Source organism: Malaclemys terrapin, chromosome 1 (genome assembly GCF_027887155.1).
Source record: "Malaclemys terrapin pileata isolate rMalTer1 chromosome 1, rMalTer1.hap1, whole genome shotgun sequence".
NCBI lineage: Eukaryota > Metazoa > Chordata > Testudines > Emydidae > Malaclemys > Malaclemys terrapin.
Window position 1 is genome coordinate 349,534,536 of NC_071505.1, and position 71,727 is coordinate 349,606,262.

The 71,727-nt window shown below is 46.9% G+C and overlaps 2 protein-coding genes and 2 pseudogenes across 2 annotated transcripts; 1 reads left to right on the plus strand and 3 right to left on the minus strand.

Annotated features, from left to right (window-relative positions):
* Positions 1-11,116: 11,116 nt before the first annotated feature.
* LOC128844719 (olfactory receptor 51L1-like) lies at positions 11,117-12,029 on the minus strand (annotated as a pseudogene).
* Positions 12,030-32,199: 20,170 nt separating this feature from the next.
* LOC128832772 (olfactory receptor 51G2-like) lies at positions 32,200-33,134 on the plus strand (annotated as a pseudogene).
* A 9,573-nt stretch (positions 33,135-42,707) lies between these two features.
* LOC128844792 (olfactory receptor 51G2-like) lies at positions 42,708-43,673 on the minus strand. Its single transcript, XM_054042830.1, has one exon. It carries the CDS (start codon positions 43,671-43,673, stop codon positions 42,708-42,710), a length of 966 nt encoding a protein of 321 aa, XP_053898805.1.
* Positions 43,674-56,384: 12,711 nt separating this feature from the next.
* On the minus strand, positions 56,385-57,320 carry LOC128832779 (olfactory receptor 51G2-like). The gene has a single exon (XM_054020385.1). It carries the CDS (start codon positions 57,318-57,320, stop codon positions 56,385-56,387), a length of 936 nt encoding a protein of 311 aa, XP_053876360.1.
* Positions 57,321-71,727: the final 14,407 nt, after the last annotated feature.

Below are 71,727 nucleotides of genomic sequence, written 5' to 3' on the forward strand. Positions count from 1 at the left end.
AGGGGGTTAGTTAAACAGAAATTAAAAGGGACAGTGACTAAAATGAAATCCCTGCAAGCTCCAGGGCGCTTTTTAAAGACACCATAATAGAGGCCCAACTTCAGTGTATCCCCCAAATTAAGAAACACAGTAAAAGAACTAAAAAGAGCCACCGTGGCTAAACAACCATGTAAAAGAAGCAGGGAGAGATAAAAAGACTTCCTTTAAAAAGTGGAAGTCAAATCCTAGTGAGGTAAATAGAAAGGAGCATAAACACTGCCAAATTAAGTGTAAAAATGTAATAAGAAAAGCCAAAACGGAGTTTGAGGAACGGCTAACCAAAAACTCAAAGGGTAATAACAAAATGTTTTTTAAGTACATAAGAAGCAGGAAGCCAGCTAAACAACCACTGGGGTCCCTTGATGATCGAGATACAAAAGGAGCGCTTAAAGACGATAAAGTCATTGCAGAGAAACTAAATGGATTCTTTGCTTCAGTCTTCACGGCTGAGGATGTTAGGGAGATTCCCAAACCTGAGCCGGCTTTTGTAGGTGACCAATCTGAGGAACTGTCACAGATTGAAGTGTCACTAGAGGAGGTTTTGGAATTAATTGATAAACTTCACATTAATAAGTCACAAGGACCACATGGCATTCACCCAAGAGTTCTGAAAGAACTCAAATGTGAAATTGTGGAACTATTAACTAGGGTTTGTAACCTGTCCTTTAGATCGGCTTCTGTACCCAACGACTGGAAGATAGCTAATGTAACGCCAATATTAAAAAAGGGCTCTACAGGTGATCCCGGCAATTACAGACCAGTAAGTCTAACGTAGGTGTGACGAAATGGAGGATTTTCTTGTCTATTTTCTTGTTTTCGGTGGGGTTTCAATGGTTTGCATGCGGAGGGGGTGGGACTCAGTGTCCCTGGGTGTTACTGGTTTAACGAGGTGAGGGGAGAGGGAGTTTGTTGTTACAGAGGACCGGAGAGGCAATGTGGGACGCCAGCCAATGGCCTGGAGGATGGATACACCAGCGACCGGTGACCCGGAGACCCAGCTGAGGAATCGCAGCCGGTTCTGGCCAGTGGGAGGACAATGGCTGCAGAGTGAGGAGCCAGTGACCTAACCAGCCGGTTCCAGCCAGAGGACAGAAGCGAGGAGAGGAGGCCCCGGTTTATGACACTGTTTACCTGGAGAGAAGACAATGGACAGAGGCCGGGTTTGGGGCCAGGGATCTCAGATGCCCAGCTGGGAAGCAGGGGGGCTCTGGGCTGGAGAGGGGGAGCAGGCAAAGCCCACCTGGATGCAGAGAGACTGGGATGTGCTGGGCTGAGGGAGGCCAGGCCTGAGTCCCTGAGAGTTTCCTGTGCTGTGTTCAACTTTCAATAAATCCTCCTGTTTTATGCTAGCTGAGAGTCACTCCGGTCTAGAGAACAGGGTTGCATCAACCCCTTTGGGGGTGGAGGCCCCGGGGGTCCAGAGCGAGTGGACTCCCTGAGGGGGCCCACGGCAGAGACAGACGTGCTAAGGCTCAGAGAGGTGCGGCTCCAGGAGGCGGAGGGGCCTGACCCCGAGAGAGAGTGGACCCCCAAGAAGTGCTGTCGCACTGAAAGGGGCACCCCACACAGACCGCACGGGGCCAAGAGCGGGCACGATCTGTGAGTCTGTGACAGTAGGTACAGGGCAAATTAGTCAAAACAATAGTAAAGAATAAAATTGTCAGACACATAGAAGAACATAAATTGTTGGGCAAAAGTCAACATGGTTTCTGTATAGGGAAATCGTGTCTTACTAATTTATTCTTTGAAGAGGTCAACAAACATGTGGACAAGGGGGATCCAGTGGACATAGTGTACTTAGATTTCCAGAAAGCCTTTGACAAGGTCCCTCACCAAAGGTTCTTACGTAAATTAAGTTGTCATGGGATGAAAGGGAAGGTCCTTTCATGGATTGAGAACTGGTTAAAAGACAGGGAACAAAGGGTAGGAATTAATGGTAAATTCTCAGAATGGAGAGGGGTAACTAGTGGTGTTCTCCAAGGGTCAGTCCTAGGAACAATCCTATTCAACTTATTCATAAATGATCTGGAGAAAGGGGTAAAAAGTGAGGTGGCAAAGTTTGCAGATGATACTAAACTGCTCAAGATAGTTAAGACCAAAGCAGACTGTGAAGAACTTTAAAAATATCTCACAAAACTAAGTGATTGGGCAACAAAATGGCAAATGAAATTTAATGTGGATAAATGTAAAGTAATGCACACTGGAAAAAATAACCCCAACTATACATACAATATGATGGGGGCTAATTTAGCTACAACAAATCAGGAAAAAGATCTTGGAGTTATCGTGGATAGTTCTCTGAAGTTGTCCGTGCAGTGTACAGAGGCGGTCAAAAAAGCAAACAGGATGTTAGGAATCATTAAAAAGGGGATAGAGAATAAGACAGAGAATATATTATTGCCCTTATATAAATCAATGGTATGCCCACATCTGGAATGCTGCATGTAGATGTGGTCTCCTCATCTCAAAAAAGATATACTGGCACTAGAAAAGGTTCAGAGAAGGGCAACTAAAATGATTAGGGGTTTGGAAAGGGTCCCATATGAGGAGAGATTAAAGAGGCTATGACTTTCAGCTTGGAAAAGAGGAGACTAAGGGGGGATATGATAGAGGTATATAAAATTATGAGTGATGTGGAGAAAGTAGATAAGGAAAAGTTATTTATTTCTTCTCATAATACAAGAACTAGGTGTCACCAAATGAAATTAATAGGCAGAAAGTTTAAAACAAATAAAAGGAAGTTCTTCTTCACACAGCGCACAGTCAACTTGTGGAACTCCTTACCTGAGAAGGTTGTGAAGGCTAGGACTATAACAGAGTTTAAAAGAGAACTGGATAAATTCATGGAGGTTAAGTCCATTCATGGCTATTAGCCAGGACGGGTAAGGAATGGTGTCCCTAGACTCTGTTTGTCAGAGATCACTTGATCATTACCTGTCAGGTTCACTCCCTCTGGGGCACCTGGCATTGGCCACTGTCGGTAGACAGGATACTGGGCTGGATGGACCTTTGGTCTGACCGAGTACGGCTGTTCTTATGTTCTTATGGTCTAGGCATCAGGGTTTCTAACCTTTGAATCATTCTTGCAGCTTTTTTCTGACTTCTCTTTCATTGATAACATCCTTCTGGATGGCGTTCACCAGCATAAACGCGGCGAACAGCAGAGGCTAACAGCGGGAGTTTGCCTGGGAGCTGTCCGAGAGGAGGTACGCTAAGTGCTGCATTAGGGGGGCTGTGTTGCTGGGCCTTGAGTGGGCCTGACTGGTATATAAGGGCAGTCAGCAGCGAACCAGCTGAGCGGCGAACAGCAGAGGTTAACAGCGGGAGTTTGCCTGGGAGCTGTCCGAGAGGAGGTACGCTAAGTGCTGCATTAGGGGGGCTGTGTTGGTGAGTATCTGAGTGTCTGCTGCTGGGACAGTTGGTCAGTTTGACCGTGTGCTTGATTGCTTGCTTGTTTGTTTGAAAAGTGTGAATTGGGAGTGCTTTGTTCCAGCTGGGCCTTGAGTGGGCCTGACTGGTATATAAGGGCAGTCAGCAGCGAACCAGCTGAGCGGCGAACAGCAGAGGCTAACAGCGGGAGTTTGCCTGGGAGCTGTCCGAGAGGAGGTACGCTAAGTGCTGCATTAGGGGGGCTGTGTTGGTGAGTATCTGAGTGTCTGCTGCTGGGACAGTTGGTCAGTTTGACCGTGTGCTTGATTGCTTGCTTGTTTGTTTGAAAAGTGTGAATTGGGAGTGCTTTGTTCCAGCTGGGCCTTGAGTGGGCCTGACTGGTATATAAGGGCAGTCAGCAGCGAACCAGCTGAGCGGCGAACAGCAGAGGCTAACAGCGGGAGTTTGCCTGGGAGCTGTCCGAGAGGAGGTACGCTAAGTGCTGCATTAGGGGGGCTGTGTTGGTGAGTATCTGAGTGTCTGCTGCTGGGACAGTTGGTCAGTTTGACCGTGTGCTTGATTGCTTGCTTGTTTGTTTGAAAAGTGTGAATTGGGAGTGCTTTGTTCCAGCTGGGCCTTGAGTGGGCCTGACTGGTATATAAGGGCAGTCAGCAGCGAACCAGCTGAGCGGCGAACAGCAGAGGCTAACAGCGGGAGTTTGCCTGGGAGTTGTCCGAGAGGAGGTACGCTAAGTGCTGCATTAGGGGGGCTGTGTTGGTGAGTATCTGAGTGTCTGCTGCTGGGACAGTTGGTCAGTTTGACCGTGTGCTTGATTGCTTGCTTGTTTGTTTGAAAAGTGTGAATTGGGAGTGCTTTGTTCCAGCTGGGCCTTGAGTGGGCCTGACTGGTATATAAGGGCAGTCAGCAGCGAACCAGCTGAGCGGCGAACAGCAGAGGCTAACAGCGGGAGTTTGCCTGGGAGCTGTCCGAGAGGAGGTACGCTAAGTGCTGCATTAGGGGGGCTGTGTTGGTGAGTATCTGAGTGTCTGCTGCTGGGACAGTTGGTCAGTTTGACCGTGTGCTTGATTGCTTGCTTGTTTGTTTGAAAAGTGTGAATTGGGAGTGCTTTGTTCCAGCTGGGCCTTGAGTGGGCCTGACTGGTATATAAGGGCAGTCAGCAGCGAACCAGCTGAGCGGCGAACAGCAGAGGCTAACAGCGGGAGTTTGCCTGGGAGCTGTCCGAGAGGAGGTACGCTAAGTGCTGCATTAGGGGGGCTGTGTTGGTGAGTATCTGAGTGTCTGCTGCTGGGACAGTTGGTCAGTTTGACCGTGTGCTTGATTGCTTGCTTGTTTGTTTGAAAAGTGTGAATTGGGAGTGCTTTGTTCCAGCTGGGCCTTGAGTGGGCCTGACTGGTATATAAGGGCAGTCAGCAGCGAACCAGCTGAGCGGCGAACAGCAGAGGCTAACAGCGGGAGTTTGCCTGGGAGCTGTCCGAGAGGAGGTACGCTAAGTGCTGCATTAGGGGGGCTGTGTTGGTGAGTATCTGAGTGTCTGCTGCTGGGACAGTTGGTCAGTTTGACCGTGTGCTTGATTGCTTGCTTGTTTGTTTGAAAAGTGTGAATTGGGAGTGCTTTGTTCCAGCTGGGCCTTGAGTGGGCCTGACTGGTATATAAGGGCAGTCAGCAGCGAACCAGCTGAGCGGCGAACAGCAGAGGCTAACAGCGGGAGTTTGCCTGGGAGTTCGCCTAGGGAGAGCGCACTGAGGCTTTCATCTGCAGGTTTCTCCGAGTCGTTCCTGCAACAGTTGAGGAAGTTCTTAAGAGGACGGTGATATGGAAGGTGAGCGATCAGCTGTTGTAACCTGCACAGGTTGTGCCATGTTTGTCTTTCTTCCGCAGGACAGAAGCGACTTTGTCTGCACAAAGTGCAAGCTGGTCTCCATATTGGAGGAGAAGGTTCGAGGGCTGGAGAAACAAGTATCAACTCTGCGTTGCATAAGGGAAAATGAAGATTTCCTGGACAGACGTCAGGAGATGCTTCTACGGCCACAATGTTCTGAAGATTCAGAGCAGGCGCAGCAGGGACAGAAGGATTGTGAGGAGGTTTGGCAGCATGTGACCTCCAGAAGAAGAAAGAGGAGCGTCCATGCACCAGCAATGGAGATACAGGTGAGGAATCGTTTCCATGTTCTCTCTACAGGTGCTAATGCGGAGAGTGGACTAGATGGCCCATCTGAGGGAAGGGAGCAGAAGGAGACTCCACCGATTGGAAGGCAAAAGATGCACTGTCCTAGGGATGGGGGTTCCACGACCACCACTCCCAAGAGGAGGAGGAGGGTGGTGGTGGTCGGGGACTCCCTCCTCAGGGGGACTGAGTCATCTATCTGCCGCCCTGACCGGGAAAACCGAGAGGTCTGCTGCTTGCCAGGAGCTAGGATACACGATGTGACGGAGAGACTGCCGAGACTCATCAAGCCCTCGGATCGCTACCCCTTCCTGCTTCTCCACGTGGGCACCAATGATACTGCCAAGAATGACCTTGAGCGGATCACTGCAGACTACGTGGCTCTGGGAAGAAGGATAAAGGAGTTTGAGGCGCAAGTGGTGTTCTCGTCCATCCTCCCTGTGCAAGGAAAAGGCCGGGGTAGAGACCGTCGAATCGTGGAAGTCAACGAATGGCTACGCAGGTGGTGTCGGAGAGAAGGCTTTGGATTCTTCGACCATGGGATGGTGTTCCAAGAAGAAGGAGTGCTAGGCAGAGACGGGCTCCACCTAACGAAGAGAGGGAAGAGCATCTTCGCCAGCAGGCTGGCTAACCTAGTGAGGAGGGCTTTAAACTAGGTTCACCGGGGGAAGGAGACCAAAGCCCTGAGGTAAGTGGGGAAATGGGATCCTGGGAGGAAGCACAAGCAGGAGAGCGCAAGAGGGGAGGACTCCTGTCTCATGCTGAGAAAGAGGGACGATCGTTGAGTTATCTTAAGTGCCTATACACAAATGCAAGAAGCCTGGGAAACAAGCAGGGAGAACTGGAAGTCCTGGCACAGTCAGGGAACTATGATGTGATTGGAATAACAGAGACTTGGTGGGATAACTCACATGACTGGAGTACGGTCATGGATGGATATAAACTGTTCAGGAAGGACAGGCAGGGCAGAAAAGGTGGGGGAGTTGCGTTGTATGTAAGAAAGGAGTATGACTGCTCAGAGCTCCGGTATGATACTGCAGAAAAACCTGAGAGTCTCTGGATAAAGTTGAGAAGTGTGAGCAACAAGGGTGATGTCGTGGTTGGAGTCTGCTATAGACCACCAGACCAGGGGGATGAGGTGGACGAGGCTTTCTTCTGGCAACTAGCAGAAGTTGCTAGATCACAGGCCCTGGTTCTCATGGGAGACTTTAATCACCCTGATATCTGCTGGGAGAGCAATACAGCGGTGCACAGGCAATCCAGGAAATTTTTGGAAAGTGTAGGGGACAATTTCCTGGTGCAAGTGCTGGAGGAACCAACTAGGGGCAAAGCTTTTCTTGACCTGCTGCTCACAAACAGGGAAGAACTAGTAGGGGAAGCAAAAGTGGATGGGAACCTGGGAGGCAGTGACCATGAGATGGTCGAGTTCAGGATCCTGACACAAGGAAGAAAGGAGAGCAGCAGAATACGGACCCTGGACTTCAGAAAAGCAGACTTTGACTCCCTCAGGGAACAGATGGGCAGGATCCCCTGGGAGAATAACATGAAGGGCAAAGGGGTCCAGGAGAGCTGGCTGTATTTTAAAGAATCCTTATTGAGGTTGCAGGAACAAACCATCCCGATGTGTAGAAAGAATAGTAAATATGGCAGGCGACCAGCTTGGCTAAACAGTGAAATCCTTGCTGATCTTAAACGCAAAAAAGAGGCTTATAAGGAGTGGAAGATTGGACAAATGACCAGGGAGGAGTATAAAAATATTGCTCAGGCGTGCAGGAGTGAAATCAGGAAGGCCAAATCACACTTGGAGTTGCAGTTAGCAAGAGATGTTAAGAGTAACAAGAAGGGTTTCTTCAGGTATGTTAGCAACAAGAAGAAAATCAAGGAAAGTGTGGGCCCCTTACTGAATGAAGGAGGCAACCTAGTGACCGAGGATGTGGAAAAAGCTAATGTACTCAATGATTTTTTTGCCTCTGTCTTCACGCACAAGGTCAGCTCCCAGATTGCTGCACTGGGCAGTACAGCATGGGGAGAAGGTGACCAACCCTCTGTGGAGAAAGAAGTGGTTCGGGACTATTTAGAAAAACTGGACGTGCACAAGTCCATGGGGCCAGATGCGCTGCATCCGAGGGTGCTAAAGGAGTTGGCGGGTGAGATTGCAGAGCCATTAGCCATTATTTTTGAAAACTCATGGCGATCGGGGGAGGTCCCAGATGACTGGAAAAAGGCTAATGTAGTGCCCATCTTTAAAAAAGGGAAGAAGGAGGATCCGGGGAACTACAGGCCAGTCAGCCTCACCTCAGTCCCTGGAAAAATCATGGAGCAGGTCCTCAAGGAATCAATTATGAAACATTTAGAGGAGAGGAAAGTGATCAGGAACAGTCAGCATGGATTCACGAAGGGGAAGTCGTGCCTGACTAACCTAATTGCCTTCTATGATGAGATAACTGGCTCTGTGGATGAGGGGAAAGCAGTGGATGTGTTATTTCTTGACTTTAGCAAAGCTTTTGATACTGTCTCCCACAGTATTCTTGCCACCAAGTTAAAGAAGTATGGGCTGGATGAATGGACTGTAAGGTGGATAGAAAGCTGGCTAGATCGTCGGGCTCAACGGGTAGTGATCAATGGCTCCATGTCTAGTTGGCAGCCGGTTTCAAGTGGAGTGCCCCAAGGGTCGGTCCTGGGGCCGGTTTTGTTTAATATCTTTATTAATGATCTGGAGGATGGTGTGGACTGCACTCTCAGCAAGTTTGCAGATGACACTAAACTAGGAGGCGTGGTAGATACACTAGAGGGTAGGGATCGGATACAGAGGGACCTAGACAAATTAGAGGATTGGGCAGAAAAAAACCTGATGAGGTTCAACAAGGACAAGTGCAGAGTCCTGCACTTAGGACGGAAGAATCCCATGCACTGCTACAGACTAGGGACCGAATGGCTAGGTAGCAGTTCTGCTGAAAAGGACCTAGGGGTCACAGTGGACGAGAAGCTGGATATGAGTCAACAGTGTGCTCTTGTTGCCAAGAAGGCTAACGGCATTTTGGGCTGTATAAGTAGGGGCATTGCCAGCAGATCGAGGAACGTGATCGTTCCCCTTTATTCGACATTGGTGAGGCCTCATCTGGAATACTGTGTCCAGTTTTGGTCCCCACACTACAAGAAGGATGTGGAAAAATTGGAAAGAGTCCAGCGGAGGGCAACAAAAATGATTAGGGGTCTGGAGCACATGACTTATGAGGAGAGGCTGAGAGAACTGGGATTGTTTAGTCTCCAGAAGAGAAGAATGAGGGGGGATTTGATAGCAGCCTTCAACTACCTGAAGGGGGGTTCCAAAGAGGATGGAGCTCGGCTGTTCTCAGTGGTGGCAGATGACAGAACAAGGAGCAATGGTCTCAAGTTGCAGTGGGGGAGGTCCAGGTTGGATATCAGGAAAAACTATTTCACTAGGAGGGTGGTGAAACACTGGAATGCGTTACCTAGGGAGGTGGTGGAGTCTCCTTCCTTGGAGGTTTTTAAGGCCCGGCTTGACAAAGCCCTGGCTGGGATGATTTAGCTGGGAATTGGTCCTGCTTTGAGCAGGGGGTTGGACTAGATGACCTCTTGAGGTCCCTTCCAACTCTGATATTCTATGATTCTATGATTCTATAAGCCCTTGGAGAATGGCATTAAATTGGAGTAACACCACAGTGAATCAGGCAGGTGCGGTGAGGCTCCGGATGGGACTGGTCCCCAGACCAGGTGTCTGTCTGTCAACATCCCCTGGCCACTGTCGGAAGACATGATACTGGGCTAGATGGACCTTTGGTCTGACACAGTATGGCCGTTCTTATGTTCTTATGTGTCACCATCTTCCACCCTGGCACTGTTCAATTCAGAGACAGGGAGAGGAGAATGTTCAGAAGAAAATCTGATTAAGCAATTCTCTGCTCAGTATGACTAAGGAGACCTCCATTTACTGTACACATTCACACAGCATTGCTCATGCTTGCATTTCATCAGGAGATTCGCTATATTTAATGCAAAGCCTCAACTGCTTGAGTCACGTGATTATATGAGACTCTCAGCTTCCATGACAACAAGAAGTAAGTTTCTGGCATTCATGGTTATTCAGGAGAGAAAAAATGTGACCCAAATGCATCCTAAAGATTGAAAACCCAGAAGGTGAATAAACAGAATCCAAATTTATTAGTATTATTATTAAAAATCGTGGTTTTGGAACCAATCTCTCGATTTTTGGGGGTCCTGAATCAAGATTTTTGCACTTTGGAGGTTCATAATACTGAAATTAAAACTGTTCTGTTTGCAACACATTTGTGACCTCTTGATAACCCTCTTATTTTTCATGTAGAGTTTAAATAAATAAAAATAAACTGAGTTGTGGAGTTTTATTTTTGATAAATCTGGGAATTAAAGCAGCAGCCATTTCTGTATTATTATTAGAGCTGGTCCAAATTTTCAAAAGAAATATTTTTGCTGATTTTCTTTTTTCAAAACAAATACATTTGTACAACAAATTATTGATATTGTCAAAATTCTTCATTTCCCCCCCTAAAAATATGGTCGTATTTGATTTTATTTTCAAAAATTGTATCCAAAAATGTGTTGACATCTTTTCTTTCATGAACAATCATTTTGATTGTGTTTTTATAACAATCTTTTGGGAGAAAACACAAATGGACCTGTTGAAAAATGTTTGTTGGGGTGTGATTTTTTTTCAATCTCCCTCCCAAACAACACTTCCTTATTTACTTGCTCTATATAGCTCATGATTTTATAGACCTCAATCATATCTCCCCTGAGCCGTCTCTTTTCCAAGCTGAAAAGTCCCAGTCTTATTAATCTCTCTTCATATGGAAGCCATTCCATACCCCGAATCATTTTGGTTGCCCTTTTCTGAACCTTTCCAAGTCCAAGATATCTTTTTTGAGATGGGGCGATCACATCTGCACGCAGTATTCAAGGTGTGAGCGTACCATGGATTAATATAGAGGCAACATGATATTTTCTGGCCTATTATCTATCACTTTCTTAATGATGCCCAGCGCTCTGTTTGCTTTTTTGACTGCCGCTGCACATTGAGTGGATGTTTTCAGAGAACTATCCACAATGACTCCAGGATCTCTTTGCACTCTTTGATCACATGCACTGCAGTAGCCCCTCCCTTCCGGGGACAACGTTGTGGTGGACTCTGCTTCCCTGTAACCCTGTGTGTGCTGTGCTGTATAAAGATGGTCTGATGGTTAGGGGGCTAGGCTGGGAATTGAGGGATCTAGGTTCTGTCCCCAACTTGGAAGCTCATTTATGATACAAGCTTGGCAGCTGGGGTGGGGTAGGCTGGGGTGATATCTAAGAAAACCACATTTGGGCCTTAGGTTTATGCTCTGGAGTGGGGAAGGGAAGATGCCAGGAACCTAGCTGTGTCCTAACAAACTCCCCCCAGTAACAGCCAATCTGCTGGGACAGCCCTGCAGAATTCCCTGGATCTCTGTGGGGCACGAGGCAGCTGATCCAGGGAGCCACACCCCACTAGAAGGGGTTTGCTGATTGGACTCTTCTCCGATGAATAATTCCCAGAATCCTCCGACGGATCTGCTTGGTTTTCAAGCTGTCGATGATGGGGTTCAGGACGCGGTGGGGAAGAGGGGCACTAGCAGGTAGGCATCGGCCAGGAGCGTGTGCGTGAGGTGGGACAGGTGCCTCCCAAACCTGTGTAGGACGGACAACCCAATGAGTGGACTGTAGATGGTGCAGCAGGTGTGAGAGATGCAGGTGCTGAATGCCTTGACGTGCTCTTCCCAGGAGGCAGTGCTCAGGACGGCCTTCAGGATCATGACATATGATGGGTGGATAGACAAGGAATCCAATCCCTTGGTCAGTACCGTGGCAGTCAGACCGTACAAGTTGACCTGTTGACCTGTTTTGTCCCCATGGGCCAACGTCCGCACATCCGAGTGCGGGCAGAAGGGAAGGCTTTTAATGAGGAAGACAACTGGCAGCATCACACAGACTGCCCGCAATAGAATCGCCGCCCCTGCCTTTTGCTCCTGACATTTGTCAGGACGGAGGCATATCTCGGAGGGTTGCATATGGCCACAAAGCAGTCAAACGCCATGGCGACCCAGGTCCCCAGACTCTGCGGTGGAGAAGTCTGGATGAAGTACATCTGGGTAACGCAGGCATTGAAATGGATGGAGCTGGAATCCAATCAGAAGATGCTCAGCATGGTGGGCAAGGTGGAGACAGATAAGCCCAAGTCTGCCAATGCCAGCGTCAAAAGGAAATAGAACATTGGGATGAGGAGACTGTGGTCCAGCCATATGACAGAGATCATGATGTAGTTCACTGAGCACAGAGGGAAAGCCATCCAATAATAGACATGCTGCAGCCCTGGAATTCCTGTGAGGATTAAGGCCAAGTGGCTGAAGCCAGTCTGACTCATCGCTGATGTCTCATGCATTCAGTGTCCTCTGTAGGTCCAAACAACAACTGTAATAACAGCAGCATTATCCATTTGTAGGTCATCTACCAAAATACTACATTAAAAGAACATTATTAATGTTACAAAGTCAAGCACTTAAAAGTTAGGGCATGACAGAATTAAGACTGCCTGCCAGCCCTCTTTGTGTGTATCCCTCATGAGACAGTTTGTTATTACAGGCCACGTAGAATTTAGCCACAGGACCTCTGCCTCATTCAGTGCATAGCATGGACCGTGCTCGCTTCATGAGCAGCTATTCAAACTCTGATTGCTGTTCCTTGATCTGGGTGTGGCCTCTGGCTTTATTCAAACCCTGTACTGAAGACAGAGGAATTAATTTGTTTTCCAATTATTATGTCCATTGTAGAGATTGGGGAAATGAGGCACAGGGAGATCAAGGTAAAAAGTGTCCCCTACTTCAAGCATGGCCAAGCTGAGACGCCAGGACTGGAATCTTCAGAGTACTTAGCGTTAGGCAGCGCTTCGTATGTTCAAAACACAGTCCCCAGTGGCACCAATGAGTGTTCAGTGCCTCTGCACCCAGGATATGAGGATCACACAATTAGTGACACGTTTGGTTTAAGTGACTTGCCCAGTATCACATAGTCAGTCTGTGGCAGAGGCAGGGATCCGATCCAATTCTCCAGGGCAGCACTCAATAGTCTTAACCCTGAGACCATCCTCTCTCTTCCAGTGTACGTTGCTCTCACAAACTGTGCCTCAGCCTGATTGACGTTTACCCAGATCACCAAAAATAAACATAGATTCTCCCAGTTCTGCCCTCAGATGCGATTGTGAGACTCCCTTTGGGGATAGTGAAGTTGCCCCAGTCAAAGTCAAAGCAGAATTTGGTCAAACGGGAGTGGCACTAGGTAACTGGCAATGCTCAGATGCTGTGGGGATGGGTGCCAGACAGAAAGAAAGGAAGGAAGGAAAAAAGAAAACAAAAAAAGAATGGTCAGCAGACAAAATGCAGTTAAACCAGAGAGAACTTACTACTGCAGGATCAGAAATAATGTGATTATTTTTGTATCTGGATGGATTTTTTATTTGGAACAAAGTTATATAAAATGTTTTAGTAGCTCTGTCATCTCCCTTCAAAGCCCGCAAGCCCATTCCCCAAACCTACACTGATGGGAGGAAAAACGGAGTTGTGTTTCTAAATTGCCAATAAAAGATCAAAGGGAAGGAAAAAATTCGGAATCGCAGACATCAGCAAACACTGCGGCGTTGTCATGACAGTCTGAAATGTCAGCAATAAAAATGACAGCGGCAGAGTCAGTTTAACATGAGAAGAGCCTGCCATATTTGTATGCAGAGCAAGGAGTGGGGATCACTTTTTAGGTACATTTACAGGACATCAGATGCTAAATAGGGTTGATGTCCAGAGGAAAAATCCAAACCGACCTGGGAATGCTATAAATGTGGTTAATGCAGATAGGCTCCAAAGCATCTTCGTCAATCTCCCAGTGTCTGCTCAGTCGGTTCGGCCAGCTGGCAAAGTGGAACACTTCCCCACTCTTTCCAGGGCAGGAGAGCTCAGATTAACATGAGCTAGCACAAATTGTACTTCACTGGGGGTTTCCATACGTCCACAGAGCCACATTCTCAGCTCCCTTTGTTCAGTTTGTGAGTCAAGTGTGCTTTGCCTGGGTGGTTAGAAAGTCAAAACCGAGTAAGAACGTCAAGATGTGGCTGGAGCAGACAGTGGCAAATGCCTTTTGGCTATGAACTTTGAGGAGCCTCACTGCATGGCATGAAAGGTTATGAGGTGTAGGGAAGAGCTTGCTTTGTCCTCACCCACAACTATTTCACATTTGGGGACAATATATACCTTCAAGTCAGTGGCACTGCTATGGGTACCCGCATGGCCCCACAGTATGCCAACATTTTTATGGTTGACTTAGAACAATGCTTCCTTAGCTCTTGTCCCCTAACGCCCCTACTCTACTTGCGCTACATTGATGACATCTTCATCATCTGGACCCATGGAAAAGAAGCCCTTGAGGAATTCCACCATGATTTCAATAATTTCCATCCCACCATCAACCTCAGCCTAGATCAATCCACACAAGTGGTCCATTTCCTGGACACTACTGTGCTAATAAGCGATGGTCACATAAATACCACCCTATACCGGAAACCTACTGACCGCTACACTTACCTACATGCCTCCAGCTTCCATCACGATCCATTGTCTACAGCCAAGCTCTAAGATATAACCGCATTTGCTCCAATCCCTCAGATAGAGACAAGCACCTACAAGATCTCTATCAAGCATTCTTAAAAAACTACAATACCCACCTGCTGAAGTGAAAAAACAGATTGACAGAGCCAGACGAGTACCCAGAAGTCACCTCCTACAAGACAGGCTCAACAAAGAAAATAACAGAACACCACTAGCTGTCACCTTCAGCCCCGAACTAAAACCTCTCCAGTGCATCATCAGAGATCTACAACCTATCCTGAAAGATGATCCTTTACTCTCACAGATCTTAGGAGACAGATCTGTCCTCACTTACAGACAACTCCTCAACCTAAAGCAAATACTCACCAGCAACCACACATCACTGAACAAAAACACTGACCCAGGAACCTATCCTTGTAACAAAGCCCGATGCCAACTCTGTCCACATATCTATTCAAGTGACATCATCATAGGACCTAATCACATCAGCCATACCATCAGGGGCTCGTTCACCTGCACATCTACCAATGTGATATATGCCATCATGTGCCAGCAATGCCCCTCTGCCATGTACATTGGCCAAATCGGACAGTCTCTACGCAAAAGAATTAATGGACACAAATCTGACATCAGGAATCATAATACTCAAAAACTAGTGGGAGAACACTTTAACCTGTCTGGTCATTCAATGACAGACCTGCGGGTGGCTATCTTACAACAGAAAAACTTCAAAAACAGACTCCAACGAGAGACTGCTGAGCTGGAATTGATATGCAAACTAGATACAATCAACTCAGGATTGAATAAGGACTGGGAATGGCTGAGCCATTACAAACATTGAATCTATCTCCCCTCGTAAGTATTCTCACACTTCTTATCAAACTGTCTGTACTGGGCTAGCTTGATTATCACTTCAAAAGTTTTTTTCTCTTACTTAATTGGCCTCTCAGAGTTGGTAAGACAACTCCCACCTGTTCATGCTCTCTGTATGTGTGTATATATATCTCCTCAATATATGTTCCACTCTATATGCATCCGAAGAAGTGGGCTGTAGTCCACGAAAGCTTATGCTCTAATAAATTTGTTAGTCTCTAAGGTGCCACAAGTGCTCCTGTTCTTTTTGCGGATACAGACTAACACGGCTGCTACTCTGAAATAGTAACAGAGAGTCCTGTGGCACCTTTAAGACTAACAGATGTATTGGAGCATAAGCTTTCATGGCTGAATGCCCACTTGGTCGGATGGGCATTCACCCACGAAAGCTTATGCTCCAATACATCTGTTACTCTTAAAGGTGCCACAGGACTCTCTGTTGCTTTTTACAGATCCAGACTAACACGGCTACCCCTCTGATACTTGTTTCAATAGTATGTCTGTCCAAAGCTTGCAAATCGCTCAGTAACAAAGCAGAACAATTTAAAGCGCTGTCGCCACGATGGGATTAATCAAAGTGACAAACGCTGCCCAGAGCCCTTCTAGCACCATGAGCGACAATTCCCATGGGATCATTTGAACACAGGCTTCCCCGAACAAGCCAACATGGATTTTCAGTGACACTAAGAAAAAGCTCTGACTGCAATTGAAGTGACTGGAGTCAGAGAGAGGAGAACTTTGGTAACCGACAAGAGAGACTGTTCGTAACTTTCAAACAGGAGGAAACAGAACCATTGTGAAATCAGTATCATTAGTGATTGTGTATATGTGCCATACATATCATTGGATATAGGAACAATGAGCTTATTGATCAGACCCCGGGGAGCTTTTTCAGCCCAAACCTATATATATATATAGGAACAAAATGAATATTTGGTGAAATTGACTTTCTGTCTCAGCACTTTTCTGACAGGTCATCTCACTTCTGCAGCAGACACGTCTCACTTTGAACCAGTCCCTTTAATACATTACCCGTACAGTAGGACGTGGGACTTCCTATCTATTTCGTTGCACTGTACATGGCAAAGCCAGCACTTACCCCAAATCACAGCAGAGGAGACAAGCCAGATGCCTCATGAAAGAAGAGGCACAAAAGAAGACCCCAGACACAAGCAATCTGCCTGAATCTCATCCTGGCCAGAAGGAATGCACGGAGAGCCTTTATTATAGCACAGCCATATCAAACCCAATGGGTTCATTTCACCAGCAGGGGATCTCAGCTTGAGGTCACAGTTTCTCAGTGGAAACCTGTCCAAGGCTGGGAACACGAGGGCTGGGTAGTGGATTGCACCCTGGTGGGGAACAAATATTTGATAAGGGGCTCTTCACTCAAGCAGACAAAGGCATAACAAGATCCAATGGGTGGAAGGTGAAACTGGACAAATTTGGACTGGCAATAAGGTGTCCATTTTTCATAGTGAGGTAATTAACCCTGGGAACAATTTATCAAGTGGATTCACTGGCAATTTTAAAATCAAGGCTGGATTTTTTTCTAAGATATCTGCTCTAGTTCAAACTGGAATTAATTCAGGAAAGGTTTATGGATACAGGAGGTCAGACACCAAATGATCACAATGATACCTTCTGGCCTTAGAGTCTATGAATCTATGAATATCTCTCTATAGACTGGAGAGATGTAGATGGGTCCCAAATATGGTGATTCGGGGGCAATTCAGACTTGGGTCTCTTAGAAATGGGAAAAATGGGAAAAATTCTGGATTTGGTTCTGGAAAGAGGTAGCGTTAGAGGAGGAATCCAAGGCCGATTCAAAGGGGTGTCTCAGGATGGTGTCCCCACCAGGGCAGGAGCAGTCATCACACCCAATGCAAGAGGAAGATGCTTCGTTTGGGGGAAGGGGGAGCTGTATTGCATTGGGGATTCATGGATTAAAGATCCATCCTTAGGGAACACTGAACCACTGCTCTCTAACTCTTGATGTCTGAAGGCTCCTCACTGACATAGGAAGAAGTTTGATGCTGAAATCAATCTCAGTGGCTTCTGGAGAGCTTAAATTGTGATGTCCTGGTCAGCCATTGCCAAGGCAAGATATTGCACAGGCACTAGGGGGCTGTTTCCTGGTAGGGGACAGGGTCCCCCACGTCCAAGGTGTTGCCTGGGAGATAGTGCATTTCCTTTGCCTCCCCCTGGAAATTTAATCCTTTCTTCTAGGGAAGTCCTAGACTATTTTTTTGGTGGGATAAGGGACATTGCACCATCTGCAGGTGAAATTCTGTCCTTGGTCAAATGCATTTGCATTCGTAGTTTTTAAGGCCAGAGGGACCAGTGGACTAGCCTGACCTCCTGCATAATGTGACGAAGTGGAGTTTTCCCCTTTGTTATGTTGCATGTGAGTCTTACTTTCTTGTATGAATACTGCGTGTATCTCAGTTTCCCTGTGTACTGCACCAATGCCTAGGTGATGGGAATATGAGTGCCCCCACCGCACCCCTTCTCCCCATGTTAATGGGTAGATAGTAGACAGAGATATTTGGAGAAAGGTGACTGTGGGGAGACACAAACACTTTCTGCAGGCACACTGGGCTATTGCTAAGGGATCAGAAATCAGTAATTCTCATCAGTAACTATCATCATACTGTGCAGCACCTTTCATTGAAGGATCTTCAAAACACCTAGCAAAGGAAAGTGGCTATGAACATATACCCATTATACTGAGAGGTAAACTGAGGGAAAGGGAGATGTGACTTGGTGAAGGTCACACAGAGAATGACAGACAGAACCTAGGAGTCCTGACTTCTCTGCTGTAACCACGGTCTCTCCATTAGTAACAAGAAGGAAATGGACTCACGGTCTAGCAGGGATTGTTCATTAGGTGGGTGTGATGGACTTGCCCAGGATGCAACCTGGAACGGGGGTACCGCTGAGCCCTCTGGCATACCAACCTGGGCTCCCTCTCACACTGTGAGGCTGTGACAAGCAGCAATCCTCTCTGGGTTCTGCACTTCCACAGCCAGACACAGCCAGGGATGCACCCAGCTGCAGTTACATGAATGCTTTCACTAGGCACTCATGAGCCAACAATAGAGAGGCTCCAGCCAATTCCCCCCCACCCCAGCTCTCCAGCCTAGGACCCCAGAGCTGTACCATCTTACCCTGGTCAGAAGCCCGGCGAGGGTAAGTTTATTCACCCATCTGCCCCCACCCCCTCAGTGTGGAGAGGACAATGCACCAGCCCCTGGCCCTGAGCAGGTTTCCCTTTTGCATTTCAAACAGAACGAGGTTTCCAGTCCAATGCCTGGTGGACAAGTGTCCGCGTCACAAAACCAAGATGGATAGAACTAAGAGCTCTCTCCTCTGTGAGGTTGTGTCGTCAGGTCAGAGAGCAGGGTCGCACGTGAGAGCCACTGAGAACTCAAGCTGCTTGTCAGCCCGGAAACTTTCTCCACCACTGAATTCACTAAGACCTCTAGTCCTGTAATGATTTTTGTGTTGGTTGGTTGGTTTTTAATTTCTGGGGCTGGGCACAGCCCGAGCACGCAGTACTGCAGGCCAGACCCTCAGCTGACCCCGGCTTTGGTGCTGACGCGGTATCAAAACCTCTGCAGAATAGAAGAGAATTCATAGAGTTCAAGGTCAGAAAGGACCACTGTGATCATCTGCTCTGACCTCCGGCATGACACACGCCAGAGAACTTCCCCCATTCCATGCCCGCTGCGGGTCTTGTAGCCCTGGATCTCACACTGCAGTGCTCTTGCTAGCTAAGTCATTTCTCATGGGAAGACTAGGCAAGAAAGAATAGGACTATTGGTCTGGACACAGCAGTGTCAAATGCCTTATGTCTAATCTTGGCAAGATTAGATTATCAGTCAACGTTGATTTCACCACTCACACAAACCGACAAGAAATATTCCCATTGATGATTCTAGACATTTACAGCTAGGCAAAGTAAGACAAATGCTACTTGAGAACATATTAGAGTTTCAGTTAAGGATATTGACTTGGTATATTTTGACCTGTGATGGTGACAATTTGATGTTTAACAGCTATAAAGCTTTCACTTTTGGAACCTCAATGTCTGCCATTAAATAATTGTCTGATCCCCGCCATTGCCTGGCACCCTCCCCGCCCCCCCATAATTTCCTGCAAGTGTGAACATTTAAATAGATAAAAATGGGGAAAAAATGCTCTAAAATAAACATCAATATTATCCATCAAAATTATATTAAAAAAATCGAATTCTCTCCCGCTTTCTGGGAAAAAAATCAGTGTCTTTAGCTGAAAAGTATAAGCAGAAGCAGTTGTGTGGGTGTTTGAATGACTGCTGATCCAGCCGGAGAAGATCTGATGTAGGGTGGGATTTCTTGGACACACAGAGAAAATCCACATCGCCCTGGGGTGTGGAATATTTTCCCTGCTAACGTGTCACTTCCATCGCCTTTCCTTCCCGGCAGAGCTGGGGGAATGGTAGATAATCGTTAGCCAAATATGATATTGGAAAACAATAGTGGATAAGTTATTCAACGGCTACATTTGCAAATTATTCAGCGAGCTCGGTAAGCCGGGTGGATAATGGAGAGAAAAAATGATGGAGGTAATGATCTAAAAAGATCAGAAGACGTGCTGAAGGCATGAACTGAGGAGTGTCGTCTGGCCAGCGCGTCTGTGGGTTTGTCCGCATTAGAAATGGAGCTGTATTTAACAGCCATTGTCCAGGTAGCTGCTGGTCTGAACAGAGCCAGCCCCTGCATAGAGACAATCTCCCTCTGGAAGAGGCCAATCATGTTGTCCGCACAGGGAGTAGAATTTGGTTTACTTTGTAGTGTACTGGTTCTTAACAAGAACCCAAGGCCAGGTTTTTTTAAGGTATTTAGGTTCCTAACTCTGATTTCAATGGGAGTTAGGCACCTAAATATCTTTAAAAACCTGACCATGGTCTATATATAGCACTTGGCATCCACAGGTCTCAAAGTGCTTTACCAAGGGGGACCAGGGCCATCAGCCCCCTTTTAACAACAGAGAGACTAACAGGTAATCAAGAATAAGCCTCCTCCAGGGCCCTAAATCCCATTGGCACAGAACTTGGGCACCTAAATCAGCTAGGTGCGTTTGAAAATGTTACGCTGGGTGTTTAGGTGACTGGGCCAAGACAACACAGAAAGTCAGTAGCAGAGCCTAGACCCAGGTCGCTTGACGTCACATGTCTGCTGATGCACAGCTTGTGTAGCGTGTGTGTATGTGTCTGTGAGAGAGAGAGACAGGCAGACAGTGCATGCAGGTACCCCTTCATGGGCTACAAGTCTGCCTGACACAACCTGCCAGGCGTTGCCGTTGTCTTTGGCAGGACGCTGTACTCTGGTCAAAGCAGGCCATTTAAAACTCAGCACAGCATTTCTTGTCAGGTTTAGGTCACAACCGTCCACTTTTTCTGGGTACTAGACCTGCATGTGCGGGCATCATTAAACGGAGGCTATTTTTTAAGGTACATTCAGGCCCCCAGGGGGGTGCGGTGGGGGTAGAGCTTTGGGGAGAAGGGGCAGTGTGGGGTGGGGGGCTCGGGGAGAAGGGGCAGGATGGAGGCACAGCCTTGGGGAGAAGGGGTGAGGTGAGGACAGGGGCTCAGGGAGAAGGGGCGGCGTGGAGGCAGGGCCTTGGGGATAAGGGGTTATGTGGGGGCAGGGAATCGGGGAGATGGGGTGGTATGGGGGCAGGGTCTCAGGGAGAAGGGGTAGGGTGGGGGCAGGGCCTTGGGGAAAAGGGGCAGGACCTTGGGGAAAAGGGGCAGGATGGGGGCAAGGCCTTGGGGAGAAGGGGTGGGGTGGGGGCAGGGGTACAGGGAAAAGGGGCGGGGTGGGGGCAGGGACTTGGGGCTCAAGGTGGCCTGGGGACAGGGCCACGGGGAGAAGGGGTTATGTGGGGGCAGGGGCTTGGGGAGAAGTGTTGGGGTGGGGGCAGGGGATTGGGTAGAAGGGGCAGTGTGGGAGTAGGGGATTGGCGGAAAGGGGTAGGGTGGGGGCAGGGCCTCAGAGAGACGAGGTGGCGTGGGGGCAGGGCCTCAGGGAGAAGTGTGCCAGGCTCAGATAGAATGACATGGGCCTATATCTTCAAAGGGTGTTAAACAACTAACCCCCAGTGATAAGATTTAGACCCTGGTCCTTGTGCCAATGGGCTGGCAATGTACTTTCCAGCATGGCGCATGGCAGGGGGCAGGGCAAACAGTGGTGCGTAGGAGATGGATAAAGAAGGACCAAAGTTCCAGCCAGCTGGTTATTTATTGAGGTCCCCACTTCAGCAAAGTGCCTCGACTTCAGTGGAACTCGAAGAGCTTCAGTTTCTTAGCTGTAGTGAGCCCAGTGTGTGTGTGTGTGTGTGGTGGGGAGTTGGGGGGTTGGACTGGAAAAATGCACCAGCTTCCTTGGAATATCAAGGCAGGGCAGGGAAGATACAGCCACATGGGGATCCGTTCTCTAGTACTGTCCAATGAGAACTGGGGCTCCCATGGGCTCCACTTAAGGGGACCTAAGGAGAATGATTCATAGATTCATAGATTCATAGATTCTAGGACTGGAAGGGACCTCGAGAGGTCATCGAGTCCAGTCCCCTGCCCGCATGGCAGGACCAAATACTGCCTAGACCATCCCTAATAGACATTTATCTAACCTACTCTTAAATATCTCCAGAGACGGAGATTCCACAACCTCCCTAGGCAATTTGTTCCAGTGTTTAACCACCCTGACAGTTAGGAACTTTTTCCTAATGTCCAATCTAGACCTCCCTTGCTGCAGTTTAAACCCATTGATTCTGGTTCTATCCTTAGAGGCTAAGGTGAACAAGTTCTCTCCCTCCTCCTTATGACACCCTTTTATATACCTGAAAACTGCTATCATGTCCCCTCTCAGTCTTCTCTTTTCCAAACTAAACAAACCCAATTCTTTCAGCCTTCCTTCATAGGTCATGTTCTCAAGACCTTTAATCATTCTTGTTGCTCTTCTTTGGACCCTTTCCAGTTTCTCCACATCTTTTTTAAAATGCGGCGCCCAGAACTGGACACAATACTCCAGCTGAGGCCTAACCAGAGCAGAGTAGAGCGGAAGAATGACTTCTCGTGTCTTGCTCACAACACACCTGTTAATGCATCCCAGAATCATGTTTGCTTTTTTTGCAACAGCATCACACTGTTGACTCATATTTAGCTTGTGGTCCACTATAACCCCTAGATCCCTTTCTGCCGTACTCCTTCCTAGACAGTCTTTTCCCATTCTGTATGTGTGAAATTGATTTTTCCTTCCTAAGTGGAGCACTTTGCATTTGTCTTTGTTAAACTTCATCCTGTTTAACTCAGACCATTTCTCCAATTTGTCCAGATCATTTTGAATTATGACCCTGTCCTCCAAAGTAGTTGCAATCCCTCCCAGTTTGGTATCATCCGCAAACTTAATAAGCGTACTTTCTATGCCAATATCTAAGTCGTTGATGAAGATATTGAACAGAGCCGGTCCCAAAACAGACCCCTGCGGTACCCCACTCGTTACGCCTTTCCAGCAGGATTGGGAACCATTAATAACAACTCTCTGAGTACGATTATCCAGCCAGTTATGCACCCACCTTATAGTAGCCCCATCTAATTTGTATTTGCCTAGTTTATCGATAAGAATATCATGCGAGACCGTATCAAATGCCTTACTAAAGTCTAGGTATACCACATCCACCGCTTCACCCTTATCCACAAGGCTCGTTATCCTATCAAAGAAAGCTATCAGATTGGTTTGACATGATTTGTTCTTCACAAATCCATGCTGGCTATTCCCTATCACCTTACCACCTTCCAAGTGTTGGCAGACGATTTCCTTAATTACTTGCTCCATTATCTTCCCTGGCACAGAAGTTAAACTAACTGGTCTGTAGTTACCTGGGTTGTTTTTATTTCCCTTTTTATAGATGGGCACTATATTTGCCCTTTTCCAGTCTTCTGGAATCTCTCCCATCTCCCATGACTTTCCAAAGATAATAGCTAGAGGCTCAGATACCTCCTCTATTAGCTCCTTGAGTATTCTAGGATGCATTTCATCAGGCCCGGGTGACTTGCAGGCATCTAACTTTTCTAAGTGATGTTTAACTTGTTCTTTTTTTATTTTATCCGCTAAACCTACCGCCTTCCCATTAGCATTCACTATCTTAGGCATTCCTTCAGACTTCTCGGTGAAGACCGAAACAAAGAAGTCATTAAGCATCTCTGCCATTTCCAAGTTTCCTGTTACTGTTTCTCCCTCTTCACTAAGCAGTGGGCCTACCCTGTCTTTGGTCTTCCTCTTGCTTCTAATGTATTGATAAAAAGTCTTCTTGTTTCCTTTTATTCCCGTAGCTAGTTTGAGCTCATTTTGTGCCTTTGCCTTTCTAATCTTGCCCCTGCATTCCTGTGTTGTTTGCCTATATTCACCCTTTGTAATCTGTCCTAGTTTCCATTTTTTATATGACTCCTTTTTATTTTTTAGATCGTGCAAGATCTCGTGGTTAAGCCAAGGTGGTCTTTTGCCACATTTTCTATCTTTCCTAACCAGCGGATTCCAAGTCCAGAAGGGACCATCGTGATCATCTAGTTTGACTCTCTGTGTAGCACAGGCCAGAGACCTGCCCACAATAATCCCTAGAGCAGAGCTTTTAGAAAAAAACAGCCAATTGTCAAGTGATGGAGAATCCACCAAGAGCCTGGGTAAATCTCTTAGGGGAGGATTTATTAAAGAGGATACTCTATATCCTAGGCAAGAAAAGAGGATAGACGTTGATGAAGTGCAGGTAGGGACTGAAGAGAAACAGACAAAAGAAAGAGTTTCATTCAATTACATCCCATGAAGGTGGACATCTAAATATTGACAAAGTTTCTAAGTGCTTGTGTAGTCTAAGTGCTAGAAGTCTAAATACTAAGATGGGTGAACTTGAGTGGCTGATATTAAATGAGGACATTGCTATAACAGGCCTCACAGAAATGTGATGGAACGATGATAATGAACGGGACAGGGTAATACCAGGGCACAAAAGGTAGAGGAATGACCGTGTAGGTCGTGCTGGTAGGGGCGTGGCACTATGTGTGAAAGAAAGAAAGTCAAATATAGTAAAAATCTTAAATGAATCAAACTGAACCATAGAATATGCATAGAAATTCCATGCTTGGATAAGAGTATAGCAATAGGAATATATTACTGACCAGCTGACCAGGGTGGTGACAGTGACTGTGAAATGTTCAGGGACATTAGCGAGGTTAAGAGAACAAAAAATCCCAATAGTAATAGGGGATTTTAACTATCCCTGTATTGACTGGGTACATGTCACCTCAGGACGGGATGCAGAGAAAAAATTTCTAGGCAGCACTAATGACTGCTTCCTGGAGCAGCTGGTCCTGGAACCCACAAGGGGAGAGGAAATTCTTGATTTAGTCCTAAGTGGAGCACAGGGTCTGGTCCAAGAGGTAAATATATCTGCAGCACTTGGTAATAGTGACTATAATGTAATTAAATTTAACATCCTTGTAGGGAGGGAAATACCAACAAAGCTCACCATGGTAACATTTAACTTCCAAAAGGGGAACTACATTAGAATGTGGTAGTTAGTTAACGGACATTAAAAGGAAGAGTAACAAGAGTGAAGTGCCTGCAAGCTGCATGGAAATAATTTAACAACATCATAATCAAAGCTCAAACTAAATGTATCCCCTAAATTACCACCACAACAAAAAAAATCCCAGTAAGATGTCCAAAAAACCACCCTTGTGGCTAAACACGAGAATAAAGAGGTGGTTAGAGGCAAAAAGAAATCTGTTAAAAATTGGAAGTCAAATCGTACTGAGGAAAATAGAAAGGAGCATTAACTCTAGCAAGTCAAGTTTAAGGGTATAATTAGGCAGGCCAAACAAGAATTTGAAGAACAACTAGAAAAAGACACAAGAACTAACAACAATTTTTTTTCAAAGTACATCAGAAGCAGGAAGCCTGCTAAACAATGAGTGGGGACCCTGGACGATTCAGGTACTAAAGGAGCAGACAAAGAAGATGAAGCTATTGTAGGGAGGATAAATGCATCAGTTTTCACTGCAGATGATATGAGGGAGATTCTCACACCTGATTCTTTTTAGGTGACAGATCTGAGGAACTGTCCCACATTGCGGTATCATTAGAAGAGGTTTTTGGAACAAATTGATCAATTAAACAGTAATAATTCACCAGGACCAGATGGGACTCACCTAAGAGTTCTGAAGGAACTCAAATATCAGATTGGACAATTACTAACCATGGTATGTAACGTATCACTTAAATCAACCGCTGTACCAGATGACTGGCAGAGAGCTAATCTGATGCTGATTTTTAAAAAAGGCTCCAGAGGTGATCTTGGTACATGTAGGAAAGGGGGATCCGGTGGATATAGTGTACTTGGACTTTCAGAAAGCCTCTGTGATGGAGCAGGGAGCGGGGCAGATTTGACCTGGGAATGTTGCAGGGGATTTACATTGGGGATGGGGGACTTCCCTTGAAGGAAGCTACCTGAGCTGTAACCTGAGCCAGGAGGGGGGTTGGGAGAAGTGACACCTTCTGGCGGGGAGACTGGACAAAGGAGAGGAGGAGCTGGGGGGGAGGGGGGAAAGAGCTGCTGGAGGAATTTTTAATTTCAGTTTGGTGCTGGGTGGTGGAACGCAGGGAACCCCAAGGTTGTGGTCTAAGCTCCCTGTCCCCCAGAAGGACTTGACTGAGGAGTCCTGGCTGTACCTACAAGCCTTGTTTTAGACTGCATTCCTACTGTCCAATAATCCTTTTGTTTTACTGGCTGGCTGAGAGTCACGGTGAATCCCAGGAAGAGGGGTGCAGGGCCCTGACGTCCCCCCCACTCCGTGACAGCCTCTGACAATGTTCCTCACCAAAGGCTCTTAGGCAAAGTCAATTGTCATGAATTAAGAAAAAAGGTCCTCTCATGGATCAGAAACTGGTTAAAATAGGAAACAAAGGGTAGAAATAAATGGTCATTTTTCAGAATGGAGAGGAGTAACTAGTGGTGTCCCACAGGGGTCTGTACTGGGACCAGTCCTATTCAACAGATTCATAAGTGATCTGGAAAAAGGGATAAACCGTGAGGTGGGAAAATTCCCATTCAAGGCAAAATAGCTCAAGATAGTTAAGTCCCAAGCAGATTACAAAGAGTTACAAAGGGATCTCACAAAACCGGGTGAGTGGGCAACAAAGTGGCAGATGAAAGTCAATGTTGACAAAGGAAAAGTAATGCACATTGAAAACTTAATTCCAGCTATTCAAACAAAATGATGGGGTGTAAGTTAGCTGTTACCACTCAAGAAAGAGATCTTGGGGTCATTACCCCTAGTTCTTTGAAAACACCCACTCAATGTGCAGCAGCAGTCAAAAACCACAACCAAATCAAAACTAACACAATGTGAAGAACCATTAGGAAAGGGCTAGAAAATAAGACATAAAATATCATATTGTCTCTCTATATACCCATGATCTGCCCAAACCTTGGATACTGCGTGCAGTTCTGGTTGCCCCATCTCAAAAAAGATATACTGGAATTGGAAAAGGTACAGAAAAGGGTGACAAAAATGATGAGGGGTATGGAACAGATTCCATATGAGGGGAGATTTAAAAGACTGGGACTGTTCAGGTTGGAAAGGAGGGATATGATAGAGGCCTGTAAAATCATGAGTGGTGTGGAAAAAGTGAATCGGGAAGTGTTATTAACCCCTTCACAAGAACAAGGGGGTCACCCAATGAAGTTAATAGGCAGCAACTTTTAAAACAAATAAAAGAAAGTATTTCTTCACACAGTGCGCAGCCAGCCTGTGAACTCACTGCCAAAGGATGTTGTGAAGGCCAAAAGTATAACTGATCCAAAGAATAATCAGATAAGTTCATGGAGGACAGGTCCATCAATGGCTAGTAGCCAAGATGGTCAGGGACACAGCCCCATGCTCTGGGTGTCTTTAAACTTCTGACTGCCAGAAGCTGGGAGCAGATGATGGGATGGATCACTCGATAATTGCCCTGTTCATTCCCCCTGAAGCATCTGCACCAACCACTGTCAGAAGACAGGACACCGGGCTACATGGACCATTGGGCTGACCCAGTCTGGCCTTTGTCATGTTTCTAAAGTGTTCCACTGATGGATGGGCTGCTGCAGACAGGCCTTTTCCAGGAGATCCCCCTGATACAGAGCTGGCATAGCCCCGGTCTAGCAGACGTCCAGGGGGTGCTGAGTGTGGGAGGCTGATGGGGGCGAGTGCTGCCACCTAGGGGTATGATCCTGTAGCACGAAGGACAGAGGCTCATGGTTTGAACCAGAGCTGGGCTGAAAAACAGACAGTCCCCTCCACCCCGCCCACCCCGCCCCTGAAACATTTTGACAAAAACTAAAATGTTTACTTTTCATCCATTTTGGGGGGTGAGTTTCCATAGAAAATGGATTATTTTTCTCTGAAATATCAGTTGCAATGATGCTGCCTGGATCCCCAAGAGAAACTGGAGGATTTTTATCTGCCTCTTCCTCTTAACATAAATGAAGGTTGCACTGACGGAGTCTCTGGCTGCACTCTGGGTATGGAAAGGTTGAAACCTCCCGACCAGTCTATGGCTGGGGTATTGTGCCCATCAGCTACTTTAAGCAGCCTTCCCATCTCTGTGCAGCCCCCTGTACAAAGCCCATTCAGCAGATCCTTTGGGCAGTGGCTACTGTGACAGGACCTGGTAGCACATCACTGATGGGCTTGTGCTAGCAGGGAGCTGGAGAGGGTCCTAGAGCAGTTGTGGAGGCCCAGAGATTGTGGGTAGTTGGGGCTAGATACCAATGGATCATTGAAATCTGTGTATAACTTTGTGAATCCCTGGATTTTGTGGCCCTCTGTGTATTCCTCAGGGAGAATTGTAGGACTGAAAGAGACCTTGAGAGATTATCTAGTCCAGTCTCCTGTGCTTACGGCAGGACTAAATATTATCTAGACCATCCTTGGCAGGTGTTTCTCTAACCTGCTCTTAAAAATCTACAGTGATGGAGATTCCACAACCTCCCTGCACAATTTATTCCAGTGCTTAGCTGACCTGACAGTTAGGAAGTTTTTCCCCTACTGGGTTAGAGCTGGTGCACACTAAACCAAGCAGCTGAGGTTCCCTGATGGCCAAGTGGCCCCCAAGGGAATGTGCAGGCATGCTTCATAAACACAGTTGCCTCCATATCTGAACAGATACTGCCCGCTGCCCATGCAACCTCTCCAATAACTCCTTGTCCTTTAGGATGAAGACCTCTGGTGTCAGCGGCTCCCCGTCTAGCAGGAACTGGGTATGTTGGCAGGTTTCACTATCTTTAAAATGTGCAGTGAAGGGGGAAAGGCAGTAAGCTGTTTCCATTTGCAGATACTCTATGCTGTGGCAGAGGACTCAACTGTGCTGTCCGAGTCACTCAGTGATGGGGCTGGAGGGCAGGCAGAGCTAGGAAGCTTGGGAACCCTTCTCCTACATCTGCCCATGCTCCACAGTGGGCTGTCCAAGCTACACAGAAATCTGACACTCGAAGCAAGCTTGGAGTGTTAGAACCTCAATGCCCCGAGTCACGATTTCTGAATGGGTCCCATTTTTAGAGGTGTTGTGTGCTCTGGGCCTGATCCTGGCAGGGGTTTAGCCAGAGGAGACCCCACAAAATATCAGTGACTAGTTCCCAAATTGCCTCAGGTTTATTTGCTTCTGGAAATGTAATCAGCAAATGCATTTTCAAAGGTTTTATTCTCTGGCTCGATTATGAAGGCAGGAATTCAGAGCTGTGTTGCTCTGTATTAACAGGTCTGGTAGGGTTTATTTCTGTTTTCTGACTGGCTGACAGCTCCAGCCTTTCTGCCCTGTAAAGACCCATCAGAGTTATGGGGCAGGAGGCATTGTTGCCCCCTGTCTGGTCTCCGAGTGCCACATGTCAGGCCTCTCATGGGGTGGAATCTCACCATTCTCCAACTCTCAGACTGGGCCCTGGGCTACAGCACACTGCGGGTCGACTGTGCCTGCCCATCAAGTCCGAGTGCATTTGGCACCTGTGGTTCTTCCCTCTGGGAGTCTGGGAGTAGTGGTGAGATGAGTGAACCAGCCAGCCTCCTTGAACCAAAACATTGTTTAATCTGAACAGTAGGAATAAAGCGTAACAGGGGAGAATAAGAGTGTTTTCAAACAACAGGCTTGACTCGAAGCCCTTCCTCTCTGATAGAGACCCAGGCAGGCTGAGGGCCTTAAGTCTTCCCAGCACTGTCTGTGCCTGTCAATCTGAAGAGCTTCTCAGCAACAGCTGCCCCACCTCTGGACAGACTCCCCGCGCTGGCAAAACAAGCTCTGTAACGTGGCTGGAGCCCAGAAATAGGCTCTTCCCAGCTTGTAGCTCTGGTGTTGTCTCTCAACCTATCTGAAGTGCCTCCTACTGAAAGATGGCTTTGGTTGATCTGTGGCTTCCCTTCCTGATTGTTTTCCAGCAGGCTGCTGTTAAACTAAGAAGAGCCATACTGGTTTCACCCAATACAGCCGTAACATAAACATCCCAAAAGTTAACCCAATATAGCTCTACAGCAAACAGCCCAAGAATTGAGTTTAACAGACACATTCATTATGGCAGATCAGCTCCATGTCTGTCCCAATCCCATTCCCGGGTGCTACAGCTTTTATGAATACCGGACATTGGCAGTCAGAGAGCAGTAGATGACTTTAATATGGGAAATGGTGTTCCACGTGCATTTGGCTTTGAAATCCACTTCCCGCAAACCCTCATCGTGGCTGAGTAACAGATGCTGGGGTTACTATGTACTAGACCAGTGATTTTCAACCTGTGGTCCGTGGACTACTGGGGGTCTGCAGACTTATGTCTGACATTTCCAAAGGTATTCACACCTCCATTTGAAATGTATTAGGGCTCCGCAAATGGAAAAAAAGGTTCAAAACTACTGTATTAGAGAGTGAGAGCCCAGGGAATGAAGATTTTCTGTATAGACCCCAAGGCCTGTTGCCACTCCGGATACAGGCCACAGACTGACAGAACACAACCTGAGGAGAACCAGTCAGCTATTAACCCAGGGACAGAGGAGCTACTAGACTTTTGTTTGTTTACAAGCGATTGACTGAGAGCTGAGATGCTGGGATCTTTTCAGGTTCTGAAGAAGTCCAGATGACAGACGCTACATTGTAAGTCCCACTCTAACCAGAGAAATCATCTCTGAGAGAAGATCAAAGGGGAAAGAATGGATTGACACGTGTGTACTAAAGAATAGATGTGTAAATGTTATGACTTTTGCTTTAGAAAGTATTTGAGAAGTACTTCACATACTGTTTGCAATGGGTTTGTGCTATTAACTCTGTGTTCAGTGAACAGTTGTATGATACTGTCTCCTGGTAATTGACCAGAAGTTGTTTCTCACACTTACATTCAGGGTTGTGCACACAATCCCTCTGCAATACCTGTGCAAGACTTTCCGAAAAGTCCTGAGAGACCAGAGACACTGGTCTGTGTTTCAGCAAAGAAGGGGAGCGTAATAGCGGTTGTATGTAATTTACACCCATCACCTGTTACATGAGCATGGCTGAAATCATCCACAGACCCTTGAATGGGGAGAGGATGAGGGTCCTGTGAGGATGAAGAGAAGCCTGTAGGTTGATCGAGCTCTGGATTCAGTCAATACTGGCCAGGCAAAGCACTTCAGCTTCTCTTGGAAGGATTCTTGGGGGTCAGAGTGTATCACCAGGAGCATTTGGTAAGGAAAAGTTAATGGAGTGCTGTTCTGATCAAATTTACACATGTAAATCTGGAGTGACATTTTTTGTGTGTGTGTAACTAAGGGTTTTGCCCAGGGGAACATCCTCTGTGTTTTGAATCTGTTATCTGTGAGATCAGCTTGTAAGCTATCTCCCAGAAGTTTTTCTTTTACCTTTCTTTTCTTTAATTAAAAGCCTTCTTTTTAAGAACATGATTAATTTTAACTTGTGTTAAGATCCAAGGGGGTTGGATCTGGACTCACCAGAAATTGGTGGGGGAAAGGAGGGGAGATGGTTCATTTCTCCTTGTTTTAAGGTCCAAGGATTTGGATCAGTGTTCACCAAGGAATTGGTGGAGAAGTCTCTCAAGGCTACCCAGGGAAGGGTTATAGTACTTGGGAGGGAAAGATTTTGGGGGAGAAGACAGAGTTTCTCAAATGACTCAAATATTTAGGTGGTGGTAGCATACTGATCTAAGCTGGTAGTTAAACTTAGGGGTTCTCATGCAGGTCCCCACATCTGTACCCTAAAGTTCAGAGTGGGGGTGAAACCTATGACAGATTCAGACGATGAAAACGAACATGTGTCGGTCCACACTGCTTTCGATCATTATCGAGCAGAACCAATCATCAGCAGGGACGCATGTCCTCTGGAATGGTGGTTAAAGCATGAAGAGATATATGAATCTTTAGCGAATCTGGCATGAAAATATCTTGCAACGCCAGCTACAAGAGTTCCAAGAGAACGCCTGTTCTCACTTTCAGGTGACATTGTAAACAAGAAACGGTCAGCAATATCGCCTGCAAATGTCAACAAACTTGTTTGTCTGAGCGATTGGCTGAACAAGAAGTAGGACTGAATGGACTTGTAGGCTCTAAAGTTTTACAGTATTATATTTTTGAATGCGGTTATTTTTGTACATTATTCTACATGTGTAAGTTCAATTGTCATGATAAAGAGATTGCATTACAGTACTTGTATGAGATGAATTGAAAAATAATATTTCTTTTGTTTATTACAGCATAAATATTTGTAATAAAAATAGTGAGCACTTTACACTTTGTGTTCTGTGTTGTAATTGAAATCAATATATTTGAAAATGTAGAAAACATCATTTTTAAAAAATAAATGGTATTCTATTAGTTTTTAACAGTGCGATTAATCACACTATTAATTGTGATTATTTTTTTTAATTGCTTGGCAGCCCTACTTATTAAATATCAACTAGTCTCCTGTTCTTTTTCCTTTTAGGAAGGAAAGTTCAAAACTCCTCGGACCTGCTCAGTATATTATGTCAGCTGTCAATGACACCAAACTCAAATTTGCAGTGTTCCTTCTCACTGGGATACCTGGGCAGGAAGACGTCCATCTCTGGATCTCTATTCCTTTCTGCCTAATGTATGTTATTTCGATAGTAGGAAATTCAGTCATTCTGTTCATTATAAAAACGGATCCAAGCCTCCATGAGCCCATGTACATTTTCCTTTCCATGTTGGCTATCACAGACCTCGCCTTATCAATATCCACCATGCCGACGACACTGGGTATGTTCTTATTAACTCAAGGGAGATCAGCCTCAGTGCCTGTTTTGCCCAACTGTTCTTCATCCACTCATTTGCATTCACTGAATCCTCCGTGCTGTTGTTGATGGCCTATGACCGCTTCATCGCGATCTGTATGCCATTGAGATATGCTTCCATCTTAACCCCGTCAAGAATAGCCAAGATGGGACTGGTGTTTGTGCTAAGAGGGGTGGCTGTAGTATTCCCACTCCCCTTTCTCCTAAAACACTACCGATACTGTCAAGCCAATGTCCTCTCCCATTCCTACTGCCTAAACCAGGAGGTCATGAAGACGGCTTGTTCAGATATCACAGTCAGCAGCATCTATGGCTTGTTTGTTACAGTCTCCACAGTGGGGCTGGACTCGCTGCTCATCCTCCTCTCTTACGTGATGATCCTCAAAACAGTGCTGAGCATTGCATCCCATGCGGAGCGCCTCAGAGCCCTGAGCACCTGCATCTCCCACCTCTGCGCTTTCCTGCTCTTCTACATGCCAATGGTCGGCTTGTCTGTCATACACAGATTCGTGAAGAACTCTTCTCCCTTGCTTGTGATTCTCATTGGCTACCTCTACCTAGTGATCTCACCAGTGATGAACCCAATCGTGTACAGCGTGAAAAGCAAACACCTTCGTGCGAGGATCATCAGGGTGTTTGTGAAGTGAAGAGTCACCACCCGGGTCCAGTGCTGGTGACATGGGAGATGAAAAATATGAGCCAGCTATTACATCCTGGACCCTTAGATCAAGACAACATGAGCTATTGATCTCCACTATGTAGAGAAAGGTTCTGACAGAATCTAAGGCCTGGAGCAGTGGAAGAGGGGCTGGTGAGGGAGGACTGTGAACTGGGGGAAGGAGACCAAGGGTGGCAGAGCCTGTGTTATAGAAAAGACTGAATTAATGTGACCCCACAAAGGGGGCTCTTGTTTTAAGTATCCCAGACTGAGAGTAAGTCATTGCAAGGACCTTGGAGGGAAGGGCATGGTGGCTGCAGGGCTACCTCAGGCCACAAGGGGGCACTCTGGGGCAGTCCCCATCGGCAGTGACTTGGCCAGAATGCACTGTGCTCTTGGAAGCCTGTCTAACTTAGGTTGTAGTGATATGTGAGATAGATGAGTGTAGACGTGTGACAGCTGCCTGTTATTTTAAAACCATTTTCTCCAATGCTTTGCGCTGTTTGCTAATAAAACTATTAGATTTAAGGAGGCTGGGGGTGACTGTGTAGCTCTGGTCACAAGCACCCGAAGGAAAGCGACTGAGGTGTCCAGTCAGATATGCTTGGTGATATGCGATTAGCATACATGAGGTTTTGTTCCCAGCTCGAAGAGTGGGACAATTGTGAGACTTCCCCGAAGGCAGGAAATGACCCGGTTTAGAGCGTAAAGAGACCATATATCCTGGTTTTATTGTGACAATCCAGATTCTTCTTGGCCAGTGTCTATTCTTGTTGAGTGCCTATCAGCATTCAGAGTAGCAACTTGTTCAAGTTGCATCCAAGATAACGATCCACTCAAGACAGTGATTCACAGAGTCATAGAATTTAAGGCCAGATGGAGCCATTAGATCAGGTAGTCCAGAGGTTCTCAAACTTGGGGGCGGGCCTCCCTGGGGGGTGCAGAATGTATACAGGGGTGAGGGGTGAGAAACTTTTGGGAAAAAACCTTTCTGTGCACAACCCACTGCAATGAATAACTAGCCCAGCTGATTCCTCCAGACAGATCTGGTCCTCAGATAGCACTGTGCTTTTGAGTCTAGGCGGTGCTGTGCATTTTGATGGTGTTCTGTTAAGCTTGCTTAGCATTGTGCAATGACATTACCATCTGTACATGGATCTGTTTGCTACGGCGCGGTGTGCACATTTCATTCTAAGCGGGGACCACAGTCACAGTTTAGCTTTATTCTGATTCCAATGGATCATTGGTTCATTCGTGCAACATTAAAATAAAACTCAAGTGAAAAACAAAGAAGCCGAACCTGATTCAGTTTGAGCCCTTCCCCCACATATATCATTATATATATTTGTGTGGCAGGTGAGGGGGGCATAAACTCTTACAGACACAAAGAAGGGGCCGGGGTGTGATCAAATAAGTTTGAGGAACCACTAATCTGACCTCCTGTGTAGCACAGGCTGCAGAATTTTACCCAGTTACCGCCATATTGAGCCCAATGACTTGTGTTTGACCAACACATCACTTTTGTTCCTCTAAAGCGTGTCTTCCAGGAAGGCATCCAGACTTGGTTTGGAGAGATCAGGAAAATTCCTCACCTTCCTTGGGAGTTTATTCCACTGGTTAAGCACCCTTGCTGTTACATATATGTGCCTCATTTCCAAATTTAATTTGTATGGCTTCAGTTTCCTGCCATTGGTTCTTGTTATACCTTCCTCTCTTAGATTAAAGAGCCCGTTAGTAGCTGGTATTTCATCCCTGTGAAAGTGCTTGTACACTGTCATCAAGTCAGCTCTCAGCCTTCCCTACGTCTACTCACTGCACCCCTGTTTATTCAGCAAACGGTAAGTTGGAAACGACAGAGGAGGAGAAAGACCTGGGTGTATTAGTCAGTCCCAGGATGACTGTGAGCCACCGATGTGATGCGGCTGTGAACAAGGCAGATGAGATCCTAGAATGTATCAGGTGAGATAGGGAACTATTAATATCCTTATACAAGACACTGGTGAGACCTCCTCTGGCAAACTGTGTAAAATTCTGGTCAATCGTATTCCAGAAAGATGAATTCAGACTGGAACAGGTGCGGAGAAGGGCTCCTAGCATAGTCAGGGCAATGGAGGGCTTGGCTTATGAGGAGACTAAAGAACGTGGTTGGTTTAGCCTAAAACAACGGAGGCTGATCTGGGATTTGATTGCTCTATAAATATGCCAGTGGTGGGCGGTAAACGCCAGGAGGGAGATGAGCTCCTGAAGCTAAAGGCCAGTGTTGGCAAAAGAACAAATGGGGATCAACTGGTCAGGAGCAAACTGAGTCTGGGATGGAGAAGGAGGTTTCTGACCATCTGAGCAGGGAGGTTCTGGAACAGCCTCCCAACAGGAGAAGTGGGGATTGGGGGGGGGGGGGAACAACTGAGCTTTTAAGATGGAGCTGTGACCCTGTATGGAATCTGGGGGACACTTTAGGGTATTACAAATACCAATATTGTGTAATTGCAATGAGTTATGCCAGATATGCCATGTAAGATATCTGCAAAAATGTTATAATTTGCCAGATATTATAATCTTGTTTATATGTTTGTATCATTTTTGTATTATGAGTTATAGATATGTATGTATGTATTTCAAACTTGTGCTATGCTTCTTGGTGACATAGCCTGCTTGATGGCCCATCAGTTATACAACTGACCCATTGAGAGAAGGCAGATACACCATATGACTCAGCAAGGCATGCAGGGGCGTGCCTATGGACAGAAAAGGCTTCCAAGCCATGTACTGGGCAGCTTGTGTTTGAAACAAAGGAAGCACAGGCCAAATGGCAAGAGACTATAAAAGGCAGCTGCATCTTCTCCATTTTGTCTTCCGTCCTGCTTCTTACCTCTGGAGGACCTTTGCTACACACTGAAGCTCTGAACAAAGGATCGAATGACCCATCCAAACTGTGGATGTGATCCAGAGGGACTTTCAAGGCAGCAAACTCACCAATACTGCAGGAACCTGATATATGGCTGTAAGAGGGTCCGGACTCACCCCTGTAGCACCTCCTGCTGGTCGTCCAGGGAATTAGCTCACCAGCCTCTGGAGCATCCTCTGCAGGCCGGTGATCCGCCTTGTCCTCTGCACTGGCCCCCGTGTCCCTCCCAGGACCCCGGTGCCCCTCTTACTGGGATGCTTCCCCTGGCAGTACCCCACAGATCTGGGTCTCCCCTCCCTGGAGAACCCCCACCCACTATCCCCACCTTGCCTCAGCACTAGACCACTGCCAGTCACCAACTAGCCCCCGCTCCCTGGGGCAGACTGCAGTATAGGCCACTCATCACTGGCAAGGGGGGTTTGGACCTGCTGCCTTGGCCTAGCCCTGAGCTGCCCTCTGCAACCCCCAGTACCTGTTGGCCTAGTACTAGGCCACAGCCTGGGGCTATCCAGGCTGGAGCTCCCCAGCTCCTCAGTCTTTCCCCAGCCCTGCTCCACTCAGCTTCCCTGTGTCTAGCTCCCTACACCCAGGCCCTTCTCTCTCTGAAGGCAGAGAGAGATTCTTGAGCACCTGGCTCCCAGCCTCTTTATACCGGCCATCTGGGCTCTGATTAGGGTGTGGCCCAGCTGCAGCCACTTCCCGCAATCAGCCAGGGTTTTACCTTGTCCTGCCCCAGCCCTCTGCAGGGTTTTTCCAACCTCTCAGGGCAGGAGCTGGTGTCCACCCCGCTACAATGGCCTTTGAAGTCTTTGTATGTATTTGACTGTTTTAGCATTTAACATCTCTCTTCTTGTCCTTTCTTTTTTCTTTATAATAAACCTTTAGTTTTAGACACTAAAGGACTGTCCGGCACCGTGGTATTTTGGGTAAGATCCAAACCTGGAAAGATGGCTGACCGTTTGGGGTCAGAAGAACATTTTGTATATGTGAGCAGAGTTGTTTAAATAACTTCTCACTGTACTGGACCTAGGTGCTGATTGGGAGCCAGAGAACTGGAATGCAATGAAGGGGGCTGTGTGACTCATTGGGAAGTTTAACTTCAGTGTTACCCACCAGTCTTGGGAGCATCTGCTCTCCCTTTTGCAGCCTGCCCTGACCTTGGCATTTCCAGTGAGGGCTGCCCCGGGCACACTGTGTCACAGGAGCGTGACAGGTTTATGCACCTGATGATAAGCCAGGATCGCCTCTGATAGCAGGGGACTGGGCTCAGGGATGCAGGACGTCCATTCCAGTGTCCCTATGGGCCACATTCACCCATTTTCCGTCACACTGAGAGCGCATGTGGAGTTGCTTGTCCACTATGACCTGGCTCCATGCCCAGGCCTATGGATTTGTCCCTCAATAGAGTCAGGAGAAAGCATGACTCAGCGTTATCATCTGGAAAAGGAATTGTTCTTGAGTTCCTGTTTAGTGATGTCACAGGAGTTTAATTCCCTGAGTTCCTGGTAATCTCAGCATGCTGAGCTGCCAGCTGCCCCCTCTCCAGCCACTAGCCCGAGAGAAGAAGGACGGTTCAGTGGGTAAAGTGCTGGCCTGGGACTCAGAAGAACTGGCTTCAATTCCAGGAGCTTCCACAGAGTTCTTCTGTGACCTTGGTCAACTCACTTAGTCCCTCGATGCCTTAGCAACATGTATTTTAATACGGCTCAATGTAGAGGTTTACATCTAGGAACAAGGAGCGCGGGCCATCCTTACTGGATGGGGGACCCGATCCTGGGAAGCAGTGACTCTGAAAAAGACTTGGGGGTCATAATCGGCTGAACATGAGCTCCCAGTGTGGCACTACTGACGAGAAAGCTAGAGCAATCCGGGATGTTCAACCAGGGAAATCTCGAGCAGGAGCAGGGAGGTTATTTTACCTCTGTCTTTGGCCCTGGTGCAACCACTGCTGGGATTCTGTGTCCAGTTCTGGTGGCTACAGTTCAAGAAGGATGATGATGAATTGTAGAGGGGTCAGAGAAGAGCCCAGAGAATGATTAAATGCTTAGAAAACCTGCCTCATAGTGATAGACTCACAGATCTCAAACTATTTAGCTTAACGAAGAGAAGGTTAAGGGATGACTTCATCGCAGTCTGTAAGTACTTGAATGGGGAACAAAAGTTTAACAATGGGCCCTTCGGTCTAGCAGAGAATGTTATAACAGGATCCAATGGTTGGAAGCTGAAGCTAGATAAATTCAGACTGGAAGTAAGGTGGAATTTTTTGGACAATGAGGGTAATTAATCACTGGAACAATTTACCAAGGGCCGTGGTAGATTTTCCAGCACTGACAATTGTTAAATCAAGGCAGGATGTAGTTCTAACAGCTCTGCTCTAGGAGTTATTGTGGGGGAGGTCTCTGGCCTGTGCTATAAAGGGGGTCAGATTAGATGATCACAATGGTGCCTTCTGGTCTTGGGATCTGCCCAGTGGTATTAGTAGCACGGCCCTGCTGCACAGGATGTTGTACTGATAACATGTTACAGATTGTGAGGCGCTCAGACGTTGCAATAACTGGGGCCACAGCTAAGTGCCTCAGAGAGATTTCAGCTCTGTGTGCCTCATAAGGGTGATTTGGGGCACTGGGTGGAGAACCTGAACTCCTGCCCCACCCAGCTGAAGTAACTGATGTGCTGGGACTACGTCTGAGCCCGTTTTCCCTGGCAGCTTGGGACTTCAGCACCCTGCCTTGTTGAGCCAGACACACTAGCCTGCTGCAAACCCAGACCCAGGTCTGAACCACATCCCCCAAAGCTGAAGGCTTAACTGAAAACAGATACCCAGTTTCCAATGGGGTCCAAACCCCAAATAAATCCGTTTTACTCTGTATAAAGCATATACAGTGTAAACTTATAAGTTGTTCGCCCTCTATAACACTGATAGAGAGATATGCACAGCTGTTTGCTACCCAGGAATTAATTACTTGCTCTGGGTTAATTAATAACTAAAAAGTGATTGTATTAAATATAAAAAGTAGGATTTAAGTGGTTCCAAGTAATAACAGACAGAATGAAGTAAGTTACCAAGCAAAATAAAATAAAACATGCAAATCTAAGCCTAATACAGTAGGAAACTAAATGCAGGTAAATATCACCCTCAGAGATCTAATAAGCTTCTTTTACAGACTAGACTTCCTCCTTGTCTGGGTCCAGCAATCACTTACACCCCCATAGATACTGTCCATTGTTTCAGTTTCTTTCAGGCATCTCTTTGGGGTTGAGAGGGTATCTTTTGAGCCTGCTGAAGACAAAAAGGAGGGTGTTTTTCACTGCCTTTTATATTCTCTTTCTTGTGCAACATCCCAGCCACAAGATGGGGTCTCTAGCCACCGGCGCAAGTCACATGTGTATGAAAGATTCGGCTTTTTGCAGGCCAACACCATTGTTTACATGTTAGTTTGAATGTTCCCAGGAAAACTCAGATGTGGATTGGTGTCTCCCAAAGTCCATTGTTAGTTAAGTATTCCCAATTACTTGAATAACCCCTTCACACTATGTTGATCAAATCTGTCTTATATGTTTCTTATAGCAAACACTTTAAATACAAGAATAGAGCCAACACTCATCACTTCAGATATAAAAATGATAAATGCATACAAATAGGATGAATATATTCAGTTGATAATAACCTTTGCAAAGATATGTTACATGGCATATCTAGCATAAAACATATTCCAGGTATGTCATATTAACACTCATAAGCATATTTCTATAAAGCATTATGGGATGCAATGTTACACCATCAGAACAATGCAGCGACCTGTTTGCTCAGCAGCATAGGTGGTGTTGAGCAACCAACATCAGTGATCTGAGATCTGCTCTAGCTGCCCATCTGCTTCTGGGTGGAACTTAAGGTATTGGTATTGATCTACGTAACTCATGGTAGCTACAAGATCATCTGTCTTTCTCTCTCTCCCCAGGTGATATTCTCCTTGTGATCGGAAGGAGTTCTTGAGTTGGAGCCCCCTCTGTATAAAAGTCGAAGGGTTTCCAACATGACTTTGGAATCCAAATGCCCCCTCTGTGGCAAAGGAGCTGGAACAAGGCTGGCCCACTGCCTCCAGACCTTGGAGATAGGTCTCATTCCTAGACAGGCCCCCAAACTGCAAAATACATGGGTACTAATCAGCACTCTCAGGAGAGAGAGAGCGACGGCAAGAGAGGGCATTATTAGTCATTTTGTTAGTCAGCCAATCAATGATTAGAAGCTATGCCGTGTGGGCTTATATGACCAATTGCTCACCAAATCCTTTTGGCTAACAAATGCACTTGCAGATTGGTTTCCAAACAAACAAAAGGGTTCACTCTGCCTGACAAGTGTTTGGAATTAGGTACTCACTTCGCCTGCAAGAATGGGCTCTCAGTAGAAAGACGAAACCATACAGATCTAAAATTCTCTGGATAACTGGGGAGGGCTACAAAGGACCACAGCAATGGACATATGACAGTGGTGACTTCAATGGGTCTTTCTACCAAATCTGTTATATTTCAACCACAAGTTATTGTTGTTGAGGCAGGAATTTCTAGATGTAATTCAACGACCTGTTACACAGGAGGTTAGCTTAGATCATTACATCACTTCTAGCCTTTTAATCTATGAAGATGAGGATGGCAGACTGTGCGGAACAGATTAACAGAAGGCTTCATGGTACGCAGATTTCATTAATGAAGGGCATATTAAGGAAGGATTTCAACAAATAAGTAAATATTAATAACAATTATTTACAATTAAGAGCAAGGTAAAAATGCTGAAAAATTATATTTTATTATGGTGGCATCAATAGTGAAGCCATAGTTAAAGTTGAGTCAGGTTTTTCTCTTAGAGCAGGGATTCAACTTCTGTATCTATGAAAAATATGGTGTAGCCTCAGCCAACACTGCAACACTTACTATCTGAGTGCAGAATGAGTTTTCAGAGAATTTACAAGTCAACCTGCTAAGTAGTTTAGGAATGAATGCATTTAGTCTTCCTCCCTTAAAACTCCTTATTCCTTATATGTATTCCACTGAACAACTTAATTCCCTGTACAAAACAGGATACACTTTATTCATGAACGAGAAGCTTTAAGGATACAGGACTGTAGTTTTGCTAACTGGGATTTTTTGGGGCAAACAATACAATATTTCCTTTTGGGGGGCTGTGACCATGGTTACTGGAGGGGATATACTGAGAATGCTCAATCAGGGCAAACTGCAAGGAATAGGGCAGACAATTCCCCAAACTGATGGCTTATTCTTATAAATGATTCACAAAACAGTAACCAAACAGCTTCTATAATACCTTACTGGATACCAAGAAGTCAAAATACAGTTCTCTTTAATCAGTCTAGCCTTTGGTTCCCTACGAGACAGCCAAGTCCATCTAGTGAGGGTTATTTAAAATCTCATTCACCATCTGTAAAGTTCTACCACTCTCAAGAGATTAGACACATTACACACCAGGTCAAATACACACTTACAGTCAATTCTTATTAACTAATCTAAGATTTATTTAAAAGGAAAAGGAAGAGAGTTACTGTGTTAAAAGATCATTATACATACACATATGAGTCCAGTTCATACGCCAGTTTCAAAGCAGAAATGGTGAGGCTGCCGATTTGTTGAAATCCTTCTGGAATTCATGGAAAAAGTCATAGTCCAATAGGCAGTCCATATGCAGAGGTTTTTTTTTCAAATTCTTCCATAAGAATTGCAGAGCTAATGCAGAAGTCCTCCATCTTGTCTCTTGAATTTCCCCTGACAAAGTTTAAGCAGATCTGAGAGAGTAAGGATCAGGCCCCAAAGTCCCTTTATAACTGAAGTTCCGCTGATTAGCCTCTTGTCCGCAAATGATCACAGAGGACCTTCCTTGCACGAAGAATAGGTAATGTGCATTGTTGCTTTGAAAAAAATCTCTATTTCCTATGTATACACTGATAACTATTAGCATTGATTAGCATAAGGCAATTAATCATTGAAGAGATTCACAGGTAGTTTATTACAAACTTCAAAGAGAAATAAAAACAATGATATTATTACACCATAAGTTTCATCTAAATGTTTATATCCTCTTTTGACCTCTGAATCAAGAGAATAGGTAATGAAACATGAAATTTAGCACCTACAAGCTAATTTGGTCACATTGTTGAACTTCTAATAAGATATAGGTAAACCCAGAGAAATACAATTTGTATCTACTTCTGATTCTCTAACAATACAGGCCTATATTTCAAGAACTCTAGTTTTTTTTACCATGGCTTTGCTAGCTATCTACAAGGAATGGCCCTGTTTACCATTTCAATACTTTTCTATGTCCTTAACGGTTGCTTTTAGTTCAACTGGACTGCTGGTTGCTTAACCAAGGGGGAGAGATAGCTCAGTGGTTTGAGCATTGGTTTGCTCAACCCAGCGTTATGAGCTCAATCCTTGAGGGGGGCACTTAGAGAGCTGGGGTAAAATCAGTACTTGATCCTGCTAATGAAGGCAAGGAACTGGACTTGATGATCTTTCAAGGTCCCTTCCAGTTCTAGGAGATATCTCCATTAATTTTTTTTAAAATCCTCACTGGCTCAGCGTGACAGAGGCATTTGGACACCATGGGCCATATTGTTCCTAGATATACAAATTAGACAGACCAAATCAGTGCCCCCATTGAAGTCTGTTAGTGGAATAGTTTTTAAAGATATTCATGATCCGTTTACGAATCTCTTTGGTTTTTATGCTGTATACAATGGGATTTAGCACTGGGGGGAAGAGGAGGTGGAGGTAAGAGAGAAGAATTTCACTCTGAGGAAGAGCCTTTTTCTTGAACCTGTGAATCATAGACAAACTGATCAGCGGGGTGTAGAAAAGCAGGGTGACACAGATGTGGGAGACACAGGTGTTCAGAGCCTTGAGACGCTCTTGCCAAGATGTGATACTCAGTACAGTCTGAAGGATCATGATGTAAGACAGGACAATGAGCACTGAGTCTAATCCCAGAGAACAAAGGACAATAAACAAACCATAGAAGCTGCTGGGCGTAGTATCTGCGCAGGCCATTTTCATTACATCTGGATGCAAACAATAAGAAAAAGAGAGAGATTGGTTCTTGCTGTACGGCAACCTCTTGAGAAGAATGACAGATGGGATATGCAGACCACCACCCCTGATTATTATCGCCAGCCCTATGTTTCCTATCCTAGCACTGGTTAAAGTCGAAGCGTATCTCAGCGGGTGGCGAATTGCAACAAAGCGGTCAAATGCCATGGCTAATAGTACAGAAGATTCCATGAGGAGGAAAGTGTGAATAAAGAAAAGTTGGGCCAGGCAGACATCAATCCCAATTTCTCTGGTGTTAAACACGAAGACGCTGAGCATTGTTGGCAAGGTGGAAACAGATAAGCCAAGGTCGGTGACAGACAACATGGAAAGGAACAAGTACATGGGCTCATGGAGATTCTGCTGTGTCTTTATCACAAACAGAATCAGACCGTTTCCTAAAATTGCAATGAGGTACATGAAACAGAAGGGGATGGAGATCCAGGGGCCATCAGCTTCCAGCCCTGGGATGCCTGCCAGGAGGAATGTTACAGGACTCATGTTGGTTTCATTGCAGGTTGGCATGATGCACGGGGGAGGTTCTGGTCAGTTTATTAAACCACATTCCCTACAATTAAAAACAACATTATTAAAAATACGTGACACCATGTCAGAAAATATGGCCCATCGTGCCACTGCTCTTCAGACAGGTTGGAGTCAGTACTTTGATTAAAAACCCTTGTGGTACTCATAGATCCCCATCTCAGTTATAAAATTCCATTACTAATAATATCCTGTTCTTATGTAGAGCTTTGCATTCATAAATCTTAAAGTGATTTACAAAAGAGCACAAGTATCAATGGGTCTGATTCAAAGCCCATTGACACTCATAGGAAGGAGGATGTAGATCCTCATTTAACTGAGGGGGAAACTAAAGCACAGAACAGGTAAGCAACTTGTGCAATGCCACACAGGAGATCAATGACAGAACTCAGGTCTCCCAGCTCTCAGATGAGTGCCCCTTCATTAGACTGGACCACACCCTCTCCCCTAGATGGAGCTTGGCATATGAAGACTTGTATGAACTCATTATTAAAGGGAACATCAGAAAAGCAGAGTGGTCCTGAACCCAAACCTTAGATCAGAACACCCGTGCATTCTGGAACAAGGTTTCAGTCTGGATTCAGATCTCAACTGTTTAGCTTGGGTCCACCATAAAAAAATTAATTGTTTACCTATCTGAGAGGAGAAAAATTATGTGCCTTGTGAATGGCCCATGGGCTGAGAAGTGTTCATAAAACTACTCAGTGATGACTGACAGTGAGTGTCCGAAGACACACAAGGAGGCTGTGGCAGAACAGGGAACAAAATCCAGCTTTGCTGTGTTTTAGCTATAAACGCCAGCCTGCCCCCGCTGTTGTACATTATGTTAGTATTGGAGGGGAAGGGGACCAAAAGAAAAGGAGCCTCTGAAGACTGTGAATGTTAGCTGTGTACTATCTTCATTCTAGATGCAACGGAGGCACATGACTTAACGAGGAGAGGCTGAGAGAACTGAGGTTATTTAGTCTGCAGAAGAGAAGAGTGAGGGGGGATTTGATAGCAGCCTTTCACTACCTGAATGGGGGTTCCAAAGAGGATGGAGCTCGGCTGTTCTCAGTGGTGGCAGATGACAGAACAAGAAGCAATGGTCTCAAGTTGCAGTGGGGGAGGTCTAGGTTGGATATTAGGAAACACTATTTCACTAGGAGGGTGGTGAAATACTGGAATGGGTTCCCCTAGGGAGGTGGTGGAATATCCATCCTTAGAGGTTTTTAAGGCCCGGCTTGACAAAGCCCTGGCTGGGATGATTTAGTTGGTGTTGGTCCTGCTTTGAGCCGGGGTTGGACTAGATGACCTCCTGAAGTCCCTTCCAACCCTAATCTTCTATGATTCTATGCCTCCTTTGCTCACACTGGGTGAGATCCACCCCATGCAGAGAGCCAGCATTCCTCAAACTGGAATTTTGCCATGTGCAAAGTTTACTGTGAAAAACCTATCCTCAGTTATGTGCAGGACTCCTAGGGACATCAACTGGCTCAACTGGCCCTTACCCAGCAAAACCCTCATTGAAGTTACGTTTTGTTGGAACAAAGACAAAGAGCTCAATTTTCCCACTTATGGTATCGAAGCAGACACTCCAGGGAGTGTTATGTTACAAGCAGGCACCATGAAGTGGTGGAAATGCAGAGAGTGCAAGTCACCCTTTCAGAGGTTACAGCACACTGTCCCATTAGCTAGAAACTACAGCAGGTTAGTCAGTAATTACCACTCCAGGGTTAATTGCACCCCTTCCAGTTAAATGTCTGGTGCTAGTGACTGTCAGTCAAGTTATGGGTCTAGATAGACCTCAGTTTGGATGTGCTATGGCCATTCTTAGGTTTCTTGTTACCGTACACAGCCCCAGGCAAGTCAATGGTACTTACAAAAAGAAGACACAGGGAGTTAAAAACACAGGCTGGCTTCCACTGGGATTTGTGTTCCTCACTCATGGAAAATTCCAAGCTACATGGGCAATTTTTGCACCACTGGGCCCTCAGATTGCAAGCACCACAAGGCAGGGACCCGTCCTCCTAGGGCTTTGGGTCTTCAATAAAATAACTAATAATGACCCTGATAATAAAAATGTGCAATTCTCATTGTTTACAGATTAAACATTTGAAGCAGTTGCAACTGCCTATTAATATAAGTGAAATCGATGCAATATGATCAGCGCACTTACCAAAGCCACTAAAATAGAAGCTGGAGAGTGTTCATCATTTACTCCTGCGGAAGCAGAGCTTGAACGCTCTGCTCAGAAACATTCCCTCTTTCTGTCAGACACGCAGTGTGGAAGTATTTATAGAGCAGCGGGTAAAAGCCCTTGAGGATCAGTTAATCAATTGGGAATCACCGTTGATCTCATTGTTACACGTTTTAGCTCAACCAGCAGAAATGGAAAATAACTAAAAGGTAAATGATTTGAAGTATTTCTGCACCAACTGGTGCAGCTTCCAGGATTAAGGGGTAACCCAATTCACAAGATGTTTCGCAATATTCAGCAATCGTCCATCCCAGAGCTGGTGTAAATGGTGTAACTGCATGTGTCAGGGGACTGGTGCTGACTTGCTTTTGGTCAGGATTTGACCCTGATTTTTTTTTCCTCAAAGAGAATTTTATTCTTGTGAAAGGTGCCAGACTGACAGACCTGGAGCTGCCTGTGCTTTAATCAGCCAAAATTCCACACGTACTATTGTGGATCGACACCACCAAGTGTGTACCGTACGGCACATGGGCGAGTGAACTTGTAATCTTTCCATTAACTGGATTTGAAACAATTTATTGTATTGTGCAATTTAAACAAAGCAGCCAGATCTCCCCACAGTTCCAGGGAATCTCCCACAGCCCCCGGGGTATTCTGCAGCCACAACATACATCCCCCAAACAACTCCCAATGCAAACCGCACATCCATCCATTCCCCTCCATAGTCCATCAAGCCCCCCTCCGACCATGAAGTCATTAAGCAGCCCCTTCTCCAGCCCAGTAATCCTCTCTCCTCATCAATGCTATTCCTCCCCACACGATCCCCTCCTCACCTTGTCACCCATTTCCCCACTCCAGGCCCCAAGGACTTCATCCTGCCCTCCCAGCCCCTCAGTTCTGCCCTGCAGCCCTCCGTCCTCCTTTGTCTCTGTGTTGTCATTTTCCTGCATGGTTCCATTCCGGCCACCAATTCTCCTACTCCTGGCCTCTTCTACGTCTTCCCTGTCCTGACTCCAACTCCTCCTGCCACTGTATCTTTCCCCTAGGTCCCCATGACCAGCTCCCCTCAACTTATCCTCAGCCCTGTCCTCCATATCACCTCCACTGAGGGTACAAGGGGGTCTTCCCCCAACCCTGTCCCTCACACACCATCAGCCCCTCAATATTCCCTGCCCTGAGAAGACAATGGGGCCTGCCATTTGCCCTGCCCCTCACAGGCCATCGGCCCTTCCATTTCATCCTGGTATAGATGTTCGGGCTCAGGCTGCAGACTGATCTCTGGGACTCTGCAACCTCCCAGGGTCCTAGAGCCCAGGCTCCAGCCCAAGCCTGAACGTCTATACCACAATTAAATGGCTCCCTAGGCTAAGCCCTGCAAGCCAGAGTCAGTTGACATGGGCCAGCCAGGGCTATCTAACTGCAGTGTGGACAGACCATTAGCCCTGGTCTACACTATGAGTTTAAGTCAAATTTAGCAGCATTAGATCGATTTAACCTTGCACCTGTCCACACGACGAAGCCATTTTTGTCGACTTAAAGGGCTCTTAAAATCGATTTCTGTACTCCTCCCTGACGAGGGAATTAGCGCTAAAATCGACTTTGCTGAGTCGAATTTGGGGTAGTGTGGACGCAATTCGACGGTATTGATCTCCGGGAGCTATCCCAGAGTGCTCCATTGTGACCGCTCTGGCCAGCACTCTCAACTCAGATGCACTGGCCAAGTAGACAGGAAAAGCCCCGAGAACTTTTGAATCTCATTTACTATTTGGCCAGTGTGGCGAGATGATCAGCACAGGTGACCATGGAGTCCCAGAATCGCAAAAGAGCTCCAGCATGAACCGAACAGGAGATACTGGATCTGATCTCTGTATGGGGAGATGAATCCGTGCAATCAGAACTCCGTTCCAAAAGATGAAATGCCCGAATATTTGAAAAAATCTCCAAGGGCATGAAGGACAGAGGCTATAACAGGAACGCGCAGCACTGCCACGTGAAACTTAAGGAGCTCAGGCAAGCCTACCAAAGAAGCAGAGAGGCAAACGGCCACTCCGGGTCAGAGCCCCAGACATGCCGCTTCTATGATGAGCTGCATGCCGTTTTAGGGGGTGCCCCTACAACTACCCCACCCCTATACCTGGACTCTGTCAATGGACTCTCACACAACAGGGATGCAGATTTTGGGGATGAGGAAGATGATGATGAGGAGGAGGTTGAAGATAGCGCACAGCAAGCAAGTGGAGAAATCGTTTTCCCCAACAGCCAGGAACTGTTTATCTCCCTGGAGCCAGTACCCTCCCAACCCACCCAAGGTGGGCTCCTGGACCTTGAAGGCAGAGAAGGGACCTCTGGTGAGTGTACCTTTGTAAATATAATACATGGTTTAAAAGCAAGCATGTTTAATGATTAATTTGCCCTGAAAACTTGGGATGCATTGGCGGCCAGTAACAGACTACTGGAAAAGTCTGTTAATGTGTATGGGGATGGAGCGGAAATCCTCCAGGGACATCTCAATGAAGCTCTCCTGGATGTACTCCCAAAGGCTTTGCAAAAGGTTTCTGGGCAGTGCAGCCTTATTCCATCCTCCATGGTAGGATACTTTATCACGCCAGGCCAGTAGCATGTAGTTTGGAATCATTGCATGACAAAGCCTGGCAGCGAATGGTCCCTGTGTTTGCTGGCATTCAAGCAACATCTGTTCTTTATCTCTCTGTGTTATCCTCAGGAGAGTGATATCATTCATGGTCACCAGGTTGAAATAGGGGAATTTTATTAAAGGGACATTCAGAGGTGGCCGTTCCTGCTGGGCTGTTTGCCTGTGGCTGAACAGAAATCATCGCCGCTGTTAGCCACGCCACCAGTGGGGAGAGGGGTGAAGTGATCATCCCAGAGAATTGGGTGTGTGTGTGTGGGGGGGGGTTAGTTGGATTTGTGCTACACGTTAACCCAAAAACCACAGCCCCTCCTTTTAAATAGCCAACCCATTTTAAATGGCCAACCCAACGGGTGCTTGGTATGGGAAATGAGAGTGCTGCTGTTTGAAACCATTCCCACATGTTATGAAGGTTAAAGAAGCCAAAAGATTGTGGCTTACCATGTCTGCTTGCAAGCCGAATTATGTTGCCCACTGGCCCTGTGTGTGTGATCTCTCACACCAAACTGGCAGGTCCTCAATATAAGGGGCAAAATGCGACCTTGTAAAGAAAGCACCCATGCTATGTAATGTTAACAGCTTGGTTCACCCTGAAAGAGTCTACCCATTGTTCTCTAAAATGTGTCTTTTTAAATACTACTCTCCCTTTTTTTTCCTCCCGTGGCTGCAAATGTTTCAATGCTCCCCGTATCATCTCCATCCCAGAGGCTAGTGAAGATTAGAAGGCGAAAAAAATGCACTCGTGACAAAATGTTCTCTGAGCTCATGCAGTCCTCCCGCACTGAAAGAGTCCGAATGGGAGGTACTGGATCTGATCGCTGTATAGGGAGATGAATCCGTGTTATCAGAGCGCAGGAAAGCACAAAATGGACGCGAGGACAGGTGGCGGGAGCAAGAGGAGAGATGGCAGGATCAAGATGATTGGTGGCTTCAGTGTGATGAGAGGAGGCAGGAAGCAATGCTTAGGCTACTGGAGGATCAAACTGATATTCTCTGGTGTATTGTTGAGGTGCAGGAAAGGCAGCGGTAGCACAGACTGTCGCTGCAGCCCCTGTGTAACCAACTGCCCTCCTCCCCAAGTTCCATAGCCTCCTCACCCAAACGCCCAAGAACATAGTGGGGGAGCCTCCAGCCACCCAACCACTCCACCCCAGAGGACTGCTTAAGCAACAGAAAGCTGGCATTCAATAAGTTTTGAAGTGCAGTGTGGCCTTGTTCTTCCCTCCTACACCACCCCACCCGGTGCTTCTCTCCTCCCCCACCCCTCCCGAGCTACCTTGGCAGTTATACTCCCATTTGTGAATTTGAAACAACAATGACTTTGTTGCCTCTGCAAGTGGTGATCAAAGGCAGGAGGGGAGGGCAGATGGCTTACAGGGAAGTAGAGTGAACCAAGGGGGCGGGTTTTCATCAAGGAGAAACAAACAGAACTTTCACACCGTAGCCTGGCCAGTCATGAAACTGGTTTTCAAAGCTTCTCTGATGTGCAGCATGCCCTGCTGTGCTCTTCTAAGTGCCCTGGTGTCTGGCTGAGCGTAATCAGCAGCCAGGCAATTTGCCTCAACCTCCAACCCCGCCATAAACATCTCCCCCTTACTCTCACAGATATTGTGGATCACACAGCAAGCAGTAATAACAATGGGAATATTGGTTTCGCTGAGGTCTAACCGAGTCAATATACTGTGCCAGCGTACTTTTAAATGCCCAAATGCACATTCTACCACCATTCTGCACTTGCTCAGCCTATAGTTGAAAAGCTCCTGACTACTGTCCAGACTGCCTGTGTATGGCTTCATGAGCCATGGAATTAAGGGGTAGGCTGGGTCCCCAAGGATAACTATATGCATTTCAACATCCCCAACGGTTATTTTCTGGTCTGGAAAGTAAGTCCCTTGCTGCAGCCGTTCACACAGACCAGAGTTCCTAAGGATGCACGTGTTATGTACCTTTCCCGGCCATCTCACGCTGATGTTGGTGAGACGTCCCTTGCGATCTACCAGTGCTTGCAGCACCATTGAAAAGTATCCCTTTCCGTTTATGCACTGGCTGCCTTGGTGCTCCGGTCCCAAGACAGAGATATGCGTTCCGTCTATCGCCCCACCTGGTGAATACAGTTCCAACCCCCTTGGATCTAAAAACAAGGAAAAAAATCAATCAGGTTCTTAAAAAGAAGGCTTTTAATTAAAGAAAAAAGGTGAAAATCATCTCTGTAAAATCAGTATGGAAAATAACTTTACAGGGTAATCAAACTTAAAGAGCTCAGAGAACCCCCCTCTAGCCTCAGGTTCAAAGTACAGCAAACAGAGATAAACACTCTAGTAAAAGGTACATTTACAAGTTGAGAAAACAAAGTAAAAACTAACATGCCTTGCCTGGCTGTTTACTTACAAGTTTGAAATATGAGAGACTTGTTTAGAAAGATGTGGAGAACCTGGATTGATGTCTGGTCCCTCTCAGTCCCAAGATCGAACGAACTCCCAAACAAAGAGCACAAACACAAGCCCTCCCCCCCCCAAGATTTGAAAGTATCTTGTCCCCTTATTGGTCCTTTGGGTCAGATGCCAGCCAGGTTACCTGAGCTTCTTAACCCTTTACAGGGCAAAGGATTTTGGAGTCTCTGGCCAGGAGGGATTTTATAGTACTGTACACAGGAGAGCTGTCACCCTTCCCTTTATAGTTATGACAGCTATACAGGGACGACTAAGTATATAGTTTTTTGGAAGTAAATGTGGCACGCATTGATTGGTTATTTTAGTGCCCCGACTGTATTCCCCTTATTAGGAAGAGCAACATAATGCGGAAACTGCAGAAACGGCCTTTTTGTGTGGTAACACTACAGATACATCCCTCGTAAGTTTCCTGTGATAAGCACTATGCCCTAATGAGGTCATGCAGTCTATTGGGCCTCTTTCCTGGGTTCGGATCCGCTGCGGGATTGCGAGGCGGCCTGGCCAAACGAATGGGGGGCTGGGGGAGTAGGCTGTATTAACACTTTCAACCAGTTACCAATCCATGAGAAAACCTTCCCTCTTATTCCTTGGCAGGTTACTTTGCTTAAGGGCTTTGGTGACAGACCTTGTCAAAGACTTTCTGAAAATATAAATACCCTATATCCACTGGATCCCTGTTGTCCACGTGCTTGTTGATCCCCCTCAAAGAATTCTAGTGGATAGGTGAGGCATGATTTCCTTTTACAAAAACCGTGTTGACTCTTCCCCAACAAATTATGTTCATGTATATGTCTGACAATTTTGTTCTTTACTATATTTTCAACTAGTTTGCCTGATACTGAATTCAGGCTTACCGTCCCATAATTGCCTGGATCACCTCTGGAGCCCTTTTAAAAAATTGGCGTTACGTTAGCTATCCTCCAGTCATTTGGTACAGAAGTTGATTTAAATGATAGTCTACAGACTACAGTTAGTAGTTCCACAATTTCACATTTGAGTTCCTTCAGGACACTTAGGTGAATACCATCTGGTCCTGGTGATTTATTACTGTTTAGTTTATAAATTTGTTCCAAGACATCCTTTAATGACACCTCAATCTGGGACAATTCCTCAGATTTGTCACCTAAAAAGAATGGCTTGGGCTTTGGAAGGTCCCTCACATTCTCAGCTGAAGACCAATGCAAAGAATTCATTTAGTTTCTCCACAATAGCCATATTGTCCTTGAGTGCTCCTTTAGCATCTTGATCATCCAGTGGCCCCACTGGTTGTTTAGTAGGTTTTCTACTTCCGATGCTATTATTTTTTGAGTCTTTGGCTAGCTGTTCTTTAATTATTTTTTTTTGGCCTTTCTAATTACATTTTTCACTTCATTTAACAAAGTTTATGCTCCTTTCTATTTTCCTCCCTGAAATTCAAATTCCTCTTTTTCAAGGATGCTTTTTTGCCTCTCACTGCTTCATTTACTTTGTTGTTTAGCCACGGTGTCTCTTTTTTGGTTCTCTTGCTATATTTTTTAATTTGAGGTATACATTTATGTTGAACCTCTATTATTGTGTCTTTAAAAAGTTTCCATGCAGCTTGCAGAGATTTTACTTTTGATACTGTACCTTTTAATTTCTGTTTCAGTAACCTCCTCATTTTTGTGTCATTCTCTATGACTTGTTTTAATGATTTTTTTTTTGGGTGGTTGGGGTATTCAATATTATTTAATGTATGGAGGCACTTCTCCTTCTAGTGTAAACAAAATTTGTACCTTTCCTGTATTTAGAGGGTTTGTAGCCCATCCATTTTATTTTTCAGTCCACCAGGTTTTCCAGCCTTCCGGCATGGGAGGTGGCTTTCTTTGGTTTTATTGCTTTTACAGTTTGAATAGCAAGCCCAGTGGAGATTAGATTAACATTGTCCTTTTCCTCTTTTACAGTAATGGCTTCTTTGATACATCTATTTGAGAAATGTATCATTATTTGTAGTGAAATTTATTTGAGAAATGTATCATTTATTTTTTGTTGCTTTATTGCTTTATTGTTTCTGTTCCAATTACATTTTTTTCTATGATGAAATGTGCACACCGCACCATACCAAACAGATCCACCTACAAATGGCAATGACTTTGTATAATGCGGTGCAAACGTAATAGAAATCCATCAAAATGCACAGTACCACCTAGAGACAAACGCGCAGTGCTGACTGAAGACCAGATCTCTCTGGGGGAATCAGCTTGGCTAGTTATTCACGGCTATGGGTAAAACAGTGCACAGTAAGATTTATTTTCCTAAAGCTTCTCATGCCAATCCTGGAATACGTTCCACATATCCCACCGGGGGACCCGCCCTCAGCTTGAGAACCTCTGGACTAGGTGATCTAATGGCTCCTTCTGGCCTTAAACTCTATAGGTCTACTAATCATTATCTTGAGTGGATCGTTGTCTTGGATGCAACTTGAACAAGTTGCTCCTCGGAATCCTGATAGGCACTCAACAAGGATAGATACTGGACAAGAAGAATCAGGATTTTCACAGTAAAACCAGGATATATGGTCTCCTTACCCTCTAAACCAGGTCCTTTTCTGTCTTGGGGAAAATCTCACAATTATCCCACTCTTTGAGCTGGGAACCACACCCCCTCCATGATAAAAGCTTACCACCAAGCAGGTCCAATGAGACACCTCAGTCTTGTGACCAGAGCTACACAATCATCTCCAGACTCCTTAAACACTAGTAGGCTTATTGGAAAACAGCACAAAGCATTAGAAAAAATGGTTTTAAAATATCAGGCAGCTGTCACATGTCTACACTCATCTAACTCACAAAGCACTGATAGCTAAGCTATACGGGGTTTGCTCTGGCGACAGAGAAACAGAACTGGCCCAACTTATATTTTTTGGGACAACAAGGAGCTCTTGGGACCCAGCCTAGTTTCCCTGTGTCTCTGAGAGCATCTTTCCCTCTGTTTGCCCCTTTCTTGTGGAAGCAGCCTTTGCTGAAACCTGTGTGAGCCTGCGCCCAGTCACCATAGTGCTCAGCCGTATCAGTGTTATAGGGATAATGTGTGAATCTGACCTTTGCCCTCAGACTGCTTTCTCCCAGCCAGACCATCTAAGATGATGCCCCATGGCTGTTGCTCCATTGTTTGACAGTTAGACCCATTCAGCCTCAATGTGTGACAAACACCAGTCTAGTGACTGTCTGAAACTCCTGGCGTTCCTGTGATGCTCCAACGTTCCCCTCATAAATCCACTCCTACCCCTCACTATCACCCTGAGCACCTCCACATCTGCCACAGGCACCAAGGTGTTGGAGTCACAGGGCTTCCCAGAAGCCAGCTGTCACAGGAAGTTGTGTTCAAAAAACCTTTTATACACAAATGTCAGTGGCTTTGCTCTATAGAACCCTGACACAGCCCTGATTTTAGGGTTTCAGACTATCTGAGCACCTTAAACGTATTTATCCTTCTGCCACCTCTGTGAGGCAGGGTAGGGCTATTATCCGCCTGTGCAGAGGCCCAGAGACAGCCAATGACTTGCCCATGGTCACACGCGGCACGGGACTCAAACCAAACTCTGCTGAGTCATGGAGCAGTGACAAACCACAGGTCCAGACATCCAGCCATCTGAGCATTGACAGATCCAGCTGGAGTCTCTCCTGCACTGTAGCGAGCAGGAACAGCAAGAGCCATTACTCCTAGGATGGTCAGGGCAATGGAGGGCCTGTATTTCAAGGAGAATAAAAGAGGTTGGTTGGTTTAGCCCAACACAACACAGCCTGGGGGCTGGGCTGAGCTCTGCCCATTGGTAACAGCTTCCAAGAGCACAGCCTGCTCTGGCCAAGTCCCTGTGAACAGGGCCACCCTAGAGTGACCCCTTGGGGCCTGAGGTAGCCCTGTAGGGGCCCTGTCCTTCTCTCTAAAACCCTTGCAATGACTTACTCTCAACTTGGGGTACTTAAAGAGGTCACATTAATTCAGTCTTCTCCAAAACGCAGACTCTCCGATCCTCCAGGCCCATCCTCCTCCTTTACTCAGGAACCCTACAGCCCTGCTTGCTGTGGTTAGCATTGGTTCAGGCTTGCCACACACCCCACATCGTCTCTACCCACTAGGCCCTTCCCCCTGCTCCTTCACTTCCCCTGAGGCTCTGCCCCCAGGCCAGGCCACAGCTGGGCCTTGGTAAGAGCTACCCAGGGAGCCTAGGCCACTGTGGGGAGACCCGGACTCTCCAACGTCCCTGCGGGTATGTTCTGGGGTGTCCAGGTGTGAGGGGACACAAGCTGGGAGCTGCTCTTGGGGCCCACAGCCACTTGCCCAGGGCAGGAGGAGTGTCTGGGGCTCCATACAGTTGCTTTGGCTCCCTGGGCAGCTCTTATGACATCCGGTCTTTGGCGTTGGGCCTGGAGAGGGGGCAGAGCTTCTGGTAAAGAGGAGGAGCAGGGGTGAGGCTTGGGAGAAGGGATGGGGCAGAGGGGGAAGAAGAGGAGCAGGGGTTGGGTCAATGCGGGGACGTGGCTCCTGCATATCTTCTGCTTTTGCCTTTGGAAAAGGTGGTCTCCCTACACTGAATGGGCTGGGCTGGGACAGGAGATCCCCGTGACTCTATGGGGGAGCTGAGGCCAGTGTCCACCACTTTGAGTTGCTGGGGAAGCAGAAATGGAGCAGACAGGGAGGGAGTCTGGGCCTGAGTCTCTTTCCAGGACTCCTGTGTGTCAGACCCTCACTCACACACAGCTCTGCCCTGCCTCAGTGGGTGTGCTGTGTGCCGAGCCATCAATGGGGGAGGGGGGGCTGCCTGAATGGCTTCTCCTGGGACCCAGCGTTAATCATGTTTCTGACAGGACACAGTCAAAATTACCTGGCTGAGGGCATAGGGGAAGGGTGGGTGTCCGTGCCCCTTGAATAGCCCCATCCACAGCTGGTGCAGTGTTCATGGATCACACAGCTCCCAGAGCGCTCAGGAAGGGTCAGGACTGTGACTGCACAACAGCTCTGCAGCTTTTTTCATGGTCCGGGGATGTTTAACCAGAGACGGCCCAGTGGCAGGTCAGGTGTCATGGGAACAACATTCACATCCCTTCTCTTTATTGACTGTATTGCCAGATTTTCTGAGGTCAAAGCAGCCACCGATATGGCTATTTAAGGGCCAAGAACTGACTGGTGCCCTGGATCTCCATGAACACAGTCACTATGTGAATGCTGCTGCCTCGCAGGGTCTCCTTCTCCAAGTGCCCTGTCCTCACTCACCAGCTGGTGAGGACAGCTCCTATTCTATTGCTCCAAACCTTAGATCCTGTCAGAAGCTTTCTCTATTGAATGGAGATTAATAGCTCATCTGGTCTTGGATGTAAGGGTCCAGGATGGAATAGGTGGAGCATTTTTTCATCTCCCGTGTCACAGGCACTGGAGCTGGTCGATGGACTGACCCTTCACTTGATGAACAACCTGATTATCCTTGCACGAAGGTGTTTGCTTTTCATGCTGTACACAATTGGGTTCATCAGGGGTGGGACCAGCAGGTAGATATAGCCCAGGACAATCTGAAGCAAGTGAGAAGAGCCCTTACCAAATCTGTGTATCACAGACAAGCTGATCTCTGGTAGGTAGAAGAGCAGGACGATGCAGAGGTGGGAAATACAGGTTTTCAGGGCTCTGAGACTCTCCATCTTTGATGCGACACTCAACACTGTTTTGAAGATCATCACATAAGAGAAGAAGATGAGCAGCGAATCCAACCCCATCGTTAAGAGTGAAGCAGACAAGCCATAGATGCTGTTGACTGTGATATCCGAACAAGCCGCCTTCATGACCTCCTGGTGCAGGCAGTAGGAATGGGAGAGGACATTGGCTCGACAGTATTGGTACCGTTTCAGGAGAAGGGGGAGTGGAACTATTACGGCCACCCCCCTTAGCACACACACCAATCCCATCTTGGCTATTCTCGGCAGGGTTAAGATGGAAGCATATCTCAGTGGGTTACAGATTGCGACGAAGCGGTCAAAGGCCATCAACAAGAGCACAGAGGATTCAATTAATTGAAGCAAGTGGATGAAGAACAACTGGGCAAAACAGGCATTGAGACTGATCTCCCTAGAGTTGAACAAGAATATGCTCAATATCGTTGGTATGGTGGCTATCGATATGCCAAGGTCTGTGACGGCCAACATGGAAAGGAAAATGTACATGGGCTCATGCAGGCTTGGATCTATTTTTGTAATGAACAGAATGACTGAATTTCCTGCTATCAAAATAGCATAAATTAAGCAGAAGAGGATAGAAATCCAGAGATAGACGTCTTCCTGCCCAGGTATGCCGGTGAGAAGGAACACTGCAGAGTTGAAGTTGGTGTCATTGACCGTTGACATAATGTACTAGGCAAGTCTGAGAAGTTTTGAACTTTCCTTCCTAAAAGGAAAAAGAACATGAGACTAGATGATATTTAGCTAGACATCATTCTGCTCTGAGCTGAAATCTAGAGACTCTCAGGAGTTCAAGGTAGATCAGGAAAAACATAGTCATGGATTTACAGCACCGATAAGAAGATGGGCACTGCCAGACTGGATCAGACCTGTAGTCCATTTAGCTCAGTATCCAGTCGCCAATTGCAGATGCTTCAGAGGAAGGTTCAAGAAGCCCTGCAATAGGCAGCTATGAGATAACTTGCTCCCAGGGAATGTTTCCTCCTGACACCCAGCAGTTAGACATATTTTGTGGTGTAAATCAGGAGGGCTTAGAACCCTTACAAGACTCTTTTAAAAGTCCTCATTATTGTAATTGGATTTTCAGGTTAACCATATAAACATCCCGCCCCTCTTTGAATCTTGCTAAGTTTTTGGCCCCATTGAAATCTTGTGGCTGGGAGTTCCACAGCCTATTGTGCATTGTGTGATTTTACAGTTCTGACCTTCCCACAGACATCCTTTTCTGGCCGCCACTTTGGAATATGGCTCATTTTATCACGACATGTATAAACACATGGCAATTGCATGGTTAAAAACGGTACTTGTATTTATATGTCCTGCATTGAAGCTATTTACAAATATGTTTCATTGCCTCATTATAGGTATTTTTTTTATTTTCTCCACTCTGGAGGATCCCAGATATGCCAGTGCCTTTTTGCACTACATGGGATAAATTCTTAGGCGTAGGTTCTGGATTCAATAACATTGACTTCAACTGCGTCACTCCAGATATACATGTGTAAATTCGATCAGAAAAGGGCTATATGAACTTTCCCTTAAAAAATGCTCCCAGTGATACACTCTGACCCCAAGAATCCCTTCAAGAGAACCTGAATCTTGACTGAATCCAGAGAGTTCAATCACCCAACAAGTTTCTCTTCATCGTCACAGGACCTGCATCCTCTCCCCATGCAAGGGTCTGTAGATATCTGCAAAGTTACAAACTAACACAGACAGTTACTTCAGCTGGGCAGGGAAAGGGTTATCCTCACACGTGGGTGAATACTGCAAACACTAGGTTTTCACTAGTATCCATTTGAGTGTGAAGTTACTTCTGGCATGTGCGTGTAACAGGTGATGGGCAAAAATTACATACAGCCACTATTGCATTCCCCTTTCCTGGATCTCAGCTCTACTGTTTGCTTAAACACAGACCAGCAGTTCTGATCTCTCAGGAGTTTTTGGAAAGTCTCACACAGGTATTGCACGGGGATTTTGTTCACATCCCTGAATGTAAGTGTTAGAAAGAACTTCTGAGCATTTCCCAGTAGACAGTATCATACAACTGTTCACTGAACAAAGAGTTAATAGCACAAATCCGTTGCAAACAGTGGAGTACTTCTGACATAGTTTCTAAAACAAAAGCTGTTCCACGGGGATCATTTCTGGGTCTGGTTCTGTTCAATATCTTCATCAATGATTTAGATAATGGCATAGAGAGTGCACTTATAAAGTTTTGCAGATGATACCAACCTGGGAGGGGTTGCAAGTGCTTTGGAGGATAGTATTATAATTCAAAATGGTCTGAACAAACTGGAGAAATGGTCTGAGGTAAATAGATGAAATTCATTAAAGACAAATGCAAAGTACTCCATTTAGGAAGGAACAATCAGTTGCACACATACAAAATGGGAAATGACTGCCTCGGAATGAGTACTGCGGAAAGGGATCTAAGGGTCATAGTGGACCACAAGCTAAATATGAGACAACAGTGTAACACTGTTGCAAAAACAGCAACAATCATTCTCAGATGCATTAGCAGGAGTGTTGAATGCATGACACAAGAAGTAATTCTTCCATTCTACTCTGAGCTGATTCGGTCTCAACTGGAATATAGTGTCCAGTTCTAGCCGCTACATTTCAGAAAAGAAGTGGACAAATTGGAGAAAGTCCAGAGAAGAGGAACAAAAATGATTAGAGGTCTAGAAAACATGACCTATGAGGGAAGATTGAAAAGAACCGGGTTTGTTTAGTCTGGAAAAGAGAAGACTGAGAAGGGACATGATAACAGTTTTCAAGTACCTAAAAGGTTGTTACAAGGAGGAGGGAGAAAAATTATTCTCCTTAATATCTGATGATTGGACAAGAAGCAATGGGCTTAAATTGAAACAAGGAAGGTTTAAGTTGGACATTAGGAGAAACTTCTTAACTGTCAGGGTGGATAAGCACTGGAATAAATTGCCTAGGGAGGTTGTGGAATCTCCATCATTGGGTATTTTTAAGAGCAGGTTAGATAAACACCTGTCAGGGATGGTCTAGATGGTGCTTGGTCCTGCCATGAGTGCAGGGGACTGGACTTCATGGCCTCTCGGGGTCACTTCTGGTTCTGTTTCTATGATTCTATGATTAAGTAGTAAAGTTACCACTGCTCCTTCCTGTACAGAGATTCCAACAAATTTGCTGCTGGCTTTCAATATACATGCCATGTCATCAGAGTTTGATTTCTAATGTTTGCATTACAATGAAACGTTTTGGCCTAACCTTTACACGTCTGTACTTTAGTACACACATGTGAACCCATTATTTCCCCTCTTGTCTACTTTCAGAGATAATTTCTCATTTTAGAGCTGGACTTAAACTGTAGCCTCTGTCATCTGGATTTCTTCAGAACCTGAAAAGATCCCAGCGTTTCAGCCCTCATTCAATCACGTGTCAGCAAACAAAAGTCTAGTATCCTCTCTGCCTGGGGTAATAGCTGACTGGTTCTCCTCAGGTTCTGGTATTGTGACAGACAGAGCTGAGCTGGCATAAGGGATGTGTATGTTAAACCCAGTTCTTGGGATGTTTGCTGTAGAACTATATTGGGTTAACTATTGGGGTGTTTATGTTACGGCTTTATTAGGTTAAACCAGTTTGGCTTCTCTTAGTTTAATAGCAGGCTGTTAGAAAACAAGCAGGAAGGGAAGCAACAGATCCAGAAAAGCCATCGTTTAGTAAGTTCTTCATGGCAGTTGAGAGACAACACCAGAGCTACTAGTTGGGAATAGCCTATTTTGGAGCTCCAGCCACATTACACAGCTTGTACTATCAGCGCTAGGAATCGATTCAGAGGTGGGCAACTGTTGCTGAGAAGCTCTTCAGACTGACAGGGACCGACAGGAGTAGGGAAGTCTGCTTGTGTCCCCATCAGAGTGGGAGGGCTTGGGGTAAGAGACATGGACAGACTGTTGTTTGAAAACCCTTTAATTCTCCCACGTTACACTTTATTCCTTGTGTTCAGACTAAACAGTATTTTGGGTCAAGGCGGCTGGCTGGTCACCCGTCTCACTGCTAGGCACATGCTCACAAAGGGAAGAACCACAGGTGCTGAACCCACTCGGACCTGCTGGGCAAGCCCAGTTTACCCGCAGTGTGCTGTAGCCCAGGGCCCAGTCTGAGGGTGGGAGGACCGTGGGATCCCACCCCGTGAATGGGAAGACTACAAGGCCTGACATCTGGCACTCAGAGACTAGAGAAGGGGCAGAGATGCCAGGAGCCCCATAACTCTCAGGGGTATCTATAGGCTAGAAGTGCTGGAGCCCTCAGCCAGTCAGGAAATATGCCCTATCGGACCTGTTACCACAGAGCAACGCAGCTCTGAATTCCTGCCTTCACAATCAAGCCAGAGAATAAAAGCTTTGAAAATGCATTTGCTGATTACATTTCTGGGAGCAAATAAACAGGAGGTGATTTGGGAACTATCACCGATATTTTAGGGGGACATCTCTCACTCAACTTCTCACAGGATCGGGCCCAAAGCACACGGCACCTCTAGAAATGCTCCCCTCCTCCACAAAATCCTGACTCAGAGCATTGAGATTTAACACTCCGAGCTCGCTTTGAATGTCAGATTTCTGTGTTGCTTGCACAGCTCACCGCAGAGCATGGGAAGGTGTCAGGGATAGGTTCCTAAGCTGCCTACTGGTGCCTGACCCCCTTCCTTGTCAGTGAGTCACCCCGACAGCCCCTCTGAGTCCTCTGCTGCTGCACAGAACATCTGCAAATGGAAACAGCCTGCAGCCTTTAAACATCACTTTGCATTTTAAAGATAGTGAGACCTGCCAACGTACCCAATTCCTCCTAGACGGGGAGCCGCTGACACCAGAGGTCTTCACCCTAAAGGACAAGGTTCATCAGAGAGGTTGCACGGGCAGCAGGCAGTATCTGTACAGATGGGGAGGTAACTGTCTATATGAAGCATGTCTGCACATTTCCTTGGGGGCCACTGGGCCATCAGGGAACCTCAGCTGCTTGGGTTAGTGTGCACCAGCTTTAACCCCCACCATGGCCAATGGCCAAAGGCCAAATCACAGGGGATGTGTGGTGAACCTACCCAACCGGACTGCAGCACCAGCCCAGCTGCAGGTTCCATTCCTGGAATCTGGGCTTGTCATCACTGTTTGTATGGTTCCGATTAGTCACATGGCTACCTCCTGGGCAGCCAAGTGATAATATCAATGCTGTCACAGCTGTGATCTTGCTGAAATAAAATAAAATAAAATAAAATAAAATGGAAAAATTGATAATAATATAGGACCAGATTTCTCCCTGGCAGCCCCCCATCTTGCATTACAAACCCAGGGTGCAGGCCAGGGGAAGGAGATTCCACAAGGCTCCCTACACTGAAATTTTCCTCAGATCATTGCAGTAGGGAAGGTATCGTCCCTTCTCCCTGAGGAATGAAAAGGGGCACCAGGATCCCTGGATCCCCAAAGTTGGACACAGATCTCAGTGATCCACTGGTAGCTAGCCCCCCACCCCCAATCTCTGTGCCTCCACAACTGCTCTGGGACTGTCTCCAGCTCCCTGCTAGCACAGGTTCATCAGAGATGTGCTACCAGGGCCTGTCACAGTAGCCATTGCCCGTAGGAACTGCTGAAGGGGCATTGTACAGGATGGAGGGGGCTGCACAGAGATGGGAGGGCTGGTTAGAGTAGCAGATGGGCACAATACCACAACCATAGACTGGTCGGGTGGTTTCGACCTTTCCATACCCAGAGTTCAGCCATAGACTCCCTCAGTGCAACCTTCATTTATGTTATGAGGAAGAGGCAGATGAAAAGCCTCAACTTTCTCTTCGGGATCCAGGCAGCTGCAGCTGGGCAGCATCATGGCAGCTGAACTTTCAGAGAAAAATGATCTATTTTCTATGAAAACTCACCCAAAAAAGGATGCAAAGGAAACATTTTCGTTTGGGTGAAAATGTTGTGTATTTTCCAGCCCAGCTCCAGCTCAAACCATGAGCCTCTGTCCCTCATGCTACAGGACCAGGCCACTAAGCGGACGTAGCCCTCCATCAGCCTCCCACACTGAGTAGCCCCTTAGGGAGACTATAATTCCCAAAGAGAAAACAAGAGACCCCAGATGCTCGCATTAAGCCTCCCACTCCCATGAAATGCTGTTGCCTATTGCTGTAACTCTGTAGGGGCCCCTCAGGTTTCAGGAGGCTGTTTCCTCCCCCACACCTCTACCTCATCCCTTGCGGGTGGCTGGCATTGCCACTCACCTCCCCCGAACATTCCTCTGCTCTCCATTTCCCCACTTTTTTGACAGAAGTGGGCATTTGTCCTGTTTGCTGTTGCCAACTGATCAAGTCAGCAAGAGCAAATAGGACAAATGCCTCCTTTTGAAAAAAAAAGTGTGAGACAGGACTCAAAAAAGGGACTGTCCTGGCCAAAAAGTTACGTATTGAAAATATACGTATTGTCACCCTACCATGGATGGTGGCTACACAAGCTCTATAACAGAGGTAGCCCCTCGAAAAGGCTTGTCTGAATCAAACCACCCATCAGAGGAAAAGTTAAGAACATAAGAATGACCATATGGATTCAAATCAATGGTCCATCTAGCCCGTATCTTGTCTTCTGACAGTGGCTAGTGAAGATGCTTCAGAGCCAATCAACAGAACAGCGCAATTATTGAATGTTTCATCCTCCATCATCTGCTCCCATCCTCAGACAGTCAGTGGTTTACAGACACCCAGAGCATGGGGTTTCATCTCTCAGTATCCTGGCTAATAGCCACTGATGAACTTCTCCTCCATGATCTTACCTGGACCCAGTTATACGTTTGGCCTTCACAACATCACCTAGCAATGAGTTCCACAGGCTGACTGCGCATTTTGTGAAGAAATACTTCCTTTTGTTTCTTTTAAATCTGCTGCTCATTAACTTCACGGGTGACCCCTGTGAAGGGGTAAATAGTTCTTCCTGATTCATTCGTCCACATCACTCATGATTTTATAAACCTCTATCATATCCCCTCTGAGTCATCTCTTTTCCAGGCTGAAAATTCCCAGTCTTTTTCTCTCCTCATATGGAAGCTGTTCCATACCCCTAAAGATTTTTGTCACCCTTGTCTGTACATTTTCCAAGTCTAATATATCTTTTTCTGAGATAGGGCGACCAGAACTACACAAAGTATTCAAGGTGTGGGCATACCATAGATTTAGAGATTCATATATTTCTGTCATATTATTTATCCTTTTCCTAATGGGTTTGAAAAGGGGCAGCAGGTGGAGGCACCCTTTGGGGAGGCTAGCCCCCCGGCCTCACTCCTTCTGCACGAGGCAAACCCCACCCTCCAGCCAGAATGCTGAGCCCCCCCCCCATCCTGGAGATGCCCAGAGCCTCCACAGCCCCCGTGGATGGAGCCCACCCCCTCCCCCCACACACACAGCCGCACCACCTCTCTTGAGACCTGAAGTGGCTTCACACAGTCAAAGAGACTAACAAAAAACATCTTCGGTGCAGTTTAGCTCTTCAATACTTTGATTTTGAGATACAACACATTTCAGGAGCCTCGAACAAAGTGGCTGATGCACTCTCCTGGGAAGGTTTCCCAGAATCAGCCGGATAAAAATGTCGCTGCATTCTAAGTCATTGTAGTCCTTCAAATGTAAAAAGTTCTGTTTAGTTCTTCATGTAATTATTAGTAAAATTAGCATTGCATGTAACTTATAAACTCTGTTTCCTAAACCTCCAGGAAGAAATCCCAGCCAGTATGGACCCGACCTGAACCAGGATAGCCAGCACCATCTGTGATTTGGGGGGGCGTGTGATAAATGAAGTGGGGAGTGAGGGTAGCTCCCTTTTATGAACATCCATCCAGCCAGTTAGCTGTAAAATCCCTCTTGGTGTCTGTTCTCTGCTTCCTTTACCTGTAAAGGGTTAACAAGCCCACAGGTAAAAGAAAAGGGAGTGGACACCTGACCAAAAATGCCAATGGGAAGGCTAAAACTTTTTAAAATTGGGAAAGAAACTTTCCCTTTGTCTGTTGTTTTCAGAGAAGGAAACATGAAGCAGCAATGCTATAAGCAGGAATGCTGTGTAAGGCTTGAACCAGGTTTAAAAATTCATCTTCCATACCTAGAAAGCAACAGAGGGTCCTGTGGCACCTTTGAGACTAACAGAAGTATTGGGAGCATAAGCTTTCGTGGGTAAGAACCTCACTTCTTCAGATGCAAGAATCGGTGGCTGCTCTGATCTCAGAATTCCTGTCGATACACTCAATAAAGAGAAGGGATGTTTGTGTTGTTTCCCATTACACCTGGCCTGTCACTGTCCCGTTGTCTTTAGTTAAATATCCAATGGCCATGAAAAAAGCTGCAGAGCTATTCTGTAGCCACCGTCCTGGTGATTCCCAAACCCTCTGGGTGCGGCGTGATCCATGAGCACTGCACCAGCTGTGGACAGGGGCTATTGAAAGGGAACGGTCACCCATCCTTCCCCTACCTCCTCAGCCAGGTGCTAGTGATTGAGTCGTGTCAGATGCATGATTCATGGAGGAGACCCAGGAGAAGCTATTCAGGCCCCCCGGCCCCATTGATGGCTCTGCACACCACACACGTGCTGAGCCCCCTCCTCACCGAGGCAGAGCAGAGCTGCGTGTGTGAGTGAGGGTCTGACACACATGAGTCCTGGAAAGAGACTCAGGCCCAGATTCCCTTTTCTCGCCATGCATTTGTGCTGCACTGAAAATGGTTGGAAATGGTCCTCAACTCCCCCGCAGAGGCACCTCTAGCTCCAATCCCAGCCCAGCCCATTCTGCGTAGAGTGACCATCTTTTCAAAAGACAAAAGCGAGACACATGCAGGAGCACCGTCCCCACTGCCTCTCTACTCTTCCTCTTCTCACGAGGACCCCTCCCCCCGCCCCATCTCTTCCCCCAAGACCCCACTCCCTGATCCTCCTCACTGGTGAAGGCTTCGCACCCTCTCCAGACCAGAAGCCAGAGCTGTGACATGGTGAGAGTTGCCAGGATCCAGAGCCACTCTGAGAAGTCAAAACCCTCCACCTGCCCTGGGCAGTTCACTGGGGGACTGAAGGAAAGACCCCAGCCTGTGTCCCCACACTCCAGAACTTAAAATCCAGGAAAGGTGGAGAGCCCGGGGCTCCCCACGGGGGCCTGGGCTCCCGGAGCAGCTCTTACCACAGTCTAGCTCTGATGTGGCTGGGGGCTGGAGCCTCAGGGGAAGAGGAGGAACAAGGGGAAGGGCCTTCTGATAAGAGATGGGGTAGGGCCTCAGGAAAAGAGATGGGGTAGTGGGTGTGGCAAGCCTGAAACAACACTGACCCCAGCAAGCAGGGTGGGTGTGGGAGGGCTCCTGAGTAAAGGAGGAGTATGGGGCTGTAGGGTAGGAGAGCCTGTGTTTTGGAGGAGACTGAATTAATGTGACCCCACAAAGGGGGCTTTCAAGTATTCCAGGCTGAGAGTAAGTCATTGCAAGGAGCTTAGAGGGAAGGGCAGGGCATGTACAGGGCCACCTCAGGCCCCAAGGGGGCACTCTGGGGTGACACCCATCTGCTGGGATGTGGCCAGAGTGGGTTGTGCTCTTGGAAGCCGTTACCACTGGGCAGAGGTCAGCCCAGCCCCCAGGCTGCTCTAAACTCCCCTGATGCAGGGGGGAGAACAGGCCAGTGAATCAATCACTGTAACTGTCTCCTTGCCATCCCCGCTCTGTGTAGCACAGTGGGGAGCTCTTCTGGCACAGAAGAGAATGCAGCCGGGACTGTCACCACTCAGATAGCTGGAAGGCTGGACCTGTGGTCCGGGCACTGCTCTGTGACTCAGGTGCCTCTCCTACCCTCCAGCTCCATCGTCCTCCTTTACTCAGGAGTTCCCCACGACCTCCTTGTTGGGGTCTGCATTGGTTCAGGCTTGCCACATCCCCTGCTCATTTTCCCCTTAGATCCAGCCACCCCCTGTTCCTCCCCTTCTCCTGAGGCCCTTCCCCCTTTTCCTCCTCTTTACCTCAGGCCTCAGGTCACTGTGGGGAGCCCCGGAATCGCCACCTTCAATGTATGGCATGTCCTGGTGGGTGGGAACATGGACTAGGGGATGCTCTCGTGTCCCCTCGCCCTCCTGCCCAGGGAAGTGAAACATCAGGACTCTCTGGATATCTCTTGCCACGACAAGACTCCAGCTTCCAGCCTGGGTAGGGTCGGGGCCATGGAGGAAGAGAAGGAGCACGGGGTGGGGCCTCAGGTGGAAGAAGAGAGGCAGGGTGGTGCCACTGAGGGGGGACAAGGCTCCTCCATGTGTCTTTTGAAAAGGTGGTCATCCTACTCCGAATGGGCTGAGCTGGCATAGGAACGAGCCGGGCCTCGAGGGAGGAGTTGAGGTCATTTCCAAACCTTTGGGTTACTGGGGCAGTACAAAGGGAGGCGAGGGGGAAAGAATCTGGGCCTGAGTCTCTTTCCAGGACTCCTGTGCACTCACACACACAGCTCTGGGCTTACCAGGTGTGCGGTGTGCTCAGCCATCAATGCAGGGGCAGGGGCTGCCTGAATGGCCGCTCATGGGACTCCTGCATTAGTCACGTCTCTGACACGACTCAGTCACAGGCACACTGCTGAGGGTGTAGGGGCAGGGGGGTGTCCGTCCATGGCTGCTGCAGCCCCCCTGGATCACGCAGCACCCAGAGCGCTCAGGAGGAGCCAGGACTGCAATTGCAGAAAAGCTGTGCAACTTTTTTCACAGCCCGTAGATCTGTTAACCAGAGATGGGGCAGGGACAGGCCATGTGCAAGGGAACAGACATCCACGTCCCTTCTCTTTATTAATGGTGTCAACGGGAATTCTGAAGTCTGAGCAGCCAGCAATATGGCTCTTTAGAGCCAGCATCCCACTGGCTCTTCACAAACACAATCACTTTGTAAATGCCACTGCCTGCCGAGCTCTCCTTCCTCCGCGGTGTTTACAAGGAAATGTGCACACAGCACCCTAGCAAATGGATCCACGTACAGACAGCAACTACTTTTTATCATGTTGTGCAAGCTTAACAGAAATCCATCAAAATGCACAGCGCCATTTAGAGTCAAATCCACAGCACCGTCTGAGGACCGGATCAGTCTGGAGGAATCAGCTTGGCTAGTTATTCATTGCTGTGGGTAAAATGTGCACAGAAAGATTTTTCTCTAAAGCTTCTAACTCCTCCCCTCAATACTTCCACACACATCCCAGCCTGGCCCACAGCCCCGTTTGACAACATCTGAACCAGGTGATCTAATGGCTCCTTCTGGCCTTAAACTCTACGACTCTATGAATCATTGGCTTGAGTGGATCGTTATCTAGGATACAACTTGAACAAGTTGCTCCTCTGAATGCTGACAGGCACTCAACAAGGGTAGACACTGGCCAAGAAGAATCGGGATTGTTACAGGATCTTCCAATCTGTTTGCTCCTTTCTTGTGGAAGTAGCCTTCACTTAACGTGTGTGAGCCTGGGCCCAGTCACCATAGTGCTCAGCCCTCTCCATGTTACTGAGCCAAGGTGTGGAGATGACCTTTTCCCTCAGACTGCTTTCTCCCAGCAGGATGTCTAAGATGATACCCCCATGGCTGTTGTTCCATTATTTGGCAGTTAGACCCAACGTCCCCTCAGAAATCCTTTCCTTCATTGCTTGTCAGTTAGACCTATTACACTTCAATGGCTTGGAAACACCAATCCGGTGACTGTGCTGAAACTCCCAGCATCCCAATGATGCTCCAACGCTTCCCTCATAAAACCACTACCTACCCCTCTTTGTCACTCCCCCACATCTCCCACAGATACCAAGGTGCTGGAGTCACAGGGCTTCCCAGAAGGCAGCTTCATGAGAGGCTGTGGTAAGAGACCTTTCATACACAAATGGCAGGGACATTGCTCTGTGGAACACTGACATAGCCTTAATCTTAGGATCTCAGAGCACTTTGAATTTATTTATCCTCCCGCCACTACTGTGAGGCAGGGAAGGGCTATTATTCACCTGTGCAGAAGCTCAGAGACAGCCAATGGCTTTCCCATGGTCACACAGGGGAAGGAAATCAAACCCAGCTCTCTTGAGTCACAGAGCTATGCCCAAACCACAGGGCCAGGCTTCCAGCTATCTGAGTGGTGACAGGCCTGTCTGGATTCTCTGCTGTGTCAGCAAAGCTCACCCCTGAGCTGCAGAGAGTGGGGATGCAAGGAGCCAGTTACAGAGGTTTGATTCTCTGGCCTGTTCTCCCCTGCCTCAGTGGGGTTTAGAGCACCCTGCATGCTGGGCTGATCTCCACCTGGTGGTAATGGCTTCCAAGAATAGAGCACACTTTGGCCAAGTCTCTGCAGACAACAGCTTACCCCAAAAGCCCCGTTGGGACCTGAGGTAGCCCTATAGGTGCCCTGCCCTTCCATCTAAGGTCCTTGAAATAACTTACTCTCAGCTTGGGGTACTTAAAACAAGAACCCCCTTTGTGGGGTCGCATTTATTCAGTCTTCTCCAAAACACAAGGTCTCCTACCCACTGGGCCCATCCTCCTCCTTTACTCAAGAACCCACCGCCACCCTGCTTCCTAGGGTCAGCATGGTTCAGACTTGCCGCACCCCCTCTCCTCCTTTTCTCATGAGGCCCTGCCACCTCCCCATCTCTTCCCACTAGGTCCGTCCCCTGCTCCTCTACTTCCACCAAGCCAGGCTATAGTAAGAGCTGCGCTGCAGCCCAAGCCGCTTTGGGGAGTTGCAATTCTCCATCTTCTCTGGGATGCATCCTGTGGGTGGGGAAACAGGCTGAGGGTTTCTCTTGGGCCTCCCAGCCCCCTGCCCAGCATGGGTGGAGAGTCTGGGGCTCCTCACAGTGGCTCTGGCTCCCTAGGCAGCTGTTGCCATGGTCCAGCTCTACCTTCTAGCCTGGAGTGGGGCTGCAGCCTTGGATAATGAAGAGGAGCACAGGGTGTAGTTGTGACATTGCAGGATGTGATGTTGCACTCCATATGTTTTATGAAAATATGCTTATGAATATGAATATGATGTAACTGGAATATGCTTTGTGCAAAAGGTCTCTTGTATGGTGTCATTAGGAAGCTTGCAATCTACTAAGTGTGTTCATCCCATTTGTTTGCATGTATTAGTTCTATGTCTGGAGTTAGGAGAATGAGATATCACTCCTGATGTAAACATATTAAGTGGAAGCCATTAAGGGTGCTTCAGAAATCAATGAACTGTGAATGGCTCTGTATACTTGCAAACATTCCTGTGTATATGAGGACCAACCCAGGAGGAATCGAGACTAGAGGTCTCAGAGACATGTCACATGAAACTGGGATCCATCTTAATCCTTGTACTTTTCCATGGAGGAGGCAGGGGTGGGGACAAGCACAGACAAAAGGTTCCTGCCTTGTGCCAAAGATATAAAAGGGGGTGGAGCAGGACAAAGGAGTCTTCCAGTCATGAGAAAACCCCTGCTTACCACCTGAGATGTGTGCTGGAACTAAGAAAGACTGTACCGGGGAAATGATTGGGCCCAAAGTAGGAAAGAGTCCAGTCTGTAAAGTAAGCTTATTGGAAATTTTTTGAGGGTGAGATATTATCTGTAATCAGTATTAGGCTTAGACTTGCAAATTTGTTTTATTTTGCTTTTGTGACTTACTTTGTTCTGTCTGTTATTACATGAAACCACTTAAATCCTACTCTTTATACTTAATAAAATCACTTTTGTTTATTAATAAACCCAGTGTAAGTGATTAATACCCGGGGGAGCAAACAGCTGTGCATATCTCTCTATCAGTGTTATAGGGGACGGACAATTTATGAATTTACCCTGTATAAGCATTATACAGAGTAAAACAGATTTATTTGGGGTTTGGATCCCATTGGGAACTGGGTGTCTGGGTGGTGGAGACAGGTAACCTGCTAAGTAGTTTTCAGGTAAAACCTGCAGCTTTGGGAGCGTGGCCCAGACCCCGGGTCTGCGTTGCAGCAGGCTAGTGTGTCTGGCTGAACAAGGCAGGGTTCTGGAGGTCCCAAGCTGGCAGGGAAAACTGGCTCAGGGGTAATTTCAGCACATCGGGTGACAGTCCCAAGGGGATCTCTGTGACCGAACCTGTCACACTAGTGTTGAGGGAAGAGATGGGGCAGAGGGAGGGGCCTCAGGGGAAGAGGAGGAGCAGAGTGTAGGGTCTCAAGGAGGAAGAAAAAGGGATGGGGCAGGATCACAGAGGGAAAGTGGCTTCTGCAGTATCCAGTTTTTGTCTCTTGACTAGGTGGTCACCCTACATTGAACAGGCAGGGCTGGGATAGGAGCTAGCTGTGCCTCTGTGAAGGGGCTGAGGACCGTTTCCACCCCTTTAGAAGCAGTTGGGGCAGCACAAACTGAGGGGAGGAGAAGGAAATATGGACCTGAGTCTCTTCCTAGGGTTCCTGTGCTTCAGACCCTCAGTTACACACTGCCCTGCCTTGGTTGGGAGTGAGCTCAGCAGGTGTGCTGCGGGCAGAGCTGTCAACGGGGGGAGGAGGTGTTGCCTGAATGGCTTTTCCTGGATCCCCTGTGTTAATCATATCTCTGAAACAACTCAGTCACAAGCAACTGGCTAAGAGTATAGGGAAATGGTGGGTGACTGTGCTCCTTGAATAGCCCCTATCCACCACTGGTGCAGCCCCCATGGATCACGCAGCACCCAAAGCACTAAGGAAGGGCCTGGACTGCAACTGCAGAACAGATCTGCAGGTTTTTTTCCTGGCCCATGGATGTTTAACCAGAGACAGAACAGTGACAGGCCAGGTGTAATGGGAAACAACAACCACATCCCTTCTTTTTATTGATTGTATCAACAGAAATTCTGAGGTCGGAGCAGCCACTGACAAGGCTCTTTATGGGCCAACATCCCACCAGTCCCCTGGCTCTCCGTGAAAACAGACACTTTGTAAATGCTGCTGCCTGCCTTGGTCTCCTTCCCCCAGTGCCCTGCCCTCCCTCACCAGCTAGTGGGGACAGCCACTCTCCCATTGTTCCAAGCCTTAGATCCCATCTGAACCTCTCTCTATAGAGTGGTAATCAGTATGTCATGTCATCTCAGTGGGAAGGGTCCAGGATGGAA

Coding starts and splice junctions, on each gene's coding strand:
- LOC128844792 (XM_054042830.1), bottom strand. CDS start 43,673: ATGCCAACCTGCAATGAAACCAACATGAGTCCTGTAACATTCCTCCTG.
- LOC128832779 (XM_054020385.1), bottom strand. CDS start 57,320: ATGTCAACGGTCAATGACACCAACTTCAACTCTGCAGTGTTCCTTCTC.